The following is a 72089-nucleotide window of genomic DNA, read 5'->3' as shown; positions in this document are numbered from 1 at the left end:
TGCGCTTCTGCAATCTTCCAAAGTTCCAATGCAAATTTACATTTTTCTCGTTGAAGTACCCCTTACAAGTCATTTGCTATAAGGTCATGGTGTTTCATAACAGGCAATACCAGTTTCTTTATCTATGGTTGTAACGCACTACGCTTGATCTACATTCATACCTAATGTACCTTTTGTCTTTGCAATGAACTCGTAAGACAAAAATAGAAGAAATGTGATATTTATGGTGTGGAAAATATAGAACGCTCGGTGGATGTGCTTTGGTAGCCTTCCAAAGTTCCAATACAAATTTACATTCTCCTCATTGAATTTCCCCTTACCAGGGGAAACTTATTTTCTTGAAGAAAGGTGTATAGCTCTATGGTATTGTAAACTGTGTTAGGCATGATGTTAAAATGTAATGCATCATTAACAAATGTTAATGGCATCATTAACAAATGTTAATGATAATAATCAACATTTAACAGCGTTCTTTGTCACTTCATAGTAAAGCTGAATGGCACTCCATAAATCATTAAACTGAACGACAACAAAGTAGTTTGGGTATCAACTAAAGACAAAAAGACCCTAGAAATCAATATCAGACAGGCTGTGTAAACTTTCAGTACAGAGAAGCACATCTCAACATTGATTGACAAATAGTAGCAGCAGTCAGGACACTAACAAAATTTCATGACAGTTTGTGGCTGAAATTAAACACTCTCCAGAAACTTGATCTCAGAAACTTTGATCAACTTGTATCCAGAGCGCAATCCAAACTGTTTGCATGTCCTGAAGAGAAATATGAACAATACTAATAAACGTGATAAATTGAGTTGAGACTGTTTTAATTTATACGTCCCAAGTGAGCATCTAACCCCATTTCATTAATACGTGCAGCAGAGACCGGTTTAATCGAGTGTTCCGCCCTGGACCATAACTCTTGCCCAATCCTAATAATTGTGATAGATGACTGAAATCAGGTGCCTTTAATTTGTCACTCATGCAACAACCCGAGCCAGCGAAAACCCCGATTGGTTTTCAACTTGTTAGGCCAGATACAAAAATTAACCATGTTTAGCGTCCCAGCCAGCTTCCTATATAGAGACCGCCTCCTTGTTTTCCTTCCGTTTTGTTTTTTAACGCATTTTTTTTATTTATTTATAAAAATAATAATAATAATTGCATGGTCTCAATAAACATTTGGAAGCAAATTGCCCAGCTGATTGTCCTTAAAAAAATGGAACGTCTGGCCATTTAAAAAAACACAAAAAAAACTTTTGTTTTGAGGGGCCTTAAGATTCTGTTGTTGGCATCGGATGTCATGTGAACAGGGAGTTATGTGACGGCACGGTGTCCATCATTGTCACAGTTGAATGTGTAAAAATGTCAGTCATCAAAAACTTCTGTATAATTAATGTCACTCTGTTCTTATTCAGTTACAAAAAACCAAAGTGTGTTTGTACAATAAATCAAGTTTTGCAATTAATCACAGTTTTTGTTGGGGCAAGAGTACAGTGGACTACCCAGCCATGCTTCTTTTACAGCACCGTATTTGGAATCTTCTTCACAGTCTCCCCTTCTCAGCAATTAAAACAAAAAATTACAATCCAAAAAGAGAGAGTAGAGTTTGCAACTTTGCATGAGGGAATACAGCCAAGCAGAAATTGTGTGATTATTGGGGTGTTTGTTTGTTTTTTGTTTTTTGGGTTTTAGATCTTCCCGTCAAGGGAACTTGGCAAACTCACATAAGGGGATATAAACGCCAAGCTGGCAACAGCCAATCTCTCTCATCAAGCCGTTGGTTTAATGTCTATGATTATGAACTGCACAAATCAATAAACTTTGATTCAGTAACTAGCCAACAACATTTATTCTAGTCATTGTGAAATCAGCAGTTAGCTTGGTAGGATTTGAACCCACAACCTTAAGATTGTAAGACATGCAGTCTAACCACTGGACCAGGGTTAATAGTTACACCATGGGAGATAAATTATCTCGAATTAGCTTAGCTTATACTGAAAAAGAACCTGTTGTGCAAGAATTTTGAGAACTTCTCTTGCTTTATATTCTCTGAGATGATCTTTTTCGGAATTCGGGAGACTTCTCAGTTCTGAAAAGAACTGTCCTGCTTTTACTATCTGAGAGCTGGTCTTCAGCTGGCATCATCTTGGTAGGATTCGAACCCACAACCTTATGATTGCACTGGACCATGGCAAATAAAGTATCTTATAAGCTGAGCTTGCACTGAAAAAGAACCAGTGGTGCGAGAAATCCTGTAAAGAACAATTGCTGTAAAATCGAAGTAGTAAAGTACGAGAGGTCGTCTTGAGCTGACGCCATCTCGGGAGACTCTTATGGTCTTCATCCATAAATCCCGGTCCAGGGTCCTTAGCTGTGTCCTTCAGCTGGTTGACGTACAGTAGGTGAGTCTCCTCATGCCACTGCTCCTAGCTCCATTGACCTGTTCCCACAACGCTAGCAGGCTCATGGATGACGCACATAGTGGCCAGCCAGCTTCATCCTCCAATGCCTGTTTCTGGTTCAAGGTTTCACTGATTCAGGATTGCCCTTGGTCTAACAAACTAGATTATGCACAGCTCAGCAAGAAAATCTAAACCATGGTGTTATAGTCTTGTATCCTCCTTCTGCTGGTTGACGTACATACTAGGTGAGTCTCCTTCTGCCCCAGCTCCTAGCTCCATTGACCTGTTCCCATAGCGCTAGTGAGCACACAGCTAGCTCATGGATGACGCACATAGAGTTGTCAGCCACCCTCATCCTCCAATCCCTGTTTCTAGTTCAAGGTTTCACTGATTCAACATTGCCCTTGGTCCATCAAACTAGATTATAAACAGTACAGTAAGAAAATCTAAATCATGGTGTAACACCACAGTCTTGTATCCTGATTAAAAACTGGTACCTGTCAGGGACAATTATAATCGGTAGTAAACATCAGCTAACATATTGTGTATAAAACAACTTTTTTTTCCCCCCCAGTTTTTAAATGTATACACATGTTTACAAAAATATTCATCTTATGAAGTGTCAATACTTCAAGTATTGTTCTTTTTAAATTACGATAATTATACATTGCAAACTTTGCATGACAGTGACATTCAAAGTTTTATAAACTTATTCTATTACAGTAAAGATTCAATTTACCATTAAATGCACAGCGTGGACTCTGCTCAAGTGTGAAAAAAAAAAAACCCCAAAAAACGTTCGAATGAAGTTACACAAACCTTTTGTGTGGTGTGCACAGTGTGACAAGGTACTTCTTCATTTTCATGAGTGACACTCAAGTAATGTGTAAGACGTTGGAAAGTATCACTTTAATGAGAGCGGAAATAGTCATTTTGCTTTGTTTGTTTTTGTTTCACGAAACTGACACGCACCTCTCTTACTTCATCGTTTATTTAAATTAGAACTTTAAAGAGTCAATCAAATTCATGTTTATCAAATTCAACGCATCACGTGTCCACTTTTAGAAAACTAATTGGAAACACTGTGACTTTTTTAAGGATAGTGGTGTTATGTAAAGCATTTATTTTAGATAGCGTTGTCTTTGGTTGCTGTATCAGTGATGATATAGGGGAACTGGACGTAGCAAGTCTTAACGGCACTGGATACCTTTGGTAATTGTCAAAGACCAGTGTTCTCACTTGGTGTATCCCATCATAAGTTAACAAATCTGTGAAAATTTGGACTTGATTGGTCATCAAAGTTGCAGAGAATGATGAAAGAAAACACACCCATTTGCTCAAATTTGTGTACTTTCAGATACCTGAAAAGGGCTTCAGGCCTGAAGTCTTTTAATATTTGAGTAACAACTATTTTGAGTAATTACCAATAGTGGCCACTGCTTTAAATGCCTTTATATGGCATTCTTGGTCTCTTTACCAGGTATCCTTTATTAAAAGAATTGTGTGTATTTGTTAATGGGGTCCGCATCACATCCCCTCCAGCATCCCCCACCCAATTAAAACAATTTGATTGCCAATGATGGATTTTGTAATAATTTGAGAGCCCTAAATTATCCTTGTAAGCTAATTTGCTTTATCATTTCTATGATCATGGTCAAAGTGACCATTATTACCTCCACTCAATCCAAACTGATGCAATTAAATAAATTAGCTTGACGGCCAGTCTATCCATAATGGACACCAATTGTGTCAAGGCTTGTTTGGTTCCTCCATCTTTCTATAAAATGGTGTACGGTAATTTATTTAATAGCGTAAGCCAAGGGTGTCAACAAACTTACTCTTAGTGATGGGGTGGGATCATTGTTGCTAATAGCCAGGCTGACCGATCGTTAAAAACCAATTCAACTATAAATTGTTATTTATGTGTTGCCAGTCAATTTTACAAAGTACACGAAGCCACTTCCAAACGACGAACAACAGTTGTTCACGATGTCTTTGTTGACGAGAAGTGTTTAAAGGAAATGTTTACCTTTGTTTTTTTTATTGTTTTTAATTTTAAAGTGAAATGATTCAAATTTGTTTTAAACTACCAAAAGCTTCTGTACTTCTAACCAAGTAGTCTTTTATTGTCATTTTTTTTAAGGAATGGTTACCAAAACATACACCTTCCCTTTTATAAAAGGTTTATACTCTATAGTCTTTTAGGGGTTGGTGCAGTGGGAGGTATTCCTTGGACATTTCTTATAAGGGAATCAATCAACACACTTTGATTCCCATTCATAAATACCTTTTCGGTAAAAAAACACTTTTTGGTCACAAAGTAAAATAAATACAAAAGTTATAACGGGTAAACAACTCCTTATAAGGGAATGCTGTGGCTGTGCGCGTAGCGCGTATCGCAATGTGGCACAACTGTTCCAGTCGTTGCTCTCGACCAAAAAGAATGAAGAAACTGTCTTAAAAACACATGTGCAGGCTCGCATGTCACGCCCATGTTTCAACACTTTTTACTGGTCTTAAACAAAGGTTTATACACACCCACGTGACGCGCTCTCCACCAATAGAAATAGCAAAACTGTCTGAGGTATTTATGAATACATATTTACATGCCCTCCACAAACGTATCTTCAAACATTTTGGTTTGTGAACATTTTGCTTGGTTGAAATGTTGAAAGAAAATCTGACTGTTTTGTTTGGGAAAATGCTCTTTACTCAAGAATAATAGTTTTGCACGGACACAAATAAAACACCAAAGCCAACTTTTCCAAAAAGCACCTTTAAATTTTATCTCCAGAGAGTTAGTTGGTCAAAAAAAGATATCAGAATTGCTGATCAGAACATGCTGTCACAAATATAAATCACTATGGTGACGATGACAATTCAAAACCACGAAATCAATCTTTTCTCACCTGTGTGATCAAATCAACTATGACTACAGTTTTTATTTTTTAGATGTACACAGAAATCAACTCTGACTGAACTGTCTAGCCCTTAGGTCAGAAAGAGTTCAGAGAGATTGCATGCTGGCAGTGTCTCTTGTCAGGAGAGTTTAATAGCCTGGTTGGGTTTTGTGGTTTATGAGTGACAGACTGTTAAAGATGATAGGCAGTGCAATCAACTATTTTATGCAACTCTCTACAAACTGACTGGTCTGAGCTTTGTATGGAATTGTTTTATTTTTTATTTTGTGTAAACATGATGGTATAACTTAAAGAGAGAAAGTGTTTAATGATTAAAAAGGTGGCTAGCAGATAACCAGATTTTATATAAATTAATTAAGACCCCCCCCCCCAATTCTTTGTAAACATGGTTACATTGTAGTTTGTATGATAAATTTTTTTTTTTTTGGGGGGGGGGGCAAACAATAGTTAATGACCTAACTTTTCGACCACAGCAGAGTCTTTCTGGAAAGCTAGGATGGAGGCTTTAGGCCAGTAAATATTTTTTTGGTCCTTTTGGTTGGTAAACAGTTGGCAATGTTCTATTTTCTCAAAAAAGAAAATGGGTGAGCAGATTTGTTTTCCAAATTGTGCTTAGCTCCTTTTTGTGCTGAAGCAGCTCTATGAAATTGGGCCCCTCGCAAGAGAAATAATAATGTCTTGTGGTAATCAATGTTTAACAGTAATTTTTTTCTTGGAAGCATTTCCCTTTACGTTTTTGTTCGACCCCCAAGCTTATTTTGTATCCATCTTTTGTGCTTGACGCCGTGGTCATAGACAGGGCCATACATCGTAATTCCATCCTAAAAAGAAAATGTCACTTCTAGATGATAAATGGGCTTGCGGAGAACAATGGATGAATGGAGTGACGTTTTCTTAGAAAATTCAAAAGCTAAAAATTGTTTTTATTTACGGTTGAACCAACCCTTACTACAAGTACTGAAACATACAATTTTGATTGGGTTGCATGAAAGTCAAGAATTCTAACTGTTTTGCATTCAGTTTCCATTTAATACCTAGATGGATACTGGATAGCAGAGTCAAGCAGTTTTGCAATTCAGAACCATGTTGGACTTTTGTTTAATCAATAGCACTGTAAGGGGTAAATCATTTTTGGGCACTGTTTTTTTTCGAGAGGGGGGGGGGGGCACTTTTGGTAAATTCGGTACCCTGTTTATAAATAATTTTGGGGGTTGAACAAAGAATTGCCTAGAGTTGTATTCAAAAACCAACGACCTCTGGAACAACGTGCCTTTTTGTATTATAAAAACAAACATGATATTAATTTGGAGTGCCTCCCCCTTACTACTAGACCTACTACTAGTTACACCACTAACCTCCTTCCATTTGAGTCACATTCATTCATGTTCATGTTGAGTCACATTCATCCATGTTGAGTCACATTCCTTCGAGTTGAGGCAGATCTCTTTGGTCCTTGATTTAAGAATATGGCAGCCTGTACTTAGATCCAACCACCTCCCCCCCCCCCCCCCCCACAACAAAATAAAAAAGAAGAAGAAATAGAAGAAGAAATGGTCAATGGTGAAACATATTTAGAAAGATGATGGATATTGATCTCTTAAATTAATTGTGTTAGTCTTCCAATCGCATCTTTCACAAGACATACATGTATTTCCTTGCAAGTTCAGACTATCCGAGTCTGATTCAGATTACAGTTTTTCTGAATTAAAGTCTTTCAACCAAAATCACAGCTCAGTTAGCTCTTATACCATGGAGCTGGTCTTACTATTTTGAAGTTTTGTTTCTTATGTTTGATTTTATGAAAATTTGAGTCACATATCAAGTAAGTAAATTGCCACTGCACAGGTTGTACAATAAACTTGGGTGTGATCCCTGGCTGCAGTAACAGGTTAAATGGCTTTTGACTGGCACCCCTGAACAATTATATTGACAACATAGGGAGCCCCCCAACACTAGGGCTAGATAGCTCATTTGGTAGAGCGCGAGCTCATTAATCCGGAGGTCGCAGGTTCACTTCCCGCTCAAGTTTTCTTTGTTCAACCCTAAAATTTGAGTCAATATAAATTAGTTTCAGGGCATTGACCTGTGTGAAGACAATGGTTGAACAGTGGAGATGTATCAATAGTTATCGCTAAGTCGGTTGAGTGACCTGACGATATCAACCAATTAAAATAATCCAATCTAAAACAAGTCATTGGAGATTATCGATGGTTACAATGAGAGTTGGGTTCAATTTCTTTTCCCTTTCTGGGAATAAACAAACCGTGAAGAAGGTATTGTTGAGTCATTTGGTCAGTATTTTAACGAGATCTTAATTGATCGCGGGGCCATTGTGGTTTTTCAACTGAAACTGGTTCTTATAGGTTTGGGTTTATGATTCACTGGAGTCGGTTGTGGTAAAGAGAATTGGGTTCAACATCCTCCCCTACAAAGGGATAATTCTTAAATATCAATCTTTTACCCCAAGAGGTTTTTTCTTCTGGTAGCTTTTCTCGGAACTCCCCATTCATAAAATAAATTGTTGTTGGCAGTAAGGAGGTAGTCACGATTAGTGGTGGGTGAAACAGGCGGATCTCGGTTACGAAGGAATATTTCTTAAAGGCACTGGACACCATTTGTAATTACTCAAAATAATTGTAAGCATCCAAACTTACCATGGTAATGATAAAACGTTGTGAGAAACGACTCCCTCTCTGGAAAAAGAGGTAATTTCTTACTCAAATATTTTAAGATTTAGGCATCTGAAATCACAGGGCTTGGGAAAGTTCTGAGATTACAGTGCTAACACACATCGGTGTATGGGTAAAAAAAAAAAAAAATCTGAAAGCACACAAATTTGTGCAATTTGTGCAGTTCGTTTTCTTTCATTATTCTCTTGCAACTTCGATGATCAATTAAGCCCAAATAATCACGGGTACATTATTTATGCCTAGCTTCGAATACACCAAGTGATAATACTGATCTTTGACAATTACCAAAGGTGTCCAGTGTCTTTAATTTCAGTAGCATCTATAACCCCAAGAGGTTATGACTCCAATTTCAGTCGGATACTTCGGAACTTCCCATTCATAAAAATATTGTTGTTGGCAGTGACAAGATAGTCATGATTGGTTGTAGGGAAAACGGTGGGATCTCGATTACAAAGGAATATTTCTTAATATCAATATCATCTTTTACCTAAAGAGGTTATGACTCCAATTTCTTCTGGTAGCTTTTCTCAGAACTTCCCATTCATGAATTTTTGTTGTTGTTGGCGGTGCGGTGAGGTAGTCACGATTAGTGGTGGGGAAAACAGTGGGATCTCCACGTGGCTCTCCATGTACGTTAGTCTCGGTGTCCCCTTGATGACCCTATTGTTAACCAGGTGAAGAGGAGCCACAAAGCTATAGGCAAATTGAATCAGCTAAACCATATGTCATCTTCACATAGGCAAATTAACCCTACTTGTAAGTACAGCGTCCTGCTCATGCCCTTATACTTTGGAGGTTGTAAACTTTCACATCCGACTTGTACTTTTTATATTTTAATTTTGTTTAACTACTCAAGTGAAAAACATAAAAAAAAGCAATTCATTATTTTGCTGATCACAATAAACCATCGTTCTGTTTGGTCTAATTATGTTAAATTCCAGCAGATGGTTGCTATTGTTGTTGCTGATTGCCATCGGCAATTGTTAATAAAGCTATTCCGCAAAGACACAAGTATAAGGTTTGCAATTTACTTATTTGCCAACTCGGTGATTTGATATGTACCAGAGGTAGACACAATAGAGAAAGAACAGCAGTTGTTTAAAAAGCAGGGTTATATAAGTTGCCAGGCGGACATGATTGAGAGAAATTTGCATGCGCTTCCTGAACCTTGTGGTGCATTGCATGATTTGAGATTGATAAATGATGGCAGCCTATGGGGTTGAACTGAACATCAAATGCTTTGCAAAAATAATCGTATGGATTGAATAACTTATTAGGATATATTTTGATTGAACCAATGTTATCCAATTGTAATTACTTCAAACAAGCGTGTAGTGAGGTTTTTTTAAGCACTTGTTCATCTGATTATAAAATGCACATGGATAGCATTAGTAATAATGTCAAAGACCAGTATCTGCACTTTATGTGACCCATCACACATGTGAAAGAATTAACCTGTGATCGTTTAGGCAAATTCAGTCCTCGAATTTCAGTTGGGAAAAGAAAACCCCCCAAACTAAACATATTTTCATGTTTTCGCTATTTTTTTCATTCACAAATTTTCCATTGTGACCATAGTTATGTGTAAATCTGTAAACGTTTTTTATCATGTGTTTTACCAATGTTATGAACACCCTTTAACCTCTGTTCAGCTCCTTCTGTTGAAAACCCCCTCTTTTGTTATGAATCATCCAAGTGAAGTGATGTTCCAGTCTGAAGTTACATGTATACCCTTGTGCATTGTGACCCATATTTGCAGCCTGGGTTCACGCTCGATCCACGTTTAACCGAGACCTGACCGCACATAAAAAAACGTGTTCTACAATGTGCCAAGAATGGTGTGGACAAGACAGCGACAACAATTTGACCGTCTGCCAGCCTTAATGTAGATAAATACTCTCAATAGATACAAGCACTTGTACATGCAGCCACCTGTTCCAGCAACTTAATATCCATTTAGAGTGCCGCCCGCCAAAATGGTAACCAGTCAGGATTGTATTGAGCTTCATTACCCTCCCCACCACCTCTCCAGCTATCATTAAACATCATCAAAAGTGTTCCCCGATATTTGTAACTGAGATAAATTGCAGTAGAACGTGTTTGTTAGTGTATTTTCAGACATCACCGCCAACAACCATTACCAACATCGTGACGAGACAAACCCGTATACCTCGTACTGTTGTATTCGTTGCAGTTTGCGGACCTTTAATTGGTCATCTGCTAATTGCGACAGGTTGCTTTGAAGAGTTGCCGACCTGATGTTCCAAGCATGATGTCAGCTGCCGTAGCGATTGCCAGGTTGTGTTTAATAGCGGACTGCGTTAATAGCCTGTCCGTTTGCATTGTGTGTGATTTAGGTCTACATTTATTGTACATGACTAGTGTGTTTATCGGTGGGTGGGACATGAGTTAGATGGTGGTGAGACATTGATTGATGAGGTTACATACATCTTCAGGACTGATACTTCAAGGAGGCAACAATGGTGATTGCCTCCATGCCCCCCTGGTCATTGTCTTGGTGCCCTTGAAAATGCTCCAGTAGAAACTTACAAAGTCCTCATAGGGTTCCCTTGGAGGAAATGAGTTAGATGGTGGTGAGACATTGATTGATGAGGTTACATACATTTTTATGTAGCGGCCCAGGCCTGATACTTCAAGGAGGCAGTGGAGGCGATTGCCTCCATGCTCCCCTGGTCATTGCCTTGGTGCCCTTAAAATGCTCCAGTAGGAATTTACAATTTCCTGATAGATAATGTGCCCTTTGAGGACATGAGTTAGATGGTGGTGAGACATTGATTAATGAGGTTACATTCATCTTTATGTAGCCCAGACCTGATACTTTATGGAGGCAGCGGAGGCGATTGCCCCCTGGTCATTGCCTTTGTGCCCTTCAAAATGCTCCAGTAGGTATTTCAATTTCCTAATAGTGCCCCACTAAATATTTGCTTAGCAAAGAAATTTGTCAAGCAGTTTATTTCTGCATAATGGCCTCATGAAATTGGGCCTATATCAGTTTGTAAACTTCAAGAAGTGGAAACCCTGAAAGTCATTAGAAGTTCAACTGGTTCAACCACCCACGCACACACACAGTCGTGTTTGACCATTTCTTAAGAGGACACCTATTGTACTTTCTGTTGTTCCTATATGGAAGCAATCCCTATTGGTGTTGTACACAAATGACTAGTGAGGACCCATGAAAACAAAGAACTGACTAGTGAGGACCTATTGCATACACACAGTCGTGTTTGTCCATTACGTTAGAGGACACCTATTGTACTTTCTGTTGTTCCTATATTGAAGCAATCGCCATTGGTTTTGTACACAAATGACTAGTGAGGACACTTTAAAACAAAGAACCGACTAGTGAGGACCTATTGTGCATACACCCGCAACCTTGGACCTCCTAGTGACCCTCATAACTTATCTGCAACAGCTCCCATTGGTTTTGTACACGTTTACCAACTGTGTGAACCCTAATGTCCTCTTTTGTTATAGGTCCCCAGTTTGAATGTGTATACATAATCACCCTCGCCTATCCAAATAAAGTTGTGTATCGCGACAATAAATTTTTAAAACATTTCTGAAATACTTTGATTGATGCCGATATCATGCGGGCGGTGATTACATAAATTGTACCAAAATAATCTCCAGACGGCTAGATGAAACACCCAGAAAAAATCAATAGGCTCTCCTCCTGCCTCAGATTCAACACCTCTTCATTGCACCATGTACCAGTAATAATTAGTCAAGACACTCAATCGTGAAGATGATCAGAGCATACTGATCGAAACGCTGAGTCGTTAACCACCGGCAACACTTCTCAAAAAGAGGTATTCACAAGGTGTTATCGCAAACCTCTCATTGTGAATGGTGATAGGACCAAAAGTTAATAATCTGATGTAAAACAAATGAATACATTTCAGAATGTCATCACTCATTTCCGAGAGCAGGTTTTTCTTTTAGCGTCAATAAAAAATGTAGGGCTTAAAAAGGATGGTGGCCTATTTTTGGGGTTAACGGCAGCGAGTCCTGATTGCCTTGTAAGAGATGTGGCAACCCGTTGTTAATGGAGCGAGCAGGATGAGGATAGGGTTACCACTTTCTTAACACATTTTGTGACTAACGCCATCTCCGGGCTCTCTCCCCCGACTTGATGAATTGCCGTCCAATCCCGAAGCAATCCCACTAATTGATACGCAGTAATAACTGTCATTCTGTTTGTATTAAAGTCAATGACCATTCCAAGGTAGGGATGTCAAAAATGGCCAACGTAGTATTGAGGAGTTATTAGAACCTTGGTGCAATTAAATTGCTCGTGATGCTACACAAAGATGCAAATTGCATTTGAGGTGCTTTATTTCTCCCCTCTTCTTCGGCTGATAAGTACGTGCTATCTGCAGTCTGTTTGTGTTTCGTGTTCATCACAGCATTGTCAGTTAGCAGGCGCGGCCTTTGCAATTATATGAACAAGAAGCGATTCTCTTTTGCCCATCTTTAAGTGATTTACAGCCCAGACCTCACAGCGGCTCCTGGCAACACCACAAAGGGAAACGGTGGAAAGTAATTTTATAGTAAATGTTGCCGCTTCTCGGTATGACAAAGACACGTCTGTGTTCAAGGAGTTTGATTGAGCAAAATTCTTTCCGACAGCAGTCATCGTTCACTTGTATATTGTGTAATTTTGTTAACAAGATTGAGGCAAAGCCATTAACCCAGGAAACCATGGTCTAAGTTTCTTGACTCCTTGTGGTTCCTGACTCTTACTGATGCATTTGTGATTCAAGAGTGTATATTGACCCAGGCATGTATGCTTTGTTTTTGAAAGGGCAAGGGCACCAAGGCATATTCTCTTTGGTAAAGGAGTGACCCCTTGAAACGTTACAACCGCAGACCAATTCTGGCCCTTATTCCCCCTTTCAACCCCCATGGACAGGGCAGTTCTTTTTGGGACTAAGAAATATCCCCAAATTCCGAAATCTACTCTACGAAAGCAAGTAAAAGCAAGAAAATTCTCAAAGACAAATGTACACAGCAAAGTAGATATACAAATGTTGTGTAATACCACAAACCAAATACACATTGATACCTCACCATACAATGCCTAAAAACCACAGGTCTTGAATTACATGCAGGCCACAGCGGCCACCCGTGGCCTCCATTGCCCCTGGTCTTTGCCTTGGTGCCCCTATTCGGTTTTCAATTGACTTTAAGATTTTTCAATGGAAGAGCCCTTTGCAAAATGAAAAAGTCCTTGCCCTTCTAGTCCTGAAGCCATCATTTCCTCTTCTTTGTTTTTTTTTTCTATAAAAAGATGATCGGAACACATCAATTTTTTTTTCTTTCACACTGTCAGACAATTTGAAGGTTTGAAATTTTGTTTTGGTTACACACCGTGACAACCTTAAGTATATTTGTTCATATAATTTGTAAAGTAAACTTACCAAATAGATGACCATTTTGACCAGACAATTTCATGGGAAATTGGTTCTTTTGTTTGTATTATATCCCCTCATGCTGGTAACCAGGATGTGTCTATGAATACCTTTAGAAAATTTATCTCTCTTTTTTGCGCAACCTGTTTATTTGTGACCCTTAGAAATTGTCCACAGAGTGTAGATTTGGATTTAATAATGCTTGATTCTAAGGAATGTTGTTTCTTTTGTTATTTTTGCATCATGGCTGATTGGCTGGTGGCTGATTGTCTGACAAGTTTTGATTGGTTGATGGCTGATTAGCTTGAAAGTTTGAATTAGTTGTTGGCTGATTGGCTGGAAAGTTTGGATTGGACAAAATACCATGCCAAATTTTATCATCTGTGAGTGTAATCCTGCTCATTTTTGCTAAGCATTATTTTCTTCTTAAGCAGCTCTATCAACAGGCCCAAATCATCGTCAGTATTTCTTTTGTTTTCAACTGACAAGACATGATTTCTTGAAAAACGTAGCAAAGAAAGAGAGCAACAGGTTCACTCTTGAAAACTAAACACTTTAACTTTATTTGCACTCATTCAAATTGTTAATGATGAATCAATAAAAGCCCACAAATATATTAAGCATACAAAACAAGCTGTGCCCGTTGAAAAAAAGATTGCACCAGTAATTGGCAGCTCTTAAAATGTCCTCATTTTAACATTTTCCTCCCATCAGCACACCCTCCCCCTGCCTCTTTATTTCTATCTGATTTCTCCTCATCTTAGAATTTGATGACCGTAAAGAAATTTGTGAACTTCTGTAGTTTTTCTCTCAAGAGTCTGACCTTGAGTCATTGTTCATTAATGGATGAACGATTCCAAGCGTCTTACGCAGGCACGCAACCACTAAACAAAGTCACTTCGGCTTCTCCTACTCTTAAAGTCCAAGGGTTATCCAAGATGCTGCCAACTTCTTAAAGGGTTGGCTACTTTTTGTACAACACAAAACATAATGTCCACAGATTTACATTAAATTTACACAGCTTGAAGATAATGATGGTAGAAAGCTTCCCTTGAAATATTACTTGCTGAGGTGCTGTAGTTTTTGTGTTACGAGCAAAACAAATTCAGAGAAAAAAATTTGTCTCAGGAGACGAAAATTATTCAGGGATGTACATCGTATTTACGCGACTCTGCTGAAATAATAGCTCTGTGATTTTCACTTGTTTTCTCAAAAACCTGATGACTAACGAAGCTGAAACTTGTTCAGGAAAATTATATAACAAACATCTTCATTCGCAGTGAGTATCAGTAGGAGGGGTTAGCGTCATGGCCAAAAACTAGATCTACAAAAGGTATCAAAACCCTTTGAAGTCCTAGGGTTATCCAAGATGCTGCCAGCTTCTTCAAATTCCTCTTTTTCCTCCAGTTTTTTGTCTTCTATTGTCTGTTTGTTGGTCATTCACCTGCATTGTCAGAATGAAAAGTTGTTTGGCCGTGTATAGGTGATATGTTAATTTGCGTCAAACCACACCCACTCTGGATCCCACACAATCGCTAATTGAGTGAAATGATGCTTCCACTGATTATACATCATAATTAATCCATGAATACTTTATTTCCGCTTTATTTCCGATCGAACCGTACATCAAGTTGGGAACAAATCATGAACATGTTAGGTCTTTGTTCTCACACAATAGAGAAGTCTGACCATGAAGCATGCTGATTCCATTAGGTTGCATCCTCATTTCAAAGAAATTTGAGAACCAGTAAAATAAATTGCCGGAATTGTAAAATGAAATTTAGGAGTTGATGAACTCGACTGGGGAGAGTCTTGTATAAAAGGCATCCCCTTTGTATCACTTAGGGTGCTCCCTAGGGGTCCATGTCTGAAACTTAGCTCTTTGAAGGGCAAGGATGGTTTTGTTTGTGATGTAGGGCACCTATATTTGGAGCGTTTCAATTTGTACGGGTATATTTCACTAGGGCACTAGGGCAATCATTGATGGCCTAGGGCAATCATCGATGGCCAGGGGCATAAAGGCCTTTCATTGCCTCCATTATGCAAGTTGCAATAAAATAATGAGAGAGAAAACACCCTTTTTGCACAAACTTGTGTGGTTAAGGTGCCTAAAAAAGGACCTGAAGTCTTTTGATATTTGAGTGAGAGTAATCTCTTTCTCAAAGACTACGTTACTTCAGAGGGAGTAAGGATGAGTTACTGGTCATAACTCAAGATCGGATTAATCCTAGTGTGTTGTGAAATAGGCTGCAGTGCCTTTAACAGTGATTTCATTCAGGTAATAAGGCGAAGATGGCCTGGCTGCTGATGAATGCTAAATAATCATCACCCTCAGAAAAAAGAGAGAGTTGTGACATTGTGATCTCATCTGCCTGCACTACACAGAGTGTAATATTCTTCATTCGTCCTAAGGGTATAAGATGCTTTTAAGAAAAGGTCACATTGGTGATGAAAGAAACTGGAAAGTGCAAAGGCACTCTTTGTTAAGCGCCTACCCTGGCAGTTTGACTTCAACACTCGATAACTCCATGGGGAGGGTTAGGTTATAAAGCGCTGTTATGAGATGGAGGGGTGGGGTAGGGGGGACATGGGGGAGAGAGCTATGATTGTTAGTATGGTTTGGATGATGAATGGGTTTGTGTTATTTCATCATGAAGCGGAAGTTTGGCTGCGTTATTTTTTATCAGGGAGATGGGATAGTCAAGGCTCCCAGTGGGATAAACACAGGTGTATTTTTACTTCCTTATTAAGTTTATTTATATAACTTAATTTTTTGGTCTTTGAGGAAAAAGAAAAGTAGTCATTGGATAGGGGGAATGGACCAGACTGTGGATGTTTTTGCATCATTACCCATTAACGATGCCCGCTGGGTGCAGCAGCTCTGAAGCTCAGAGCACCGTGTGATACGATCGCGCGGGGGGGGGGGGGGGGGGGGATGAGAAGGGAATTCATTATAAAGGTAGAGCAGCGTACGTGTACCCAGGGTTTAAAAATCATCACTATTAGCTGATTACTAAAACTTCTTTCATCCTATGTCAGCAATTCCATCAGGGTCGTAGGGGGGGGGGGGATCATGCTTCCCTGAGAGCTTGTTTTAAAGGCACTGGACACGATTGGTAATTACTCAAAATAATTGTTGGCATAAAAACTTATTTGGTAACAAGCAATGTAGAGCTGTTGATAGTATAAAATATTGTGAGAAACGGCTCCCTGGAAGTAATGTAGTTTTCGAGAAAGAAGTACTTTTCCACGAATTTGATTTCGAGACCTCAGAATTAGATTTGGAAGTCCCGGAATCAAGCATCTGAAACCACACAACTTCGTGTGACAAGAGTGTTTTTTCTTCCATTATTATCTCGCAACTTCAACGACCAATTGAGTTCAAATTTTCACAGGTTTGTTATTTTGTGCATGTTGAGATACACTAAGTGAAAATACTGGTCTTCGACAATTACCAATAGTGTCCAGTGCCTTTAACTCAAATAAACCCCCTTCCCCTCCCTCCTTAACCCCACCCCCACCCACCACTTGCAGATGACGTACGTAGCCTGCACTTAATTTTGAACTAATTGGGATTGTTTTTTTCTAAACCCTCGGATTACCAGGGACCTAAATCAGGGACTGCGTAATGGAAAGACAGTATTTCGTACGCTAAGACTAATGAACCTCATACACCAAATTACCCTTGGATATCTTGGCCAATTCTGCTGTAATCCCGATCCACACACTTTGACGTCATTTCATTGGCAGTAGTGATTATTTGGTTTAGCTAACCTAGTTTTCCCAGAATTTGCAATAACCTTGTTATTCTTTGGTTCAAGAAACTTTGCCGTCACTCTAAACATGCGAAGTTTAATTACAAGTGTTGATTTTTTTTTTTATGGTCTGAGGTTTACTTAAAACTGATTTGATAAATGTTACTTGCAGTTTAGGTGGCTTTGCTATGAGAAAGAAGTACAGACTTGCAGCATAGGAAAATGCTTCTAAAAAAATTGTTGTTGCTACTCAAAAAGACACTACTTACTACTCTACATTAGCATTTATTGTGCATAACTGGCTAAATATTTTGCTAGATGCAAAGTTACTGCATGAAATCATTTCCTGCTTGTGCATCAATGTTGGTGATTCAATACATGTGCATAACTGGCTAAATATTTTGCTAGATGCAAAGTTACTGCATGAAATCATTTCCTGCTTGTGCATCAATGTTGGTGATTCAATACATGTACATCGTGCTTTCCTCTGCTGCAGGCCTTTGATTCTTTAGGCTTCAAAGCTGGCCCAAGTTTTGTGTCTAATTTTACCCTAACTTGAACTAACTTCCATCATTCCAGTGCAATGTTTGGTAGTTGCTAGTGGAACGATGAGTTTTTGCAGCGCAGATGTGTTATGGTCAAAGTCCAAACTAGCTCAATGCACTTCCTGTGGGCTTTTTGTTATAATGGGTAAGCCAATTTGTGTGAGGTGGGCATGCCTTAAAGTCACACATATACATGTAGATAGACATGGCCAAGAGTTACTAAATATCTTTATATTTAAAAGCAACTAAATATTTCTTTATTGTAAAAGTATTACCAAGAACTGAGAAGTCTCCTGAACACCCGAACAATCTACTCGGCGGTAGTAGAATAAAGAAAGACAGTTCTTTAAGATCAAACTCTACCTGGCAAGTAGATACACACATGGCGTTACCACAAACCAAATATATATTGATACCTCACCATGCAATGCCTCAAATCCTATATATTACCAAGAAGCTACTGGTTTAGAGAAATACAAAACCTCCCATCACAGCCAGGTTTTTTTTATTTTTTTATTTTTTATTATATATAATATGTGAAGAATAAATAGTCTTGGTCTCAAGGCTGACCCTGAGAAATGATTTTTTTACCCCCTGGATTTTGGTGTCAGAAATCCAAGTCTCCTGTTTTGGAGTCTGAATTACAGCACTGATTGCTAGGCAACCGTCTTTACGCCTGCGAGAGTTTCAAATACTCTTGCTTTAGACCAATGGATGTCCTAGATTGAAATCAGTATCGCCTCATGACTCGCTACTCTCTTCATATTGATTGAATTAAAAATATATCTGTGAAGGGCCTTATTACATCAGTGAGTGATAAATTTTGTCACGCACTTCCATTATTATTGTTATTTTTTTATTTCACCCCACAGATTCAATAAATTACACACTTAAGGAAATCACTAAGTGAAAAGAAAACACTGACAATGTAAAAATAGATGTGGAAAAGACTAGACAAATGATGCTAGACCGCTATCACTCACTCTAATCCTTATTATATTGGAACAACTTTTACAGGCTTCCAAGATATTGGAAAGCATTAAACTTCAAATTTATAAAGTCTGCTAAGGATAAAACTTATAGAAGATGTGACTGGTTTTTTTTTTTTTTTTACATTTGACCAGAAGTTTTATCAAACCTATTGCTTTAAGTCTCTGATAGCTTTACTCACACAGCTCCAGGGTAGGCAAAGAGCTTGGAATGTAAACTAAATCTTCTTAAATAGAATAAACAATTGTTTCCATTAAAGAAAATCCAAGTCAAATAGTATACATTTATATATCATTAAACAGTGAGAACCTCTGTAATGAACACTCAAAGGCTGTTTGAAAACTAAGGGAGGCAATTTTTAAGAGCTATCTATAAGCCACATTAAATTTCACCCTTCTTTAATATCACTGTAGAATAAACACCAGAACTGTCCAGTAATTTGAAGATCTTTGTATTCCGAGAGATTGCCGCATGCGATGGACTCTCGGGCCATCAAATGAATTTCCCACGGGACAACTCTCGAAGCTCGCGGCGATATTAAGTCTGACATCATGTGACAGCATCATGTGACATGGCCATACAGTGGCTCTCTGAGCGCGAGCGAGCAAGCAAGAAGATTCGTCATTGAAGCATTTTTTTTTTTTTTTTTTTTTCCCTTTTCCATCTGTGTTTTATGGCTGACCTGGGAGTTTGGGTGGAGTGTATTTCACGACGACGGCCGACCGGCCCGACTGACCGACCATGCTAAATGAAAAACGCCAGCTGATCATTTTAGCCTTGGCAGCCAAGCTTGGAGGTTGTGATATCATTAGAGGCTATTACTTACGTAGACGTTGTTCGTTAGGCAGTGTTACGAGGACTAGTAGGGGAAAATATTGAATCAATAATCAGGAAACCAGGTCATTGGGAAAGTTAATGCTGTTTTTGTTTATCTCTTATTGCAGTACTAAGGATGAATCCTTGTTTATATTTGTCTGTGTGTGTGTAGTGGCTCGAAATGAGTTGTGGCAGTTTATGATGCATTAAATTTGTAACTTGATGTTGTTGTCTTTGCTAATTATTCACTGCAGCCATCACTACAGGTTTTGGCAAGAATGCTTGACTTTGCCAGAGGTGTTTCTAAACTGGTATGGTTTCATTTATTTATTTTAATTTTAAGTTCTAATGACTTTCTGCTGCTCTGGCTTTTGTATTTGTTTACTTACTTCAAAGTTTCATGCAAAATAAACATCAGGAAAGTTCTGTTTACAAATATAAACAACCAATTGCAATAATATTTCTATGAAAATCTTTACAAAACAACAACAAATATCTTCACAAAGATATTGACAATATAGGGATACCACCATCGTAGGGCTAGATAGCTCAGTTGGTAGAGCACCGGCACGTTAATCTGGAGATTGCAGATTTGAATCCCTGTCCCTTTGTTCACACCATAGGTATAACATTTCCTTAATAAAGCCAGATCCATACTTCCTGCGAATGCGATGCAAATTTGACGCCACAAATTCGCAGTGAACAATATGAAATGGTGAAAACAAAGTTGTGTCTCAAATTCGCTTCACACTCGCAGGAAGTACAGAACCAGGCTGTAGGGGTGAAAGAAATACACTAAAATAAATAAATCATCATTTTAAATGACCATGTCACCTTTGCGACTAGGGCCTGGGCCTCAAGTATTGTCAAACAGAAACCCTCCACATCTTATAGTGGACTTCAACAAATGATGGAAATAAGTATGATTGGCACACACGTCCTACTAGATTGGGATTGCATGGAAACAAACACTGTGATTTGTTCATCGATTGACAAGCATGCACTCTTAACACATCATACCCACTCTCGAGTATGGCCTGAACACCGGATTGACCGCTGTCAGCTGGATGCACTCGTAACTGTCCGAACAATTCTCATTTATTTTTTTGTGAGTGATATGCGAACATTGATGGAATCTTGAGTATAGGTCAGGTATAAGGGCTGTGCACACTTCCTGGTCATTGTACTATCCAGCTCTATCGCCATGCAGCTAGTTACCTGTAGGGGAAATTTCTCAGAAGTGCTAGATTATTATCTCCTTGGACTGTTTGATTATAAAACTTGCTGAGCACAGAAAGAAACCTGCTTAGTAGAAACTGGCCAACAGCAGCTGTAATGTCTGTATTTAGTGCAAAAAAGCTTAGGAAAAGATATGAGAGGCGATGGCGCACTTTGAAACTTGAAATTGATAGGCAACTTTTTAAATCACAGCGTCTTGTTGTTACTAATATGATTGTCCAGGCTAAATTTGACTACTACTACCATAACAAAGTATCCCAGTGCAAGGACCAACGAGAATTGTTCAAAGTTGTTGAAAGTTTGCTGCATCAAAAAGGGAAAGCGAAACTACCTTCACATACATGTCAATCTCAACTTGCTAAAAGATTTAACAATTATTTCATTACAAAAATTCACACAATTCGTCAAGGCCTAGACATAGTTCCAGTGTCTTCTCCCACATTAGATACTGGTCCCCCTACATGTACTTCCCCAGTTTTCGATCATTTCAGACCTGTTAGTGTAACAGAGATTTCTAAACTTATCTCTGGATCACCATCTAAATCGTGTGTCTTGGATCCTGTACCAACATGGATGCTTAAAGACCATATAAATATATTGGCACCTGTGATCACAAGGATTGTGAATAACTCTTTCGAAATAGCAATTTTCCCGAACCATTTTAAAAACGCACTAGTTACACCGCTCCTAAAAAAGCCATCACTTGACCCTGAAATTTTAAAGAACTTCCGTCCTGTCTCCAATTTAAAGTTTGTGTCCAAAATTGTTGAGAAGGCTGTCGCTTGCCAGCTCATTGATCGTTTATCTTCTAACAACCTATATGAACACTTTCAATCAGCTTACAGAAAATTCCACAGTACAGAAACAGCTTTATTGAGAGTACAAAATGATATTTTATGTGAACTGGATGAAAAATTTGGTGTATTTCTTATTCTTCTTGATCTTTCTGCAGCCTTTGACACCATTGACCATGACGTACTTTATTCTCGCCTTGCATCAATTGGTGTCAAGGGCTCAGCTCTGAAGTGGCTACAATCATATCTCAGTAACAGGACCTAGTCAGTGAACATTGCTGGTGTCCTGTCTGACTTTGATCCACTCCCTTACGGCGTGCCCCAAGGATCAGTTCTGGGGCCGTTGCTTTTTACAATCTATGCTGGCCCAATTGCCAATATTGCTCGTAAACATGGCTTGCGGGTACATGCCTATGCAGATGACACACAGCTCTATTTACCATTTGATTTAAACAAACCCAATAGTGAGGAATCGGCTCGCCAGTGTGCCGAAGCCTGCATATCTGAGATTAAGTCGTGGATGACAATTAACAAGCTAAAACTAAATGATGATAAAACTGAATTTCTCATTATAACTCCCAAACATCAACGCCATAAAATCTATAATCATAACATCCATGTTGACAGTGCCTCTATTCACGCCTCACCTTGTGCGCGTAATTTGGGAGTTATTTTTGATAACACACTATTTATGGATAAACATGTCAGCAGAATCTGTCAATCGACATACTATTACTTAAGAACTCGAAAAACCTTATCACATAAAACTGCTGCTACTATCATTCATTCTTTGGTCACTTCTCGCCTTGACAATGGTAATTCCCTATTATACGGAGTTACCGAACACCAGCTCCACAAACTAGTATACACGTTATAATCTTTATAAACAGTGAGCTTACAGGTTAAACATAATCAACATACTCGAGGTGATAAAACAAATATTATATATCCCCTTCATTGAAGAAAAGAAAATTAAAGTCAAAGGGTGATGAACCTCCATCAACTCTTGATGAAACCGCAGAGCAATTAACCCTCCTGAGAGTAGACGAGATAAAAGCCATCAAACTGAAGAATACTTAAAGGCACACGTTGCCTTGGATTGGGCAAGTTGGTCTATGAAAACATTTGAAACCGTTTGTTATAAAATGCATATGTTTTGAAAGATGTTTTAAAAGTAGAGTATAACAATCCACACAAGTATGCCTCAAAACTGCTTGATTTTCCTTATACATCATGAACTAACACGACACGCCAATTAGTGGAATCAAATTTGTTACTCCACAAAATGGCAGACTGAATGAGTTCACAAAGTAAAAGGAAAACCACACAATTTCAAGGCTTGTTTGTCTGGATCATGATCTTTTTCTTTTAAAAAACTTTCTAACCGTATCAGCATTTCATAGCAAACAGTAGGCCTGATACTTCACGTAGGCAAGTGCCCACTGGTCATTGCTTTGGTGCCCTTGAAATAATCCAGTAGAAATTTACAATTTCCTCATAGGGTGCCCTTTACCAAGGAGTAATTGGTGCTATTGCTCTTTTAAAATGAAGTATACGGGCCTGCTTTTCATAGACCAACTGGCCTGATCCAAGGCAACGTGTCCCTTTAAGTGTCTGGATATATTATACATCTCCTCGTTCTTCATCTTTTTGTCTGTTATTAATAAAAACATGTCATAAATCGAGTGGGGAGTTGGCAGTTGAGCAAATAGAGGGCATTATTGATGACTGGTTAAAAAGTCTGGAACCGGTCTTTTATGATATCAGACTAATGATGTGTGTCTGGTTTCTGACCTCTGGGGGGATGGGGGGGGGGGGGACAACGTGAAGACAATTTCAGTGTAAAGGTTCAAGGAGAGAAAGATCTTCACATTCTAAATTAGAAGCTGCTGTAATGAAAATCTGATGTCAGCTTTTGAACACTTTTTTTTTTATAGAAATGAGTTATGATATCGAACGTGCTTCCACTCACATGTATGTGTACATTAGTGCAATTTTTGTCTTATGGAGTGGTGAATGAGTACCCTCTCCATATTTCCATATTTCCATATTGGATGATTAATGTTTTTTTAATTTGACAGCATTTGTCATGTCTTGGCTTGTATCTCATAATGCTGAAGTTAAAGGGGGGAATAGGCATATATGATAGTTGGGAAACCAGGGCTTGATGTTGCAAAGCCTTGAGATTCAAATTAAGGTGAGTTGTTACTCTTGCCGTATTGATTTGTGTTGGGACATCACACTCAGAAATTCAGATTGATATAAAGTTAAGATGAATCTTAGCTCTTTTGTTAATCATCTTGTTTTGCCAAATTTTAATTTGTTGTATCACCTTTTTTTCTGTGTCCTATACTTGAACATGTAAATAGAAATGTACTCCTCAGGATCCCAGAGCTTTTGTTTAAATCTACAATGTACATCTGTTGTCCTGATTATTGCTGTCTGTTAACAGAGAGTCATGGTCAACAGTGATATTTTGCAAAGACTTTAGGTTGGGTGTTCAAAAGTCTATTAAATATGGGCCATCTACATTATATAATTAACTTCTAACTGAGGGTATTGTTTTGTATTTTTATCCTTTTGTATTTGCAGTTGTACGTGTATGTTATGTATCCAGTCGTCGATTTCACCAATTTCTTCCTAACTAAAGATTAATCTTAGGACTTAGGACGAGGCCCAGCCCTGCACTGTAGCTTGCAGACCTTCAGATTAATCCTAAGTTAGGACCTCGTCCTAACTCAAGATAGAATTAATTCTAGCGTTTCGTGAAATCGACTGCATGGCTCTTCTTCAATTCTTTGGCAACTGATTGGGATACCCTGGTAAAAAAATAAGAAGGGAAAACAAATAATAAATAAATGTTTATATTCATTTGAAAAAATGGGTCAGCTTTTTGATGTGTTTCTTGAAACAAAGAGGGGGACTCGATTTCACAGACTGGGCTCCATTTCGCCGAACACGAGATTCAACCTCAGATTAATTGTCAGTATCACCATAGTTGTTAACAATGTATATTGTGGTGTGGTTTAAAGGTACTGGACACTGCTGGTAATTACTCAAAATGGATTCTTAGCATAAAAACTTTACTTGGTAACGAGCAATGGGGAGCTGTTGTTAGCAAAAACAATGTGGTAAACAGCTCGCTCTGAAGTAACGTTGTTTTTGAGAAAGAGGTATTTTCTCACTCAAATATTAAAAGACTTCAGGCCTGAAGCCTTTTTAGGCATCTGAAGCACACAAATTTATGCAGCAAGGGTGTTTTTTCTTTCATTAATCTCTTGCAACTTTGATGACCAATTGAGTCGAAATTTTCACACATTTGTTATTTTATGCATATGTTGAGATACACCAAGTGGGAATACTGGTCTTTGACAATTACCAAAGGTGTCCAGTGCCTTTAAGATTGATGCACATCTTAAAGATCAATCTGAGCTCTCCGTGAAATTGAGCCTTGAAATAAAATGTCTCCTACAAAACAACAACCCACAAATGATTCAGATACACGTTGAAGTAGTATTTATAAAAATTCTGAAATCTTTTGTAACTTAGAGTGCTCTAGTTCTTAACAAATCCATGTGTCAGTCGAGCCACACTTGAAATTGACACAGTTTCGTAGTACAATGCTGTTTGTGATTTTAATAATTGATGTACTCCACACCTTTAGAGATAAACACATTTTTCTAAAGTAAATTGACTAAAGTGTATGAGTAAGTCAAGTGGATTTAGTTACTCCAATATAGACAGCTTTAAATTAAAGATGAGGATGACTAATGTATCTTTGTCATAGTTTCATCTCTTATTGTTTTATTTAAAATATTTGAGTGTTTTTGATGGTCACGTTTCTTCAGGCATGTGATTTGTCTGGATTTATTTTTCCTGATTTCAGGATTTTTTTACTGATTTTTCTGTGCCTTTGAATTTTCTTGAAGGAGACAAATTTGACATTACAGAGATGGGAAGACTTACCTTCAGATATCTGTTTGAATTCATGTTGAAATTCGGTTATTCCTCTCAAATATTTAGGGAAGTTCATTTCCACACAAAGAGGAAATTGTTGTCCAGTTTTCAGGATTTTTCATTTTTTATAATCTCACCCCTGGTTGTTATGACTCAAAAGGTATAATACAGGGCTGGTAATGATATGCATGAAGATGTTTTGTCATCTCAAAGCTGAGACCTAAACCTATTACCTAACTATACATATTGACCTAGGAACCTATTTTTTCTTGAAGTATGATGATTGAGAAGAAAATTGTCTCCCACACTCATTTTCTCCCAACACTCATTTTCCTATTTTGATTCCAACTTGATACAGTCATGTATCAATAATTGTTACCTCCTTATTTGTTGAAGTTTTTTAAGGTTGATGTTTATGATGTGTTTATAAAAAATATTCCTTGCAGAAACCAATGATGGATTTTCCCTTTAATAATTACAAAATAACAAAAGGTATCTATTCAATCTCCTGCATATAGAATTATGCTTCTATCTCAAAGAGCATCTTAGATACTGTGATCATGTCTTACGCATTGCTGCATCCCCATCTCCCCCTCGTATCCCTTCATCTGTTCCTCCCTCACCCATCCAGAATGGTAGTACCCTACCTCAACCCTTAATCAGTTCCTGGGGTGCTCTAGTCTAGCTCACAAGGCACGAGAGTTACAACGGTGTGTCTGCGTGTGTGTATACCCTACTTAAGTCCCAATACAAAAGGTATCTGATGGCAGCGATCCGTCAGGGTTTTTAGAAGGGGGGTGTGCGGAGAGCGTTTGTCGTGTCGTTGGCCGTCCAACCAGCTCGAGCAAATGGATTTGTGTGTGGGCGTAATGAGTGGGTGTACATGTTTACGGCGGTTGAGAGAGAGAGGGAAAAGCCAGGGGAGGTGGAAAGAAAGAGAAGGAAAGGAAAGGCTGGGGACCCATTATTAAAAAAACAGTCTGCATGTAGTGGAGGGTACAATAAGTGTTGTAGTATGGAATTGGGTGGTACTAGGTTCCTCATTCTGGAGGGTCTACGTGATAGTAAGGATGTTCGGAGTGGTTTGGTTTTTAAGGATGCGCAGGGAATGTTAATTGAGGTTGGTGTTTTTTACATGGAGAGGCTTAAACTTGTATCCTTTTGACCACGGCGGATGATGAGGGAAGTGTGAGTATATATCTTGATGTATACAGTAGGGTGTAGGGAGGTGTAGTGGGGACGGGTTGTGTTAGCCACTGCTGGGTTGAAATTGGATAGCCTGTGAATTGTAGCAACATTTAGGTACGCATTGACTAGCCTTTTTGTCTGTCTGTGGTGTTGTAGTATTGCTTTATTTGGTTGTATTGATTTTTTCTCTACACCTGTGATGGTAATCTAGGTGTCTGTTTACTGCTTAATTGGGTAATTTAATTATTGGCATACTCTGATAGGATCCTATGTCAGTTTGACGTTCTTCAATCTTTGGGAATTTGATTGTTCAAAGATGAAATCAAGTAATTTTGAATAAACAAAATACTGTTTTATCATTTGTGTAGATAATTTGGTTAATTTTTAAGTGTGTTATTTGCTTCATTTTTTTCTGCTACCATGAGAAGGAGGATTTACTCTCACAAAGTTCCCTGTAAATGTAGCGAATAAATACCTGTAGACTTATTTATATTGTTTGTTGTTATCACGTAAAGACCGTTGAAGCCTTTTTTGTAATGGAGTTTAGCATTTTCAATTTGTTTGTAAAACATTTTTGAGAAAGCCCGCGTTTTGAACGGTTAATCGTTAACTTTAAACAGGTTGTAAAAGGCTCTTGTGGTGAGTGGACTCCCCTTCCAGTCACTTGGGATAGCGGCACTACAAAGCTGCCCAAGCCATGGAGGCCTTGAAAAAAGGCTAGGCTTATAGTGGAATTACATCACACTTAAAGACAGTGGACACTATTGGTAATTGTCAAAGACCAGTCTTCTCACTTGGTGTATCTTATCATATACATAAAATAACAAACCTGTGAAAATTTGAGCTCAATCGGTCGTCGAAGTTGCGAGATAATAATGAAAGAAAAAAACACCCCTGTCACACGAAGTTGTGTGCTTTCAGATGCTTGATTTCGAGACCTCAAATTCTAAACTTGAGGTCCCGAAATCAAATTCGTGGAAAATTACTTCTTTCTCGAAAACTACATTTCTTCAGAGGGAGCCGTTTCTCACAATGTTTTATACTATCAAACTCTCCCCATTACTCATAACCAAGTAAGGTTTTATGCTAATAATTATTTTAGTAATTACCAATAGTGTCTACTGCCTTTAAGAACGGGTTATGTTTTATTATTTGAAAGCTCTCATCTATATGCGTGAAGAGCAAATAAACACAGGAAGTGCCTGGTTTGGCATGGGGTGCCACAAATATGCATTATTTATAAATTAAAAATATTGTTTGGTTGAAGTTGAAGAACACTCAACAGTTAATTAGTAATGAAACCAGTTGATTTGAAACACTCAATTTAATTCCTATAAGCACTGAATTGGCTTTCTTGATGATTGATGCCAATTATATTGTCAAAATGTATTATCACCAAAATATCTGTTAACATTACAAGTTACAAAAATTACCCAGAACACCAATTTTCTGACCATGTGACACTGGTAAACATAGCATCACCCGTGAGCTTCTTTTTCCAATGGTTTTATTGTGTAATATCACCCATTTTATAACAGGTTTTGTATGGTTCTTTTTGTTCTCTCTCTCAGAAGTTAGAGCTAGTGCGTAAGGTCGCTCTACGTTTGCTGCAAGTGCTCGGTTTCCTTCAGCAGGAGAATGTTATTCATGCTGATCTCAAGCCAGAGAACATACTGTGTCGTTCAGGTGAGTCTTTTTTACTAAATGTGGACTAAACTTTCATGAATTGTCAGATACATGTATTAAGCACTTCTGCGGAGACATACCGTCTGTGGGAGCAGCAGGACATCCTAGCAAGCAACAAACAGAGACCTATGGAGACTCGTAGTGGTTGGGAAGCCATCTCCGGGACCTGCCTCAGGAGGACAGCTTTGATGAATGATGAATAAATGAAATTGTCATGAATGTTAGAAAAGACATTTATTTTATTTTGTATATATGTATATTTTTTTTTAGGCCTGTGGTTGCTCAAGATTTTTTCTGATTTCAGGATTTTCGCAAAATCTCCTTGAGCCATCACAGCGATTTCACAAAGAGTTAAGACTTGTCATATCTCGAGTTAGGACGAGTAACTCGCCCTAACTTAGGATTAATCTTAAGGTCTGCATGCTACAGTGCAGGGTTGGGACTCGTCCTAAGTCATAAGATTAATCCTAAGTTAGTATAGTTTTGTGAAATCAACGGCATATCTTCTTGAACGTAATGAAGCATGTCACCAATATGAGGACAAAATAATCAACATTGTGTCCAAACCAGAAAGTTGATGCACAGAGTCTGTAAACCTCCTGAGTTGTAACAACTGGGAGGCTCTAGCTCTGGGTCTAGAATAAGGGAGACTCAGGCCTGCAAGCCATTTTTTAGGAATGCTCACATTCGGAACCCCCTGCTCATTATAGGATTTAAACCTTCTTCTAGTCACTAACATTTACATAATAATTAAAATTTATAAGGCGCTATTCCATCAAGATCATAGCACACTAGAAAGAAATTAACATGGAAAAGGGTGAGTTTCAAGGACTTTACAAGAAGCAGATAGAGTACTAAACATGCTCAAAGGTATAGCAGTTAAGACATCTGCTGTAGAATCTTGGGGTTTTGGGTTCAAATCTCACCAGAGTAGACTGGATTCCAACCTTCTCCCTCATGACCTCTCTGCTTATCACACAATTGTATAGAGTAGGCGTACATGTAGGTAGTATTCTTGATTTCAAATGCAATTATTGCACAAATTTAAACAAGGATTGTATCTCACTGTTTCATTCCGGATGCACAAATCCAATAGCTCTGAATTACGATGTAATGAACTCAATCATATGTGGGACATACAAGATTATAACGAAAAAAGAGTCGTAACAACAAATTGTGATTAACATAATTGGAAACCAGAAAACACAATATAGCCACATAAACAGGTAGGATATTGTTCCTACTTTCCTTCTAAACAAATTAAAGTTCTATAATACAATTTGTGATGTAAACCAACTAAAATAATGAAGAAGACAAAAGAGGGAAAACAAATGAGAAGGATTTGTTTTTATTTATTCAATGGTTGCTCAGGAAGTGGATGGGGGAAACAAGGCGATGAAATTGATTTCTATGTCACTGTATACAGATACATGTACATAGCATAAGAGGCCCTAAACTACGATTGTATTGCATGGTAGGATCCCCTTTGAATTAACCATTCCTGGGTTCATACTGAGGTAGAAATACAGCATTATTTCCCTTGAGATCCCCAATTTAAAACTTGAAGGTTTCAGAAAATTTCCTTGTCAATATAAATCGCATCCCTGGTTAAAAGACTGTTTAATCTGGGGACCAATTAACATAAAACAGTTCAGCCAGTACTTTTCCCAAACAAAAGCAGATTTCCCCCCCAAAAATGTTTATGATACATTGAATACAATTTGTTCTTTGAAGCTATAAATTTATTCTTAGCATTTCTTGTCCCAGACAGTAAGCTATTCCTTAGGTTGTCTCCCGAACAGGGGACCAATTAACATAAGCGGTTTAGCGCAGTATGTTTTTGCCAGACAAAAGCAGATTCTACAACAAAAAATGTATGATACATTGTACACAATTTGTTTTGTGAAGCTTTAAATATATTCTGAGAATTTCTTGTCCCAGACAAGGTCTTCCTTAAGTTGTATTCAACTTGGTGGCTACAAATATTGTATCGTACACAATTTGTTCTATGAAGTTTTAACATTTTTAGCATTTCTCGTCCCAGCTGTTTCTTCAGTTGTGTCCGAATTGGTGGCTACAAAACAGCTCTGGCTACAGCTAGATTGATGCATCGTATTGCAATACAAGGCCATATATCCGAATTGACGGCTACGGCTTCAGCTGTTGCTAAGTGTGTTGCTAAGGACGTCCTATACTTCAACGTATGATGACTCGGTAATCTAGCTGTAGCTGCAGCCGCCAATTCGGACACGGCCTCAGGCATCCTTAACAATGGAACACCCTTAGCAACAGTTGTAACCATAGCCATAGTAGCCAAGTTAATCATCATTGACTGTAGTCGGTAATCAGGTGGAAGACCATTCTATTGTTGTGTCTTGTTTTCCCATGATAAGGCTTGTTAGCATCAAGCCTACATCTTTTAGACTGGATGTAAAAAGATCCTCTGCACCATGAACAGAAAGAAAAGGGCATTGGTCCATTGTTTCTTGATCTGCTGCACAAGGCAGCCACACTGAGCATGTTTGTTTTAGTTGCAGTTCATACGATGCATATGAGCATATAATAGAGTTTGTACAGGATAAATACGTAGAGTAAATTTATAAAAAGTACAGAAGGAACAGTCTTGAAGGATTGCACAATAATGACTTCTGGAAGATTGTATTCATTTAAGCCATCAGGAATATGTTCATATTAAACTTAAAGTTTAAGCTTGAGATCTTGTTTCTTGAAGTCTGGGTATTCTTTCCCAAAATATATCATCTCTCTGTTAGGATCACATATAGGCAGGTGGTCATCTGGAGTGAAAGTCTTAAAATAACAGCTATCATTGCACAAGAATATTGCGGGAACACTCACTAAAATATTCATAGAATAAATTGGAAAAGTGCCGAGGGAAATGCAGCTGCAGTGATTGGAAAGGACAAGGGAGGGCAGAGGGGACTTATTTTGTAAGGAATCTCACGGGTGTATATTTTAATATTCTGTAAGAGAATGTTGGAAGTTTATTGTGGGCATTCAGATCAGGCTTAGTCGGAACCTCTGAGGTTGTTGAAGGAACCTCATATTCTTTATTGATAAGCTCAGAGGTCTGAGTGAAATGTACCTGAGGCAGTTTTGAAGGAGGGACACAGGAAGTCGTGTGATGAGATTGTAAGATGTTTATTGAGAGAATGTAAGGCCAGGCCTTATCAGAACCTCAGAGGTCTTTATTGCCAGTCTCAGAGGTCTGAGTGAAATGTACCTGAGACAGTTTTGAAGAAGGGGTGCAGGAGGGTGTCTCTGTGAAAATGTCAGAGGTTTCTTGAGAGATTCTATACATATAAGAGGTTCCTTGAGAGAATGTTAGACAAGCCATATCAAAACCACAGAGGTCTTTTACTGATAATGTCAGGAAGGTCTTAGTGAAATGCACCTGTGGTAGTTTTGAAGGAGGGATACAGGAGGATTGATTCTCTATGGAGATTGTCAGAGGTTTGGTGAGAGAATGTCAGAGTTTTGTTATATATATATTTTTTTAGAGCATGTCAGATCAGGTTAGAAGGAACCTCAGAGATCTTTATTAAGAATCTCAGAGGTCTGAGTGAAATGCACATGCAGTAGTTTTGAAGGTGGAATACAGGGGTTACTCTTGTGAGAATGCCAGAGGTTCCTTGAGAGAATGTTTGACCAGGCCATGTCAGAACCTTTGGAGGTCTTTACCAAGAATCTCGTTCTGAATGAATCGTACACGGTTAAGAAATATTTTCTTTGTCATCGAACGCCCACATTCAATTCTTTGAAGTATTTGATGGTACTGTTTTCACCTCATAATAATTAACCATTCTTATATAGCGCATAACACATAGAAATCAAACATGTCCCTAGTCGCTTCTGAGAAAAACACAACAGAATACAAAGACATCAGTGTTGTGTAACCAGACATCTTACATCTACCTGGAAGACATTATGGAAATCCCATACATGACATGCACTTCCAAGCCTAGTTTTCCAGTCCAAGATCAGTCAATATATACTGACGACTTTACATTAAGCAACTCCATAATGGTACAGGGATAACATTTGCAATTCTTAGCTCAGTATCAAAAGGACAGGGTTCAAAGTACTTGGTCGAGGACATACACTCACTGATTGGTCACTACTTGCGACTGGTCACTACAGTGTGTGTACTTGTGACCAATCATATTTTAACTTGCTGGGAGGGCGTCATCCTATTGGTCGGACACAAATAGTAGTGAAGGGTCATCAGGAGGTGATCAGTCACCTTTTGTGATGTTTCTGTTCACTGTGCAATCTCCAACTTAGCTGACGATGTTCCGTGTGGCTTAACTTACTTACTGTATCATACATTTTCGTCAAAGTACAGGCAGCTTAGCTCCAGACGTAATGGAGAGAAAAGTCTTCTAAACCTTCCTTCCCTCTGTGGTATAACAAGCTATCAGAATTACAGAGTGAGTGTTCAAAACCTCACTTAGTGTAAAGTATCAGGTATCATTGTGAGAATTCTCTAGTGTGCTTTTTTCTCTCTTCGCTTCTCTCAACTGTTAAGAGTGAAGGATTATTTTATTTCATGGGGAAGGATTTTGTACATCTGCAGAAATTTGACAGCATTTCAATCCTTTTCTTAAAATATCTCGCGCTTCTGTCTAGTCTGGAATGACCTCTTATTACTTTCTCTTCTTAAACCGCCTTATAATTACAAATCAAAGCTATATTCATCTTAAATGTTTTGTCTTTGTCGCCGCTTATCGAGAGTGGCTTATAGCCTTGTTTGGGCGAACTTGCTTGACAGCAAAATAATTATCAAAAACAAAATAATTTAAAAAACGTTTGAAACCATTTGTTAGAAAGATGCTCTAAAAGTAGAACACAATGATCAACACAAATATGCCTCAACATTTTGTGGTTTTCCTTTAACATGGTGAACCAACACGGCACGCCATTTTTCGGTCAAATTTCAGAAAGTAAAAGAAAAATCAGCTTCCTTGCTAGTGTTTTCTCCACCTGGGTCGTTATAGTTTTCTTTTCCCCTTTATTCAGCCAATTATCAATTTCCATGATTTTAGGCAGCATTTTCTGCAGCAGTGAGATTCATATTCACAGAAAAAAACACAGTGCAACTGTATTATTTCTTTATAATTAGTTTGAACTTTATTCATAAAAAACACTATCAGATGTGCACTATTTGCGCTTGCTGGTCCAGACGAATATTAGTTATTCACGCGTTGCCTTGACCTTCTGCAAAAAGTGCAACACATATCCAATTCTAGAAAATAAACAACAATGCTGGGAAAAACTTGTGTGGTAAAAGTTGAGCCACAGTAACAGAAGTAATACACCTGGGCACAAAACACTACAACACAATTTATAACGACTTTTATTTTACTTTGCACATTCTTGTTATAAGATCAATGGGATGGACGGGTCTCATCGACCCATAACAATTGTATAAGTCCATCGAAGCATGACATCCCTCAAGTCATCTTGAAGAAATCTCCAGGATCCCGCCTCCGCCCTCCCCCCTTCCCATCTCATTTCATTCTCATTATGTCTGTGAGACCTCCTTTTTAAGATGACTTACAAGATTTGGAAGTTTAGGCCTAAGGGGGTAGCTCGATCAGGTAACCTGCACTCTTTTTCCCCGCCCCACAACCCTCCTCTCCCTTCTTGTCAAACGTCACTGTACTTTTTCCTAAAATGAAAGAATACCTCAGCATCCAGCAGAATTCCAAACCCATCAATTGCAATTTCTCAATTATCAATAATTCTTGTTCGTCTTGTCTTTTTTTTATTTTACCCGTTCCTTCTCGGTTGGGTAACAAACCAGATCCAATGATCAAGCCCCGCTATAATTGCTGCAAAACATTTTACAAAATGGGCCATTAAAAGGTTTTTTGAAGGAGAGCGAGAGAGGCGGAGGGAAACAAAAATATTCGAAGTACAGTGTCTTTGTACTTTGAGATACTTAAAGAGTTCATTAAAGGTCAATGTACTTTTTTTCCCCGTTGAATCTCAAATGAGGCAACGAGTTTGGATATGTCTTGGCTTAAGTGCATGACCCTAACCAGGCATCAGATAATGGCTTGTCTACCCTTGTTTTATTCCTGTCAGTGTGGAAATCATGTCTTGGCGGTTGACAATGGGCGAGCACTTTGTAGAGGGGAGAAATTACGCTGAGTAGCGTGAAAAGAAGTATGTGGGGTTTGTGTGTTGGGTGGGGGGGGGGTGTAGGGGTAATCTTTGATTGATTTAGCTTGGGTTATTTGATAATCCGGTTACACAATGTTTCCTATCAAAACTTATTTGCAATTTATATCTCATAAAATAAAAGGGGGAAAACACCTTGAGGGTTATTAGTCTACGATATTACTCACATGTGAGGCTTGTACTCGTATAGGAAGAGGGAGTAAGAATTCAACTGAACAAAATAACCCAGTGAAGTGACTGGAGTATCACAAAAGACTGTAAGAGGTAGTACTTTGTCAGGGTCAAAGTCTATGCCGACTCTGTAGTGTCACACGCTCTTCACGCCTGTTCACGCCTTTCCGCTGTGAGGTTGGAATTCCCCCCAAATTGAAGCGTAAACTGTTATGTGAATTTGGTTCCTCCATCTCTTACTGATTAGGTAGTTTTTCTTTAACCTAAAAGAGTTAAGTTTTTTCTTTAACCTAAAAGAGTTAAGTTACCTGAGGGTTTTCCTAAAGGTTTTTTTTTTACCCACAGGCTTTATGTACATACCTAATGGTTTACCTTCCTACCAGAGGGTTTACCTACCTATCTAAGAACATAGCTGCTTAAAGGTTTACCATCCCACTGAGAGGTTACCAGATACCTACCTAATGGTTTACCTAACTGTCTAAGGGTGTACCTAGCTGAGGGTTTAACCTACCAGGGGGTTTACCTAACTAAGGGTTCTTTTCTACCTAAAGTGCTTATTCACTTACATGTACCTGAGGGTTTACTTGCCTGCCTACTCCCCTAAGTGTTTTAAAAATAATGAAATTGAACATTTCTAGTGTGTCATGTCTGTCAATGATAACACTCCTGGCACAAGAAACAAGAACTATTCTATATACACAAAGAGAACTTTCTATAAGTTTTCCTATCTGATAACTTTCTTCATATAGTCACCCGTTCTACCTCATCACCTTTAATGAGCAATGCACTTCTGATTGGAATATATACATAAATAAACAAATCAATGTCAGGTATGACTGCCCATGCATCTAATCGCCATTTTTCCCTCCCGTAAAATTCAAGACACCATTATTAAAAAATGGCAATCAGTGTAAACCCATCAAGGAAGTTTTGACACCAATTTGAGGCAAGGTCAGTCGGCCAACCATTATCAGTATTAAAGGTACTGGACACTATTGGTATTTGCTTAAAATTATTGTTAGCATAAAAACTTACTTGGTTACGAGCAATGGAGGGGGCTGTTGATAGTATGCAACACTGTGAGAAATGGCTCCCTCTGAAATAATGTAGTTTGTGAGAAGGAGGTAATTTGTCACTCAAATACTAAAAGACTTCTAGCCTGAAACCCTCTTCAGGCATCTAAAAGGTCACCCCTGTGCAGCAAGGGTATGTTTTCATTCATTTTTCTCTTGCAACTTCAATGACCGATTGAGTCGAAAATTTCACAGGTTTGTTTCTGTAGGATGCCTGTTAACCAAGTGACAATTACCAAAGGTGTCCAGTGCCTTTAACAGTAATGGAGATGGGAAGGAAGTGTCAAAGATAAGAAAGAGGAAAAGGTTATCCTTGATGATGCTATAATAATAGGCAGCACTAAAAAGCAACTGGTGAGGAAGTACACCCCAGAGACTGTAATGGATAGGAGTTGATGTAGAAACTGGAGAGCAATTGTACTCTTGTCTATCCTGTTTAAGCACGAAAACTGATTTACGCCAAGGTCAAATTCAAGGAAGTAGAGCTGATGCTCTTTTGTTGAAAAGGTGTCTCCTAGTAATATTTATATGGATATTTACACAGATTGGGCCTCCCGGGTTTATTGCTGGCCTCTGAAGTTTTTTTTGTTTTTTTTTCATTATTTGTTATTATGGATGGAACAAGGTGAATGACACTGTTTGTATGGAATCAGATGGGGATTTGTGAGATGGGGTCGTGAATGATGGGTCATGGTTTGTTTGTGTTTGACACAATTTAGTCTTGTCTGCTCTTCTCTATTCCACAAACCAGAGCCTCAACAGTGTTTTTTGTTTATTTTGTTCATTGAAGATTGGTGTTTCTGAGTGCTGTCATAGGCCTAAACTAGGAAATGTGAAAATAGCATAATGGTAGTGGCAATATTCTTTACATGTAGTTCTTTTGTGAGCCATATCAAATAGGTATGCATTTTCATTACATACAGTCACCAAATAAGTAAATCTTACGGCCATTCCATATACAGGCTGTAGCCACAAGTGACGTCCGTGTAAGGGGCAGAGAGTGCTTTTTTGAAGTCTAAAAAAGATAGAAGTTAAAGTTCACACTTTCAAAATCCAATAGCCAAGATAGGAGTGTACTGTTTGGTTTGGGTGCAAACACACAAATTTACCCAAACCTTATATTGTTGTAGCATTGTGTCCTCCATATCTCAAAAAGGCTTATGACACTGGACACTATTGGTAATTGTAAAACGAATTTGTGTGCTTTCAGATGCTTGATTTCGAGACCTCAAATTCTAAATGTTGTGGAAAATTACTTCTTTCTCGAAAACTACATCACTTCAGAGGGAGCCGTTTCTCACAATGTTTTAAACTATCTACCTCTCCCTATTTAGTTACCAAGTAAGGTTTTATGCTAATAGTTATTCTGAATAATTACCAATAGTGTCCACTTCCTTTAACTCATGGGATTCTTCAACAGGATAATACATTGTACATGATATTTGACTTGACTCATGGGTCGTTGAACCATCTTCCTCATTTACACATCTTTAGAAGCCTGTCAGCCATTAAATTATTAAAGGCTTAAGATCTAGTGTCAAGTGTCTGTTTTGGTTGTTATATGTTCAGGGGGGGGGCTGACAATTGTAGAGTTTTCCCAGACCAATTCATTTCAATGTAAATTGTATTTCCATATTAACTCATATCGATAAGATAGCTCTCGAAACGGTTTACCATTTGGGACGCATAAATTAGATGAATATCAAACAAATTAGAAGTTAAGCTTAGAGGATATGACTCAAGGGAAATATAATTCCAACAGTTAATGAAAGCAAATACTGCATGTGTAGTTAGCTTTTCAGTTCCCCAGACAATGACCAAATAAAAGCGTTTACAAAAATCTCCAAGATTCATCGACCTTTTCCAGAACACATTTCATTTCTAATCAAAGAAAGTTTGGGCTTACAGCCATAAACAAAAAGTAAAAATACAAATTGCAAAATGCCATGTGAAACTTGTGTGTGCCTACACATAAGGCTTTTCTGAATTGGCTGCTACAGATATGGCTACAGCTATGGCTACAGCTTACTCTTCCTGTCAATGCATTGACACATCTAGGCCCTTTTCGAAACCATGGTTTCAGCTTTGGAGTCGGCTCAGGCTAGCTTGGCCCCATGGTGCTTTGCATACGCGCTCAGGGCTTCAGACAAGAGGATGGAGCCTGAAGCCAAATCCAAAGCCGCAGCCCGTGTCTTAAAAAGAGCCATAGACTGCCCTTAGTAATAGCCTTACCGCAGCGACAACTGCCAATTTGCACACATTCTTAGTTTGCATAGCAAAGAAATATTCCCCTCAAAAACAAAAGGTAGTTAAATAAAAAATATAAAGAAAACAAAGTAATTGTATTAATAAAAAATAAAAAAATTAATACAAATTCAGTAGAGCAATGAATGCAAATTTAACAGTTATTGTCTGGCTGGACAGGGAAATCTTTGAAGTGCTGCAATATTCATATTTTCAACAACTTGCATTGTGGGGATGTTTCCTGCATTAATCTTTAAAGTGATTAATTTATTTAGTTTTCAATGCTGCATACAATAGGCCTTTTCTTTACAATTTCATCACAAAATTCAGCTTTTTGCTGCGATGGCGTGTAGCTTTGTTAATAAAAGATTTAACCATTTAATGATATTTCAGTAAAAAAAGTTGCTGTTTTCCTGTGTAAAAACAGAAAAACGAAAGCACTGAAATTATTGCATGTTTTTGCATAGCTCTTATGACTCTAATGAAGTATAAATATTTTCAAAACAATTATCAAAAAAAAAGATGCACTTGGTCTCGCTACACAGAGCACTCGTTCTCTAGTGAAAAACCTTGATTTTCAGTTGTTATAACAACACTTGGTGACAATATTTCAATGAGTGATGTATTTTTGTAATATGAGTTTGCCATCATCATACAGCCATACACAGATTTGTTAACAATCCCCATTGCATTCAAAGCCACGTTTTTTGTTCACACTTTGTTTAACCTTCATCCTGTGCACTCTTGGACAGGCATGTCTGGTTGCATAACTTAAACATCAGCTCATAATTCCGCTCTTAGCTTGGAGAGAAATCGGACAGCGACCTGATGTTCGCTCAATCTTTACTAAGAGTGCACAGCGGATGTAGTTGACATTTCAGCCCGGAGCAATCCTGGAGCTGAAACACCACTTGCCTCGGCTGTGTATAACAAGTGGGCATGATTGGGCATGCCTCCCCAACCAACATTGAGCCCGAAGAGAGGAAATAAAAGTCCAGAAAATACAGTACTGCCTCAGCCATTACCCCTTTATATTCACACTGCGTGTGTGTGTCTTAGTAGCACATGAATGTAGTAGCGCAACACTCTCAGACATTTCGCACTGTGCTGCACCACACATGTGAAGTTAAGGTTAAAGGCACGGGACACCTTTTGTAATTGTCAAGGACCAGTAATCTCACAAATCTGTGAAAATTTGGGCTGAACTGGTCATCAAAGTTACAAGAGAATAATGACAGAGAAAACACCCTTGTTGCACAAATTTGTGTGCTTTCAGATTCATATAAAAAGGTTTCAGGCCTGAAGTCTTTTAACATTTGAATGAGAAATTATCGCTTTCTCAAAAACAAAGTTTTTTTGTTTCTCACAATGTTTTATACTGTTCACAGCTCTCCATTACTCGCTACTGAGTAAGTTTTTATGCTTTAATGCAACTATTTTGAGTAATTACCAATAGTGTCCAGTGCCTTTAATGGCTCACTCCACTCTTCAGACAATGCTCATGTTCAAAGTTTATAACCTGGAATTTTCCCACCTCACAAAGAAGAACATACTTTCATACATAGGCAGTTACAGTTTGTGGCTCAAGATGCCAGGCTGAAGAGGTCACCTCAACCCATTTGCTTCTACTGATTGTGTTTCCGTTTCACACTGGATGACTTAAGCCAATCAGCATCATGCATGGCACATTCGTCAGTGGCTCATAGGTGCTCCTGCAGACATCAAATCAACCAATGAACTTAAACTTTAAGTGGGGGGGGGGGGGTATGTCAGCAAACACAAAGTTAATGTTAGTTGTGCATATTGCCAATGGCGTTGCCTCAAGTTACGCTCATCAGGTTAAACTTTTTATTTCACATTGCCAAGTAACAGAACATCCCAAGTCAGCGTATGCACTCGCAAATACAAAGTTAATGTTATTGGAGTATGTTGCTGATAGAGTTTCCTCCAGCTACACTCCTCAGTTCCACTTTTTTATGTGTTTATATTTCACATTGCCAAGTGACAGAGCGTCCCAGGCTAGATAGTGTTTGCATCGACAAATCCAAATGTAGTATTAGTTTTGCATAGGGCATCCATTGCCAAATTTGATGTTAGTATTCATGGTGCATGATGCCTGTAGGCTTTGCCTGATGCTATACTCCTTATGTTCACTTTTGCTTTATGTTGCCAAATAACAGCACATCCCATTCTTTTTAGGAATACCCTGACACTAACTATTATCTGGACCATATCTAGTTGGTCCCCTGCATCCAAAATCCATTTTTTTTCTTTTCTTTTTTTTTCTTCTTTCTTCTCTGCCCCACTGTGCAAGTAATGAATGTTCATCCTGTGTACACAGTCCAAATTTTGTTTCAGCCTTCTTTTTTATGTTTTTTTGTTAATACTTTTCATGGCCAAAACATTTCGGACAATTCTTGCCTTATCCACGTTACTATCACCCCAACCTGATTTTCCTTGTGTTCACTTCATGTGAGTTTTGGCATCCTACGAGTCCATATGTGAATGAATTCCAACCTTTAAGGAAATTGAAAATGTGCTCTAGTGTTGCTGTTAGTGGCTCGTTTTGCCCATGATGCTGCTATTGCGCGAACCACTGCTCCTAAATCAACTGTGTGTTTATAGGCAGCTAGCCAAGGAGGAGAGAACCCCTCAGATTAATCTTATGGGCCAGTTTTCTCCTTGAATCTATGTAACACCTGACCAAAACATAAACAAATGTATAATGAATCCAATGAATACATAATATCGGCTGTTCAGCCACTAAATCAATATAGGTAAAAGGCTGTCTCTTTTTGGTTAACAGATTATAGTTTCGCAGTTCCACAAACCAACGTGCCTAATTGGTGTTCCACCAGATAACAGTTGTTTAACTTTTACTCTCGTGTCTCTGACCACGACTGACCCAATTCCCCTCACCCCTATAGAAAGCCTCTCTCTGTAGAAGGAAACAAAATCAGTCGGAAATACAAACCCCGAACGGCAATGAACAAAGTTAATGACGTAAAAGTTCCCCTTTCTTATTTCCTCCCCCTAAAAAAGCCAAAGGCAGCTTTATAGCGTGGCAGGTCATTAATGTCTCTGATTTGGTTCTCAAATTGCCCGATGAGATAGCAGTATTTTGATAATGTCTTGGGGGAGGGAGGGAGGGAGGGTGGGGTTGGATAGGAAACAGTGGGGAAACCAAATGCATCAGGACAGCATCCACATTTATATTTTCAACAAAGGGGTAGTAACTTCTGGGGGTTAATAATTCAGGTTGTGTATGCAATGGGGATACAATGTAACTATTCTGTAGATATTTGTAGTTTGAGTCTCTGAAAAGACCTTAATTATCGCATAGAATTTGGATTCCCCTTCATTCAAATGGATGTGGCCAAACTGAGGCTTGCAGGGGAAATAGTCACCCACACCCCTCCCTTCATTTGTACTATGAAAGCTACATGTACTAGTCAGTACTGGGTTTGGACATTTGGAATTGTGATGAAAACAGATGGTCTTTCTTGAGGCATGTAATTTTTGAGATGATCACCTAATTCCTTTCTCTCTTTTTTCCCAATCAAATATTTACTAATGCAATGTCTGCCTGTGTGTGACTGTAGGCAGATTATACATTTGCATACACCACAGCATGCAGGTGAGGTGTCTGGTTATCTTCATTTCGTTTTAGAGACACTGGACACTGTTTGGTAATTACTCAAAATTTTTGTTAGCATAAAAACGTTCTTAGTAACTAGCATTGTAGAGCTGTTGATAGTATAAAACATGGTGAGAAACAACTCGCTCTGAAGTAACGTGGTTTTTGAGAAAGAGGTAATTTCTCACTAAAACATCAAATGTCTTTAGGCCTCAAGCCTTTTATAGGGCATCTTAAAGCACAAAAATGTGTGCAACAAGGGTGTTTTTTTCTATTCTTTCATTATTCTCTTGCAACCTCGATGTCCAATTGAGTCCAAATTTTCAAAGGTTTATTATTTTATGCATTTGTTAGGTGCCCGAAGTGAGAATACTGGTCTTTGACAATAATTACCAAAGGTGTCCAGTGCCTTTAGATTGGAAGCCAGGTGTGGTCACCAGTGTTGTAGAGGTAAATTGCGTAATTAAGTGTTGACGTCTGTGAGTGCATTCACAGGGAAAGGATTGCAAGATGTACAAGCTCGTTATGGAAACAGAGCGCTTCATGATCAATCAGAAAGTTTATTCATCAGAAGTGTATCCATGCGTGAATCTATTGTCTTTACTATTACAGTGAGTGCCCCAGGTGGTGATAATCCAAGGTTATTGGGGCGTTTCTCATTGTTGGCGAAAATTCAACAGTGCGTCAAAAATCTCTTTTCGCAGAAATACAATTTTTGCAATCAAAATCCCCGGGAGAGTTTAGATGACACAATTTTGCAATTATCTTGATCAAGGTCACTCTAGATTAGTTTTGTTAATTAGTCAGAACAATCTATGGCGGTGTCGATCCAGTGGTATTGTTACATTGTCATGGAACAAAAAGAAAAGGACACCCTGCAACTAGTTGATTGATGGGGAAACAAAACCTTTTCTGGCGCACCATAAACACTCGCAAACTGGTTAACCACTTTCTTAGGTGTCCTCCAGGGCTGGATTTCACAAAGCAAATCAATTAATCGAAGGACAATTTGTCAGTATTACCATAGTGATTTGTATTGTGACATCACATTTTTACTTAGCAAGTACAATCAATTATGCTGTTAAGATCAATCTTAACATGTCCTAGCCATCATAAATGGTGCTTCCATTGATTCACAGCAAGTAAATTGTTTCAATTACGTCGATGTACATGTATAACTTCTTAAATAATGAACAAACTAGTGTCGGGCTAGGTGAGCTTGATCGGCTTGAACATTGGCTTGATTATAATCTCATCAGGATTTGCCCTCAACCTCAGTTTGCTTAGCATTTCACTAGTCCACCACCTTTTTCACTGGTCCATATTTCAAATGTAACAGGCAAGCTTTTCAAACTGAACTAGCAAGCCGGAACCACGCGTAAACTAGTTTATTGGAGTGCACAGAGTACCGTGTATTGACTGAGCAACATGCGATGTATGTTTTAATACTTAGTACCATGTCTATACTTATACACTTTTAAACATGGTCAAGTGATCTGCACTTGACCAATTAGAATGGATATAACTGTCTGGGTTATTCATGAAAAGCAATTATAAATGTGTAATTGCTACATATGGATTGCAATTAACGTCATTGGCCTCCATCTTTGATGAATTGTGCACGCTTGAAGAATTACATGTATCATTGGCTGAGAGTTGTGAGATAGGGCGAACACTCAAGCACTTTTCCATTGTTTTACATCAAAGATAGCAGTTGCAATATATCTATTTTATAATAGGAATTAGTTCTTTGGATTCTCTTTATTACAAGAAAGGCTAGACTTTTCCCCCCTTCAGCTTCTGTTCAGTTTCAAATTAGATTGAAATGGGAGGTGGCAACGCCAATCAGTTTCGCCCTGATTACCTTCACAATTTAAGCCCTCACAGTTGAGCAGGGCATCTACCTCTATGACCGGGGCAAACATCACGCTACCACATCTGCAGTTTTTTTTTTTCAACAGAGGTAGAAAGACAGTTTCATAATGTCACTCTTAAGCGACCAATGAACCCACGCCTCCAGACTCAATGGCCATCCTGAACTGATTCATTCAATCACACCGCTAATTTTCTCACCAAGAGCAAAATTCATCCACCCCAATTACACTCCCCCTGCCCTCCCCGATCATTCCACTCTACTTCTGAACTAATTAATCCTGTGTCATTATAGGAGTTCCACCTCCGATAAGAAGAGTTCATTTTGTCTTCGAATACTTTTTGTGTGAGCAAACAAATAATTGGGGATGCCAGATCTAACAACCTGTCTGATTAAGGTCACATCATCTTGGGGCTCAGTTAATTGGATCTAAGTAATTTTGGCATGTCAGGTGTCTAGCTGAGCGGTCAGTGATCCCTGCTGCGTAAGTACCTCAGTTTAGAAAAAGCCTGATTCCCATTGGACTCATGTTTTTGAAGTACCAAGACTTTTTCTGTAGAATGAATTTTTTAAAAATCCTATGGGGACGCATGGTAAACTACCGCCAACTTACCGCAACTGTGATCTGAAAGAAAACAGAACCTAAGAGGATGGTAACTTAACAGGGCGCTAAAAATGCTTTGGGAACAGCTCCCCGCTGTAAACCTACCGCAACTACGCTGTAAAATGCTATGCAAACATCGCGGAATGAAAGTCCCAAGTGGGAATGCACAGTAGCACAAAAATGTTTGTACGTTTTTAAAGTCTTCTTTTTTATGTTGTGTTATTTTTTCAATATTGTTTTCATGCGTACTTTTTTTTATAGACAATCCCAGCCCTATCTCGTTTTCCTTAGAGTTGTTATTATAATACTTTTTTTTTAGGAAAAATTTGATAATAGCTTGTTAATTTTTTGTTGATATAATCTTGATAGACCCATGTGAACTTGAGTTAAGGATTGCTGCTAAATTGTATTTGTTTTCTTGGCGGATGGCAGTGCTATAGATGACAGTCTCTTTAATAAACCTATTATGATACTGTATCACTATACCAGCCATTAGAAAGCTGCACCAACTTTTCACTGATGTGCCTATATGACCCATTTCACATACCGTCATCGTTACAATAATGTATGTTGCAGTTGCACCATTTGGGTAGTCAATGTCCGTTTGTTGTACAGTGTAGTGCTTTTTTTTTTAGGCGATGTGACATTAACATGCTTTATCATGGAATCATTTATTCTGGGATTGTTCAAATGCATTACATTCTACAGGGTCCTACTACTTGCCGTAAACTCGCCGTCTACTCACTTGTGCCGTCAACTCGCCGTCAACTCCTCCAATATACACTTAAAATCCACAAAAGAAGCATAGAACTGTAAAGTATTAGCTAAAAGAGAATTCACGTAAGTTTTAGTTTAAAATTCGCCTTCGGAATAAAAATTTTTTCTCATGAAAAAACTATCTCGAAGCAGCAAAACCGTCGGCCACCATCTTACTTTTTCACATGGATTAGTCTTGGCCCAAGATGTCAATGATCGGAACTATTTTTTTAACAACACACAGTCGCTTTTGTAAATGAAATTTTAACCAAAAACCATGAGAAATATGTAGGTAAGCCCAGACTTAACACTTCCATGCCCGATTTATAAATTTAATGAGTTGACGGCACGAAAATGAGTTGACGGCGAGTTGACGGCAAGTAGTAGGACTGCATTGTACATGGTACTACTCCACTTTACCTGAAAGGTTTATTAAAGTCGATGAGTGAGGGTTTATACTAGAATTAGTATGGGCGGATCGAAACTAACTCATTCTCATGAGGGAGTACTCCCAACATTGGTTGAGGCCGTGTTTACCACAGTGGCAGTTGTGCATATGAAATCATGTCCGGGGCGAGGCAAAAACCGTCCGGCGGACATGTACATGACTGTACATGTATGTGCGCGCGTAAGCGAGCGTGCATGCACTGAACCTACGTAATATGCAGCATGAATATTCAAGTATTTTATGATTACAGCGAATACCCAATGGCTGAAAATTTCCCATGTCATTCATGACATGCACTTAGCTTGTTAAAAATGGCGACCAAGGCCGTTTAATTTACTGCAAGGACATTTTTGCATGGAGGTGAACACAACTGCATATGCAAATGTGTCTGGGCGGACACAATTCAGACACAATTGCATTATGCAGCAGCGTCCGGGCAGACACGATTGCACATGCAAAACCGTCCTCCAGATAGTATTGCATAGAAGACATAACTGATGTGACAGAGCCGTGTTTACCATAGTGGCAGTTGTGGTTTGTTTGTCCTCATCATATTTTGCATAAAGTTTTGTGCAGCAAAACAAAATTTGTCAAGCAGTATTTTCTCCTAAACAACTTTATAAAATTGGGCACTGTGAGGTTCTAATCTGGTGCCTGCCTGGCTCAATTTTTATTTAGCAAAGGTATTTGTCAAGCAATATTTTGGCTTCTCTTTATAAAATTAAACCCTGTGAGGCTCTACTTTTGATGCATAGTAATTCTGCAATGATGCATGGACAAAAAAATCACCGGTTATGGGATTAACTTGAGCCGGATGCTTAAAACAGTTCTTGTGCTTTCATTCCATTAGTCAGATCGCGCTAATTCTGAGATTGTTAAAAGGTTTGTAAGCCACCGGCAACCTTTTGCGCTCACCGAGGGAAATGAAAACCCACTCAGGTAGAAATCATGCAATTTACCTCTGAAGCACGGTGTGGCGGCCGGTTGCATAAAAGCGTGCCTGCATTTATTTATGTTTCCAAAAGCACATACCCCCCTCGGGTAATAACCCCTCTGCCAGCGAACCTTGCCATCATCTAAACTAAATGAGTTTTACGGCGCTTCTGTGCGCGCCGACAAAAGAAAAAAGTGGCTATGCTCTGCCTTTTTTTCTTTCTGGCGAGACAAAGAAAAGTGCAATGAAGACCTTTGCTGCTCAATTGAAGCTGTCATCAGTCTTTGTGGTCAGTCTCTTGCTGCTCGATTTTCATTGTGATTTTGGAGAGGTTGACTCTTTGTTGTACTCGTCTATGTTATGATTCAGAAAAGAGGGGTTTAAAGAGAAGGGGTCACAGTTGTAAGAAAAAATTCCAGAAGAACCAAAAGAGAGTCTAGGAATTTTGTGCGATTTAATTCTTAAAGTTTTAAAGTTTAAAGAGAAGGCGTCACAGTTGAAAGCAAAAAGTCCAGAAGATTCAAAAGAGGAATTACTTGTGGAAGTTTCAGCTTCATTAGTCGTCAAGTTTTTTTAGGGGAAAAAAAGGTGAAATCACAGGTTAAGGTTTTTGGGAGTGTCACGTAAATCATAAACATGCTACATGGTATAATTTTTGTTTCACTGAGACCAAAATTATTCTTGTGATTTTTTTTATACTCATTTCTCATAAACTACAGCACCATCAGCAAGTAATATTTTAAAGGAAGCTTTCTACCATCAATATCTGTACTGTGCAAGTTTAATGTACATCTGGGGACGTTTGTGTTTTGTTTTTTACAAAAAGTACCCAAACCCTCGCCCTCTGTTGAACTCACTACGCAATCTGAGAAATCAGGCATGCAACTTCTCATAAGCGAATCAATATTAGTTCATGTCTGAAACTGTGGAATTTAAAACAACATCAAAATTGCTGTCTGGCAATGCATTATTTACAAGTTATTCCTTTCAAGCATGGTATGAGATCATGTTCAAAACACTGACAAAAGTTTGTCAATGTTCAGACTATTTAAAGGCACTGGACACTATTGGTAATTGTCAAAGACTAGCCTTCACAGTTGGTGTATCTCAACATATGCATAAAATAACAAACCTGTGAAAATTTGAGCTCAATCGGTCATCAAAGTTGCGAGATAATAATGAAAGAAGAAAACACCCTTGTCACAAGAAGTTGTGTGCTTTTAATTGGTTGATTTCGAGACCTCAAGTTCTAAACTTGAAGTCTCGAAATCAAATTCGTGGCTAATTACTTCTTTCTCAAAAACTATGGCACTTCAGAGGGAGCCGTTTCTCACAATGTTTTATACCACCAACCTCTCCCCATTACTTGTCACCAAGAAAGGTTTTATGCTAATAGTTATTTTGAGTAATTACCAATAGTGTCCACTGCCTTTTTTTATAACAGCACTCCTAGGCCCTCTATAATTGTATAGCTCATGCGATGAACAAAACTTCAATGCTCCAACCACCCAACGGAGCTTGTCGTGGACCTGTATGCTTCGTTTTTGAAAGTGCAATGGCACCGAGGCATCTTCTCCTTGGTAAAGGGCACCCTATGAGGAAATTGTAACTTTATACTGGATCATGTCTACAAGGGCACCAAGACAATGACCAGGGGGCATGGAGGCAATCGCCTTCATTGCCTCCGTGAAGTATCAGGCCTGTTGTCAGTACATCAAAGAGTATTGGCTGTCGGCGGCCCGCTGGAAAAAAGTACACCGAGGTTCATACGATCTGTATTAGCCAATAATCCATCACAGGTTTCTAGTCAAACTCTAACCAAGTTTCTTCCGTCCACCCAATAAACTGCAATTAAAGATGACATCTCAAAGCCCACTTTGTATCGCAGAGAGCCTCCTCAAGCGTGGAGTCAATTTTTAATAGTTGTTTGAGAACACGTTTTTTTGGGGTTTTTTTCGGAAAGGAGATTGGGAATAAAAAACGCTGGAGACAATTTAACACCTGAGAGGATCGTGCTTAGATTGCAGTTTCTTTTTGGTCGGGGACCGATAGCGGGGGGCCGGGGATATCACCGGCTGACTCTTTTCTGGCTGATTGAATGCACCGGCTTGAGAGACTCTGTTTAACGTGAAACTATTGCAACTGTGTTTGATTAGGATATTCACCTCTTTGCATTGGCCGCTTCGGATTCAGGGTTCGGAACTTGAAGTCGCATTAATGACTTATGGTGCATGGCGGCTGGTAGTGATTGTGCAATTAGCAGGTTTAATTGTTTGGTTGCATCTCGGGTGTCAGAAATATTCTGTGGAGTGAGAGGGAAATAAATGATGCAACAAAAGCAATTATTTTGTGGGCAATTTGAAGTCATGTGCTGGTTTTGATGTAATTAGCAGTTGCTGTATGGTTTATCACATTGTGTAAGGAGGAAGATGTACACAGGACAAAGAGAATTAAATGCGTCAGAAATTGCGAAACAATTTCTTTGGAGACCACTCTTCATAAAAAAACCTCCGATTACCAGGAGCTAAAAAAATACGCAAAACCAGTATTATATAAACTACACTAATTGTATTATAGACCAAACCTGACAATGTGTGAATGCATCCCACACTTTACAACAACAAAGTTTCAAGCTGACTTAGTTAGCAGAGAATGGTAACTTTTCTGTCTGCTGTTCAAATTCTTTTTTCTCACTCAGGAAATCTTGGGAAGGGAGCAAAGAGGAAAAACTTTCCCCTCTACCTGACTAAACTACCTGACTATTTGAGGGTCCTGCGATAGTCGATTTCTATCCCCCGGGGTGAACAAATGGAGGGGGGGGGGGGGGTGTGGAAAGTACATAATGCCCTCAGAAGCAGGACCGTAAAATCGGTCCCTGCAGGCTAATGACATCTAAATAATACAAAAAAGTATGCATCTGAACATTTCATAAGATAAGGATCGCAACAATTGGGTTACAGTCAACTAAAAGTGTTAACCCCTTAAAAGACCTGTCTGTCAGTGGCTGCGATGTCATTGTACCCAGACTAACCATATTGGAATTTGAAATTCTCAGATAGCAGCAGTCAACATACAGACAGATACACAAGACTAGGGAGAGAGAGAAAGTTTGTGGTCATTGAACCATTTGAGTTGAGACTAATCAGACACCGCATCTTATCTATATAGTGTCGATCTAGAGTCATAGTCGTCACATCAGAGAGAGAGAGAGTCTAGAAGGAAGAAGGTTTCATAGATATGTAGGAATCGAGATCAAGATTTCACAGGATAATTGGTACTTCCTTAGAAGTGAGTTGAGGAGTAATGAGTGTTCTGGGAATATTTAAACAAACTTGTCTGGACGTTCGGTGCAGGATCCTTGGGGTTAAAGGTATTGGACACCTTTGGTAATTGTCAAAGACTAGTATTCTCACTTGGTGTATCCCAACATATGCATAAAATAACAAATCTGTTAAATTTGGACTCAGTTGGTCATCGAAGTCAGTTGCGAGAGAATAATGAAAGAAAAAATATCTTTGTTTTGCAATTAATTATGGTGCTTTCAGATGCCTAATAAAATACTTAAGGCCTGAAGTCTTTTAATAATTGAGTGAGAAATTACATTTTGCTCAAAAACTTCAGACAAAGCCAATCAACAGCTCTCCGGTGCTTGTCAACAAGAAAAATGTTATGCTAGGAATTATTTTGAGTAGTTACCAAAAGGGTGTTACAATGTATCGTTGTAATAAAGGAAGTCAAAGAGTCAAACTTATTTAACCTTCCAACTAAATGTTTCATAGTTCATTTTTGTACGGCCAAAGCTGAGATAAATTGCATGCAGCCGAAATCGGAGTTATGTTTTCTTGAGCAAACCTTAGCTGGGATTTGGGCATTGCATGGTGAGATAACAATGTATATTAATTGTTACTTTGTGGTTTTTACAGATACAATGATGTGTGTTAGCACTGTATACTCTCCCAAGTCTTGTGAAATAAATCACAGGCATTATTACTCGGGTTGGATACGAACCAACTATACCACAGAGATTGCCCAGTCGCTAGAGGCAGTTCGAATCCTACGTTTTGGCAGCGGCTATTGCAACGATATAATAGATGTTAAAATTGTATCAGGGATAAAGAGTAATAATTTTGGTTTTTACCCATACACCAATTTGAGTTTTAGCACTGTGTACTCAGTTCTTTCCAGAGTCCTGTGAAAAAAAAATCACAGGCAATGTATACAAAACCATGTGTGCTTGCTGGGTAAATAATATTATTGTTTTGAGAACTTGTCTTGATTTATGTTCTGCTACCTCTGAGTAGATTTTCAGAAACCAGGAGACTTATCAGCAGGTGCGAAAAGAACTGTACTCCTTTGTATCTACTACCTGGGCGGAAATTAGAAAATCGGACTACTGCTTTTGCTTTAGTGGATCGAGGGGACTTCTTGTTTGGTCTCAACGTTTAGACTAGCTGTCGACAGGAGTTACCGATGGTGTAACCACAATCAAATGTTCATAAGAAAACCTAACGAATACAGACCACTAATCAAAACTGTTAAGCACAAATAGACCCCAGTTGATTGTGTAGGTTTTGTGTAACCTTGATTTCAACATTGTCCTGTTGAATCGTGCTATTAAATAGTTTCTCTCCAATGCCTGTTCAAATTCACGGACAAGGTTCACTGTCCGGTTGTATAATAAACCTTCCAAATGTAAGAACTTCCTCACAGTATCAAATAATTTTTCCACTTGGCTAGGCAACAGCGTTAGTTAGGGTTTGAGGCAGGTTTTTTTCTTCTTCTTCTTCTTCGTCTATGAAAGCGGGACATCTGCGTAATAAAGCACACAGACAGTGTGCTCTGATCACACAGCCTTAAATACGTGCGTTTAATTTGATTGTATTTATTCCATCTTGATTGCACAACTTGTGTGTAACCAGGTGACACCTGAGTTGAACTGACAAAGACAGGTTCGCTATCCTCACAGGCAAATCAATCAACTCCCAAGCTTTTTGTTCCATTCAGAAGGATTCAGTTTATGGATTTTTATCCCCAATTCCCCCCTCCCACATATCTTTCTTTGGAGTTCATATTCATAAGAGTAATAATATCAAAGTCTTATATAGTGCACGCATCCACCAAACAAGGTACTCAAGGCGCTGAGTATCTACAAACTTTCAGAAAGATAGGTTATTGCAGTGATGAAGTCTGAGACCCAATTATTTAGCACCTTATAAGGGTTTACAAGGTGCTACGGCGCATACAGCAGCCACAACCAGGAATACCGGGGCAAACCCCTTCTGTTTTTCGATAAGTGTACTGGGTTCTTTTACATGCGTTACACAAAACATGGGACCAACGGCTTTACATCCCATCCGAAGGACGAAGCAATGGTTGAGTGTCTTGTTTTTAAAAGGACACAAGTGTCACGGCTGGGGATTCAAACCCAGTTTTGAATGAAATCTGGGCCCAATTTTATGGTTCTGCTTACCGTAAGCAAATAAACTGCGCTTGCGGAAGAAGGGAATTTGGCACTTAGGTCAAGCAGACTTCACGGGTCATGGGATCATTTCTAGAGATGGACAAAATCTCTCCTTTTTTTTCTCTCAAAAACTTGGCCACTACTTAGGCTAAAATTTCTACAGGTAAACTATATCACATAGATCTTCATTCAAGGGGGGTGTATGGATTCATGTCATGGCCAAAAATATTATCTACAAATGGTACCAAACCCCCTTTAGACTCCTCTTAACAACATCCTTGGCATCAGCCACAACCGCAGCCACAACCGCCAGCCCAGACATGGTCACACTCCTGGGCCCACTTTCATCGAGCTGCTAAGCACATAAAATTGCTTTGAATGAAATTTTTGTCGTGATAAAAACACGATTATCAACCAAATTTCCATGTGATTTTCAAGATAAGCAAACAACAGCTGAATACCAGCAATAACCAATATGCAACAAATAGAAATTTGTTTTTATCAAGGAAGAAATTTCATGCTAAGCAAATTTGTGTGCTTAGCAGCTCGATGAAATTGGGCCCTGGAATTGAGACTCATCAGACACTCAATCGGATACCTGCTCTTCACAGAAAAAGCATAGATTGTTGTGTTTACAACTGAACACTGACTAGAATAATGATATTTGATAGTGGTCTCTTATTTGTGAAAGCAAATCCCCCGCAAGCTCTGAAATAATAGGGTCTGTCTGAACGGATATATCAAACATATTAGTTACCGAGATTGCCAGTCACACTCGCTCGACAAGCATGGTAGATTACATATTCTGGTCACAATCTTCCTTTATCATGGTATTTGTGATTTTTTTCTTCAATGAGTCAAATCATATTGGGATGTGTATCCCCTTATTTTCTTGGAACAGAGCCGGTTATTTTGATATTTCATAAAAAAGGAATAATGACAGAGGTTCGATAGAGGTTTCATGGTTATTAAGTTGCTCACCAGTCATTGTCATGCATCCATCTTTGATTCCTCCCATTCAAAACCCTGGACTCGATTTCACAAAGCACTAAAGATTCATATTGAGATGAGTTGACAAAATCTCCATGGTGATTTGTTTTGTGACATTAAGATTAGGGTTGGCAGACTTGGATTACTTGTGTTTTTTTTTTCTTTTCCCTTCTCAATGATAAATAAATAATTAGATATTAGACCTTTATCATGTTGCCCTCCCTTGCAAGGTTTTACCCAGGATTTAGTAAAAAGGCGTAAAAATTTGCTGGAAAATTAAACTTGTAAGTGACAGTCATAGAGTTATATATAAGAACTACAGGGCGCACTGGCCTAAATCAGGCCCCGGCATGCGCACAGGTGGCCATTTTCTAAGTTGACAAAACAGGCATCTCACAGCATGTGTTTGTGTGGCCATTTTGTAAGTTGACAAAACAGCATCGCATAGCGTTCAATAAACAAAAACTCAAAGGTGTACTTCGTGTTCAACGCGCGAACAAAATGGTGCGCGTGTCTCCTTGCGGTCCCGTCGTGTTTGTGCAATCAGCATCACCAGTGCGCCCTATAGTTCTAATATTATAACTCTTATGTGACAGTTAAAATAGGGTGTCAAATAACACCCAGACACCCCTCTGGCTAGCTCTCTGCTCCCTGTAGTTTTCCTGTACCAAGTAGCATGTATTAATACTGATTTCCATAATAAACAATAAAGAGACAGACTAATTTCCCTTTCAGCTTTAGTTTGGTCTCATGGACAGAAAAGCCATGATAACCGCATCATGATGATAGAGACCCCCACCCTAACCCTAGAGAATGTTATGGCTTTTCTATTGGTACAACACCCTCACTTAATCGTTGAGAGAAAAGCCAATTTAGCTGCACCATTCAAAAGTCCCAACCCCTACCCCTACAGGCCGCTTTGGTCTTGTTGAGAGAAAATGCAAGATAGCTCCACCCCTATCTCTAGAGACGAAAGAATCGGACATTATTCCAAGGTAAATTTGATGGCTTCTCTATGGGTACAACACCCTCACTTAATCAAATTGGCTTTGACTAAAACCCTGCATTCCCTCTCATTTGCTCCCCTTGTCACAGAGGACTTGTCGGCGGGCGTTAAGGTGATTGATTTCGGTAACGCAATCCACTGCGTCTACGACGAGCTGTCGCTCTACTACGATGACTTTGAGCTGCAGACGTTACTGTATCGCGCACCGGAGGTAAGTCAAAAGGCTTTTTTCCCCTCTAACAAGGGCTTTGAAACAGTGACTGTGTTTAGGATGTGCTCACTGAGTGGTAATAAGATCATGGAACAGGCCGAGGAGCGGAGGTGAGAAGCTGGATAGGCAGTGAGGGTGATCGGCAAGACTCGCTATGGATTAAAGTATTAAGTGGACCAAAGGCTCCATGCTCTTTTTACATGAGCTGGAGTTACTTTCATGATGGAGGACTTGCTCGGGATGAGAAAGACCAATCAAAGAAATTTTACATATAGTGCCTGCAGGCTCTATGCTTAATGCTGTTAAAGGCACTGGACACTATTGGTAATTACTGACAAATAACTGTTAGCATACAAACTTACTTGGTAATGAGCAATGGAGAGCTGTTGATAGTGTAATACATTGTGAGAACAGCTCCCTTTAAAGTAACATAGTTTTTGAGAAACAGGTAATTTTTCACTCAAATAGGCTTGAGGCCTTTTACAAGGCATCTGAAAGCACCTTTCTTTCATTATTCTCTTGCACTTTTGGTGGCCAATCGCGCTCAAGTTTTCACAGGTGTGTTATTTTCAAGCATATGTTGGGATTTACCGAATGAAAAAGACTGTTCTTTGACAATTACAGAAGGTGTCCATTGCCTTTAAGGATTGCTGATAAGTACACTTCTGCGTTGCGGCCCACAAGTTGACTTGAGGAAACAATGTAAAAAGTCAACATGTGAGCTATAGAAATACCAGGGTTAACAAAACTATTTATTCACACTACATAACCAATTCCCAAGAAATGAAACCCCACTAAATTCATGGGGAAGTTTAACCCCACTGTCATTCCATGGTCATGTCTCACTTGATGCAGTATGATTGGCAAATACATGAAATATGAACACTTGTCATGCTAACCCGGTTACAGTAAAACCAGTTTTACAACTTCTTTGTTTCGGTTTCTTTTTCTCTCCAGCGCCTCGGATTAGTTTTCTAGATAGATGGCGCTATATAAATGCTTATTATTATTATTATTATTATTATTATTATTATTATTATTATTATTATTATTATTATTATTATTATTATTATTATTATTAATGGTAACTTAGTTAAAGATTTTAAAGATGTTAATAGTTGTTAAAAATCCTGACTTTCACACTTAAAGGGACATAGACAGGATTCAAACCCACTTAAATTTTAATCTGTTTAACCTGTTTGAATTTGAGTCTCAAATCCTCGATTCCAAGACTGAGTTATGAGTATGGACTGTCGAGACTCGGGTTAGATTCCAAGTCTTGGGTTAGACTCGAAACCCGTTGCAACAAAAACCTGGAACTCAAGCTCACTTCACCCCAACATTGGACGCTGCACACATAATGCACAATACCACCCTGTGTCTGGCACTACCCTAGGATCATACAGATGCTGTCAAGCAATGATTTATACGGACCTCAATTCCAAGGGCTGGCATAATTAAGTTGCTAGGATCGTCTGTTTATTTAATGCACCCCACCCCCTTGTGGCATTATGATCATCCAGTTTAGAAAATTCTTTATGATATTGTGAGAGTGTGCAGCAGACTACTAGACACTTGAAGAACCTCATGGACAAGGTCCATTAGAGTATCGAAGGGTCAATGGAGGTACCAAATGAGCAAATTCATTTAAAGGTATGATGCATGATCAACCAATCTTATTAAGTCTCAGATTTACTTTTCATAAACTTGGCACCAGTACCAGGCGCCAATCCGGGAGGTTTTTTTAGGGGGGGACAATGGGCACTCAGGATTTTGTGTTAGTGTAGGGGGCTCCACGAAATTTAACAGGTGGGGGCGGGGGCAAGGTCCTTCACCCCTTGCATCCAAGCATTGGGTACCAACTGTCTTAAGAATTAAAGAGGTTTGCAAATCTCTGGATACATATACGGATACATATACAGGGCTGTATGCTTCGTTTTTGAAAGGGCAAGGGCACCAAGGCAATTTCTTCTTGGTAAAGGGCACCCTATGATGAAATTGCAAATTTGTACTGGAGCATTTCAAGGGCACCAAGGCAATGACCAGGGGACACGGAGGCAACCGCCTTCGTTGCCTCCGTGAAGTATCAGGCCTGCATATACGTCAACTCTTAGCCCATGTTTGGCATAAACATTAACATGTGGAAAAGGGTCATTCATACTCGGCAGAAGAAATATGGATAACATTTTGCTCAGAAATTTTAGTTGTATTGTTGTTGTGGATTAACTATGTTTCCCAATGTACTACGTAAGGACGCTCTACTCCTGTGACGTTGTATATATGCAACAGGTCTATCAGACAGTTGCTTTAACACTAAGGTCTTTGATAACGCATTTGATAATTCAAAATTGGTTAGTTATGGTTTTGTCTGTGTAGTGCAAATAACATTTTACCGGCAGTTAATTAGCTGACAATTGTTGTATATAAATCAGTCTGAAAAAGCAGGTTTTTTATTTTTCAAATTTCAGAAAAATCTAAGTTTTAAAAGGATGATCCCCTTTTTCAAATCTAGTTGTAAAAGGATGATCCCCTTTCCAAATCCTAATACTTCACTAAGCTTAACCCTAACCCTAGCATGGGAGAGATTATCAAATGAGTTCTAATATCAATATTTATCCTGGAGAGGATTCCCAACAGCAAAATTGTTAAAACTGTGTTTTGGTGACAAAAGTTGTCTGCTGTGGCGGACTGTTGTGTTTTTTTGTTAAAATGATAACATAGAATTTGCTGTTGCAAACTGCTTGCCAACCAAAACGACCTTCCTGGTTTACACTTTCGAGAAAGACTCTGCTAGGGTCGAAGCATCAGGCCATTAAAACAATTTTGTTTGCTTCTTTTAAAATATTACCTTGATCAAAATAGTCTATCCTTTTCACAGCAACTATGTTTTCTTTGGAAATGAAGAGGCTACCTGGTAAAGTAATAATCATTTGAAAAGCAGCCATGTCTCGACAAAAGGAACTTGATGAAGTTTCCTTTTTTTTTTTCTTTTTTTTTAAAAGACCTCCTCCTTGTCTCCAATTTCATCCTCCGCTGACCGCACACAAAATGTTAACAAGAAATAGCAGGGGAATTGTTTTTTTTTATTGTCTCATGGTACATCAAGGGCAGGCCTCCAGACAGTGGCATCCTGAACTCAATGAATGCTGTCGCCGCTATTCCGTCAGGTCTTTTTTACGTGGACGGCAAACGATGTTTTTTTTTATCGTTGTTCCTTTCTTCACCTCGTTAATTGCGTGTTGCAAACTCCCAGGGTTCTGTCAGACCTTGTATCTCTTACCTCGATCCGAGGCGAGTTTTGAAGTTGGATGGTTTTTCATTGTTGTCTCTCCTTCATGTTGGCAGTGAACTCCATGTGCATCATCTTCTCCAGGGCCTAATTTCATAGAGCTGCTTAAGCACAAAAAGCAGCTAAGCATAACAAAATAATGCTAACCATAATAAGGTTATCAGCCTAACTGATGTCTCAAGTACATTGAGGACTAGTATCCTGCTCATTTCTGCTAAGCAGAAAAATGTGAAACAACATTTAATGCTTATGCAGCACTGTGAAATTGGGTTTTATAGAGTTGCTTAAGCAGCAAAATAGTGTTTAAAAATCCCTGCTTAGCAATAATGAGCAGGATACCAGTCACAAATTGTACATATGACATGGTATATTGGCTGGTTAACTAATTATTATAGTAAGCATAATTTTGTTGTGCTTAGCTACTTGTTGTAAAATTTGGCCCTGGCTGTAAATCCAGGGACTTCATACAGAACTAATGTTGCTCCGACTCAATACCGCCCCCTCCCCCCCCCCAATCCTTTCAATCACTCATGTGCATGATGTCAGGCACTTTATGCACAACTTGTATTGGTAGGTCCATTTGTCAATGAAGTAGACGAGGAAAAATGACAATAGCTTCATGCAGGCTCCTGGAAAATGACATGGTCTTTTTAGCATCCATTGTACGGTAAATTAAAGTTCTTGGTGAATAGATCATTCTTGCTTCAAGGTCAACTTAAATTTTCTGATGCACTCATTTTCCAGTAGAAAGAATGCTAACGAAAGTGGGAAAAAAATGACAAGTCTCTAATTTCTTGTTGAAAGTTTGTAAAATTGCATTAGCTTTGATACTCGAAATTGAAGTGCCAAATTTGAAATGTGACTTTATAAGATGACAACAACTATATGGTCTGTAGATTTTTAAAGAGGCATGTTTGTGACCGGCCACAGGTCAAACTCAATATCCTCAAAATTCAGGAATGCACTCAAACTTTCCCAAGATTGTACAAACCCAATTCAGCCTTGGAGCAACTCTTTAAAAGCATTGAACACCTTTGGGAATTGTCAAAGACCAGTTTTCGCACTTTGTGTATCCCAACGTATGCATAAATTAACAAACCTGTGAAAACTTTGACTTAAATGGTCATCAAAGTTGCAAAAGATTAATGACAGAAAACCACCTCTGTTGCAGAAATTTGTGTGCTTTCAGATGCCTAAAAAGGCTTCAGGCCTGAAGTCTTTTAATATTTAAGTGAGAAATTACCTCTTTCTCAAAAACTATGTTACTTCAGAGGGAGCTGTTTCTCACATCGTATTATACTTTAAACAGCTCTCCTTTGCTCGTCCAAGCAAGTTTGTATGTAGTCACCAATAGTGTCCAGCACCTTTAACATGATATCAGAAGTTGTATGTGTAATCACCAGCAAGATGTGTAGTCTATGGGGAGTATTCAGCCACAACTCAGGGGTATCAATGATACGGCTTATCAACTATAAAAGTGCACATGATCAATAGAAGTGTACATAGTCTCCATATCAATTTACACCTGAACATTCACATTTTTTCTCTCTCCCCTGACACTGGCCGCTTTCTTGGAACCAAAATAAATAATGATCAAATATTCATTAGAAGTTGTCTTGGAAAGTGAACAGTTGCTGTCTGGTTCTTGGCACCACTGGAACAATATTGATGAGGAAATGCTGGTTTTGGGAAACATGGGGCTTGTTTTGTGCTTCATTTCCAAAGTCCACAGGACACCGTTTCAGTGACTTGTCAGTTTGTTATCAAAATCAGCCAAAAGCGCTTTCACTGGTTCACATCTTTGAACAGTGGCATTTTGTATTGTTCTAATAGTTTAAACCATATCACTCAGTTGTTAACAGAAATTATTTTGAAACTATCCAGCAGGACCAATTTTTGACTGGTCCTCAAAGTTATAACTGGCATTTGGCCGGCGAGCTACTGTTTAAGGGACAAAGCTGTACTTTTTGTGCCCTTTTAAATCCATCTCTTTGGTAGATATAGTCTACAGTTACAGTGGCTCACATCAGTAAAGCTCAAGCACACACAGCTGGCCCCACCAGTCAATAGCCAATAAAGACAATTTCTGGGTCAGCCCCGGTCAATACCGTGGCACATTTTTTGATGGCAGCGTATTCAAACCCATACCAGCTGAGTCTACATATTTATTAACAGACCGACTTTCTCCCAAAAAATTGTGCACAGGCAGTGTGAAATTTAGCCCCGAACTTAATTGTCATTTTCTATTTCATTAGGGCATTAGTCGGCTATTAATCATTGAACACCGGGCGAACGCTTGATATTAAACATTTGATTAATGGAGGGAAATTGCACATATTTTACATGTTGGTGAACATTTTCGGCCAAGAAACACAAACTTTCAAGTCATTGCCATGGTAATGCAAAAGTTTGGACTTTGTTCATAGAGCACCGGTACATTACCTTCTTTTAGCACTTTTGATTGATGAACTACCCGTATGTACAACAAATATCAGATGTAAAATTGGTGGAAATTTTTAAACAAAGTGTAAGAGTCGATATCCCTTCCGATCTCATCTGGTTTGAGAGTTAATTGTGAAAGAAGAAAAAACCATAGTTATGATAGATGGCGTTATCTTTCTCAGCCGAGTATCTCGCCCTTAGCATGATGTTAATCCCTGGTTACATGGCTTGTTAATTTCATGGCTTCTGCCTATCCGATCCTCTGATTATCGGCCCAACTACCACCACTCAAGTTGAGCTTCATAAAGTTAGCAGTGAACCCTGAATAGTGATTACATAGAATGTGTGGGTTTTATGTGTTTGAACCATCACCCCATTCCTGATCTTCACTTAATGGTAACTTCACATGTTGAGCATTGTAACTTTGCGGCATACTTAACCCATTAGAGACCGATAGCCGTTGCAAGCGGCTTAGACTGAAACGCCCATAGCGGCTTATACAAGAATGTCCATAGCGGCTTATACCACAATGACCAGCGGCTTATACCAAAATGCCCATAGCAGCTTGTACCCCATAGTGGCTGCAAATGATCTCAATAAAAGAAAAAGCATCGGACTGAATTGACAGTTTACGAAATAGTTAACAACTCAAAAACAAAACCATGCATATCTGTTTTTAAAAAAATACTCCCTTTATTTTCCTGGAATAAACAGGGCAACTCGAAATAAACAAGATAAGTAATGTCTACATAAGTGTATGGTGACGATTATACAGGAAAGGTCTCTAAAAAGGTTAATGGCCTATTACGATGATTGATTACTACTAATCCATACAAAAGGGATAACTTACCCACACAATCCAACTGCTCATTGTTTTCTCATTTAGCTCAAGGTCTTTTCCAGGTATTCTTTTGTTTGAGTAGAAAGTAAAAGGTTAAACAAGGAAAATAATAGTCAATGCAAAGAGTAGTAGTTCCAGGAAGTCGGCCTTGGTGTGCATGAGTGAGTAGTGGAACGTGTCTACATCTACAATAACCTTATAACTGCAGAATTCTCGCTAACCTGGAAAAGTAAACCCATCTAGGGCCCAATGTCCTAGAGTTAGCTTGACCTAGCAGGTACAGGGTTACCAGCCGAAATGCCCTTGGATTGATACTTGTTTGCGATTGGTCCTTTGCAAATTTTGCCCTATTTTTACTATTTCTACTTTTATTACCAGATGGATCATGCTTTGTGCTTGATTGATTTGTTTTTATATTTATGATAAATGCAATACATAAATAATATAAAATCCTTTTTTTTGCACCCACTGTGTTGAAAATCCTTTGTTATGTACACTTTGTTATGTACACAAGAAATCCTTTTCTTCAACACTATAAATAACATTGCTGTGGACATGTGTAAGTCCACATAGTCTTTTAAGTCCCTACATTATGGGGACTTTTTTTGTTCTCAGGTCAACACTTCGTTTGTAGAAATTTAGGCCTGGAATCTCATCTTTAAACATGTTGAAAGGGCAAGATCATTTTCGTTTTGCAAATGGGCACTTCCATATGACAATCTTAGAGTGAACGGGGAACTTTTGAATGGCACCAAGGCCAAGACCAGGGGCAACGGAGGCCACAGCCTGCGTGTAATTCCAGGCCTAGGAATTAAAATACAATTCCCTTGCAAATCCATGCTTTTTGTCTTTTTGTCAACTTATGGCTGCTAAATAAGGTGCTACTTAAGTGGGTCTCAGAATTCATCACTTCAATAATCCTATCATTCTTAAAGTTTGTATCTCAGCACCTTGATGAGTACCTTGTTGGTAGATACGTGCGCTATATGAGACTTCAATATTATTATGAGTCACACTGATTGTCAAGATTAGACAAGCCAAGCTATTAGTATTGGATGCTCGCCGGCATCCTCCCCACACTACTGACTGATTCTTAATGTGCTTGATTGTACAGCTGCTGTAGACACATGGTGACTTTACCAGGCCATGTGCAATCATGTGTTGATTACTGCACCAGATCTTCGCACAGCGTCGCACCGAGGTTGCGTGTGAGTTGTCCTCTCTTGTTGGTGCTTGCGTGAGAGGTTGTATTAACCAATTAAAGTACAGGGATTTGTTTAGCATCGTGTTGACTCACATGCTTTAATTGTCAGTTTGCGCTAGCCCAGCCGGCTGGGACTCATTATTATCATATATCGTATGACTAATTGAAATGATTTGAACAGAGTCGGTTGGAATGTGAGTAGGCGTAGTGAAAGTGAAAATTTTTATTGGAATGTTCTCTTGTCGAGAACAAAATAGAATGGGTTACGGCCACCGATCCTATTAATTTTTGGCAAACCTTTGTAAGGGTAATGTTTCTTCACCAATGAGAATTCCAAATCCACAGAAAGTAACTTGTATCAAGGCTAGATTTGTAAAGAACTAAGATTGACTGATATGTGTGTGACAAATTTTACTGGATAGATAGATTTGGTTCTTGCAGATGTATAGGACTACCATAGAATCCGGTTGGCTAAGTGGGTTTTTACCTGCTTTTTGTGCACTCCTGTGGATACAGCTTCAAACCTCACTTCAGACCTGGAGCCTTGCATTTGGTTCAGGTTTTCATTGAGTCGTCCCTGATTTGGTGGGTTTCACCATTTTATGTTTTCAATATCCAAAACATTTCTTCTTTTTTTCATATTCACCATCCTGTAATTGGGGCTTGTTTAATAAAAAATGTAAATAAGTAAATAAATAAATAGGCAAAATAAGTATATATAAAAAAAAAATTAAAAAAAAATGAATAAATAAATAAACAAATTGATAAATGTATAGTTGTGGAGGTCCTTAACTGGGTTGAGGTGTAGTTGTGCTACTCAGTGTTACTCTGTATCAATCTTTCTAAATGGGCACCGCCTACTTGGCTAGCTCCAGAATGACATTATCAAGTTTTCACTGAAACACTTACATGCCACAGGTGGTAGTACAAAACTTTCGTTGTCAAAGAAACTTTGCTGTCTGGCATTGTCTCCTTGAGCAAAATGCGGATTTAAAACAAAATCAATATGATGAAAATGGGTAGATTGGTGCGAGTTTGAGAGAGAGAGGTAGAACACGTCTTGGAAATGTTGGATGATACTAGGTCTTCAGATCTAATCTAATGGTGCATTCTGTTCCTCCTCATTGCAAGAGATTCTTGGAGTCAATTAGTGACTTCTCAATGCCCATTGGGGTTTTGTCAAACACTTATTAAGGTTTTCAGAGAAAAGAGGGGGTTTAGTTTGTATATCCCTAAGGCCAGTACTGTACCAACAATGTATTTCCAAGATATCACCCTCCTAGAGCAAGATGGGAGGAATAGAACGACTGTGTTATATCAGTTCAAACATGGTGGCAAAAAAAGGCCACAAGAAACCTCGTTTCTGGTGAAATCAATCTTCAGTCCTACTCACTCCCATTGGTATGGATCTTCCCCTCCTTTTTTTCTTCTATCTCTTTTAAAAGGGTATTTTGTATTTATTTATTTCAATGTCGTGACTGTTCCTGGAACCGTCTCTCCTAGTGACACCGCCAGTAGACAAGTCTGGACTTGCCCAGGCATGAGCGTGTGCTAGAAACGCTGGCCTTGCCAGGCGATCACCTGATCGTGTACACGTATGTATTATTAAATTGCCGTTCTTAAGTGTCGTTAAGTCAAGACATAGAGACACAGATTACGGACCTGGGATAGGGGAGGTTTCATAACTGCCACGTCAGATACGGTGGCAGAAGGGGTAAGACACGGGGTGAGTGGCTATGACTGCTCATGAAGCTCAGGTCTCTTTTCTCTTCTTTTGGAACTTCGCCAAAATGATGCAGCGATGAGTAGGTCCAGGGCTGAGGGGGTGATTTCATTCCTCTGAGGTAGAATTCTGAGGGGAAAAAAATTAGAGATGAAGACAGAGAGAAAGTAAAAATTGTATTAATCATGTGAGGAGAGTAGCTGTGCGATTTTTTTTGGATCGAAGCCAAGTGATGCAACGATGAGTTACACGCAGTTCATTTTCTGGTTGGATGAATCCTGTCCTGACGATTAAGGAGATTTCACTAAGAGATTTTGTTGATGTAAGAAAAAGATTGAGAGACAGAAGATGAGGATGAGGGGGGAGGAGAGGTGTGGTGGGGGGAGGGTTCGATCCAAGGCTAATGGTGTGATTAAGAGCCAGTGCCGGCAGACTGTGGTAGATTGGAAGTCTTCTATTTAATCTGGATCTGGATAAATATTCTCAACGCTCTAATTAGAGCCAAACGAGAGGAGAAGATGATGAAGAAATTTCAGTTTTAGACGTGGGGGAACACCCCAGATAATTATTCTAGGGAAAACTCAGTCAAGTAGGGACTGAAAACCCAATCCACATAGTGCCCCAGGTGGGATTCGAACCGGGGTCCCAGAGGTGGAAGGCAAGGCAAGACACCACTAAACCAATTTGACCGCCATAGTAAGGAAAAGCGGGAAGGCCTAAACTTTTCTCATAAAGGGGCAGACACAATATTTGGTATGGTGCCTATTCACCATAGAAGTAAAATAACCAAACATGGGATGAGAGACAAAGTCAAATGGTCCTCATTGGGATTTGCACACAAGACCCCTGACACTCTGGGCAGATGCTCTACCAACTGAGCTATGAGACACAGTGGGATACTCCCTTGAGTTTTTCTTAAGAACGTAAAAAGGGGGACAGTGTAACATTGAAGGAGTATGAAACAGGAATGACATTCTTCCGACTTCCGTCTTATTTACGAATTTGTTGTCGCCGATGGAAAAATCTTAAGAATTGTGATTAAATAGCCTGAAATGTCCATTAAACCCTACGCCGTGTGGATGTTTACATGTAGGTCAGCCCTTGTACTTGATAGAATATTACTACTTTTTTCCAAGGGCCAAAATATCATGCCTGATGAAAGGGCCAGAGGGGGGGGGGTAGAAGGGGGGTCAAGTGTACATGAAGGTTAGCCCTTGTTCTTGATAGAATAATCATACCTTTTTTTTTCATGGACCGAGTATCATGCCTGATGAAATGGCCGAAGGTGGGTGGGGGGGGTGTAGAAGGGGGTCGGGGTAAAGTTGAGGGGCAGGGATGGGGGGTGTAGAAGGGGGTCGGGGTTAAGTTGAGGGGCTTGTTTGAGGTAGATACATCTGATCAAGGTCTTGAGGAAGTAACTGGTTGTACGGGCATTGAGAATGCTCAGTCTACCATCATCATTGTTTAGATTGTGTTCGTCTGAGGTGGAATGTTTCTCTCTTCATGCGTGTGCCATTCATATCTATCGCAGCCTTTTCTTGTTTGTCTTGCGTGTGATTCGATGTCTGCCCTACATCTTGACCCCAAATACGGGCCCTTAAACATGGTGGCATGATCGTTGTCGGCCTGCTTTACGTTCAGACAGAAACCCGCCTAATTCGTAATAATAAAAAATGTATACCGTGCTTTAACACCGCATTTCTAAGCACAATGGTGCTGTTAATTGTCCCTGTAGACTGATAAGTAAAACCAGGTCACCAGCACCACAAATAGTTTGAAATAATACATTAACAGAAGCAGATGTTAATTAATAAACCACAAGGAAAACTGACTGGGTAAATTTTAAATGATTTTGGGGGTTGAACAAAGAAAATTGACTAGGGTGGGCGCTCTACCAACAATAATACAATTTAGCAGAGATCCCAATTTTAAGTTCAGATCTAAATTATGAAAAATACAAATTAAAAGAAAGTGTTGTGTTTTTTACTAAAAACAAATTGTTCTCCATTTTGTTTCTCCCTGAGATGTCCCATCCGTAATTTTACAAAAAGATGCCTCCAGTATTCCTTCTGATTAGCTTGAGGTTTTCCTGAACATATTGAAAGAATTTTAAAAACATGAAGTCTAGGATAGTTGAGGCATTCCTTTGCTATCATGGGATTTTTTTTTAAACAGTAACTGTGTTTTTCCTCATAGGATGGTTGAGACATTGCCCTAACTATCCTAGGATTAAAGAATTCAAAGTAACTGTGTTTTCCTTCTAGGATGGTTGAGGCATTTCCTTAACTATCCTAGGAATAAAAACAAGTACAGCGACTGTGTTTTTCCTACTAGGATGGTTGAGGCACTTCCTTAACTACCCTAGGAATAAAAACAAGTGCAGTGACTTTGTTTTTCTTCCTAGGATGGTTGAGGCATTTACTTAAATATCCTAGGAATAAAATCAAGTGCAGTGACTGTGTTTTCCTTCTATGATGGTTTGGGTATTACCTTAACTATCCTATAAATACAAACAAGTACAGTGACTGTTTTTCCTCTTAGGCTGGTTGGGGCATTTCCTTAACTTATTATTATTAGTATTAGTATTATTTTGCATCGATGTGTGAAGTGTTATTAAAATGTACAACAAATCAACAGGATACTTCTTTGGTGAAAACTGTTTCATTTTTTTTAGTCAAGAATAAATGTACGTATTTTGAGATATATTATATCATGATGAAAATATCCCCATTGAGCTTTTAAACACATGTGAGCCAGTTGAGTTATTTCAAAATTGGTGGCCATTTTTTAAAGGCAAAATCAGAGACTGGTTAAAATTTAATGTTTTTGTATAAAGTGTGCCAATTTTTTTTAAACACAGCCTGCTCTTTCTACCATATGCTTAGGTTGTAGGAGGAGGGGTAGGGGGAGGTGGGTCACTCAGGGGAGGATGAAACTAAAAAATACAAGAGCTTTGTCAAGATTGTTATTTCTTGTCCGGATCTCTACCGGTCATTTAACAAGGTAACAATGCGTTTGTTAATGAGCAATGGGGAGTTGTTGATAGTATAAAAAATTGTGAGAAACGGCTCCCTCTAAGGAATAGTAGTTATTGAGAAAGAGGTAATTTCTCACTCTTAAGAGACTTTTATTTGGGCCCCTGAAAGCGCACAAGTTTGTGGGTTTTTCCTTTCATTATTCTCTTGCTTTTATGCATATATGTTGGGGATACACCAAGTGAGAACACTGGTCTTTGACAATTACCAAAGGTGTCCAGTGCCTTTTAATGGCACTGCAGGCTGTCAAACAGAGTTACCAGAATGTTGCATTCATATTAGACTGGAAGGTCCAGGGAGGGGGAAATAGTGTATCCACTTAAACAACTGCCGTAAGATAAATTGAACCCTTGGTGATGTTTAGCGACAGTTTGGGTTTAAGATGGTGAGGTTTTGTTTTCTGTACAGATGATTTTGCAGGTCTGGAATATCATCTTGGAAAGGGCAAGGCCACTTTCATTTTGCAAAGGCACTTCCATTAGAAGTAGTTAGAAGTCTGCGGGAAAATGTTGAAGGGGTGCCAAGACCAGGGCAAAGAAGGCCATGTCCTCTGTGGTCTTCTTTGTGTAATACCAGGCCTGATTTCGTCTTGCATGCTGTACCTGGCAGTGATGTCAGTCATCAGGTTCTGTCATCAGTCATGCTCTATGAAACAATTACATGTAAACATGTTATGGTTTTCCTTGATGGATTGCTTAGATTGTACTGCCTCCATGTGTGCGTCTGTGTGTATATATCCAATATGGGCCGACTTCAATCAATGTTAAATACATGCCAATTGTTGTGGAAGAGAGCTCCAGAAGTTATCCAACATGTGTTGTTTTGATTATTTTTTTTAAGATACACAATTAAACAAGCTTTAGATCATTTAGAGCGACAAGTGCGATGGTCTGATATTGTTACTTGAAGTATCAAATCTGACATGGACATTAGTTTGGGGAGAGTTGAGAATTTGAGGTATTGAAGATACAAAATTCTTAAAGAGATTTAGTGAAATATTTATTACTGTATCTCTGTACAAACTCAGATATATTTGTAGGAATAGCTTCAGTCAATCAATGGAAGACTTTTGAGACGCTGGCAACAGCAGACATAACGTTTTTTTTTTTTTTAGTATTGCGCACCTACAGTCCCGGCCATATCTTGTTGGGCCCCCGTGCCCCCTTTCAATGTTGGATTTCATTGCATGGTCTTCTTCTGCGCTACAGTCAACATTGAGCGGTGGGACGGGGGAGAGAATGATTATTGTCTCTGTGGGAAGTGTACAGGGAATGGTTTCGAGTAACGTTAGCAATGGGTGGCCCAAGCATTTTGACCGTGCACTGAGCACGTGCACTACTAGTGAAGAGAACTGTGAAAAAGGACAGACCAAAAGTATCCCATTGACCAATCAATCAAATAGTTGATTTTATATAACACCCAAGCAGATCCTTGCCATTTGATTGGAGGATTGTCCGTCACGTGATAGCAAATAAAAGTACCATTGCACGCTGAGTCACTCGCCGTGCTTTTTCGTTCCATCCGAAAAGTACCATTGCACGCTGGCACACGAAAAAGCTGAGTAAAAACATCACTGCGTGCGCGTGTCTTTGGTAACGCAGCAGGTGTTACTGCAAGAAGGCATAGTAAAATTACTAGCATTCGGCTTCTACAGTTGAAATTGTTTGTTTTGAAAGTTGTTTCTTTCAATCAAAATGACAAAGTTCTACTTGGATGTTATATAAAACAAATAATGAATGTTTTTCATTCGTGCAATGGTGCGAATATGTTCATTCGTTGAAAGCTGGAATGTTCCATTTAACTCGGCTCCGCCTCGTTGAATGGAACATTCCATCTTTCAACTCATGAACATATTCGCACCATTGCACTCATAAACATTCATTATGTGTATAATATCAGTAAACTTATCATTCACTTAATCAATCGGTAAATTGGCCAAATACTCAACAAATTGGATAGAAAATAAAATATAAAAGCTTTCTGTGCAACTATCTAGGACAGATTGACTCAAAGTGCAGTGAACCCACAAACTGTCATCAAGTAGTACAGGGCTCAATGAGTGAACCGACACAGAAATCAGTATACTGACAACATAAACCAAAATGGATTTAGTGTCTTTGAACTTTTGCTTACCAAAATCTATTTCCATCAACTTTTTTCTCAGAAAAAAAATAGGGTCCAAAACAAAGACCAAATGGATTTTGTGTCTTTGAACTCATTTCCATCAATTTTTCGGGAAAAAATAGGGTCTAACTTTTTCCACAGATAATTGTATATATCTCAAAGAGATGAGAATTAAACCTTTTTTCCCCTTAAGTCATGCGCCCATCAAGTGAAGTTTAATCAAAAGGATTTAGTGTCTTTGAACTTTTGCTTTCCAAAATCTATTTCCATCAAGTTTTTCTCAAAAAGAAAACAGGGTCCAACTTTTTTCCACTTGTATACATCCCAAAGAGTAGAAATACATAACAATTATTCTGTTTTCCCTTAAGTCATGCGTCGATCAAGTGAAGTTCATGAGAGAGACCTAGATTGGTCTTGTTAGGACAGCCTTGTATGCCTGATGTCCGCAGGATCTCTAGAGGTAATCTTAGAGATGTCTGTGTTTTTGTGATATGGTTGTTAACCCCAGATGAGGAAACGGGGCCATCTCCTGCTTAAACAGTTAATATTATCGAGAGAGAGAGAGATTAGTGTTAAAGCAGCCCTCTCAGCCGACTATAATTAGAAGACTGTTTATAACGCACATATTTAACCGTTTATTTGAAGAAGCTTGTTTTGCGCAGAATTATAACTCAGAGAACGCCGAGCTTGACCGCACTCTGTGACCTGCTGTGAACTCCGCTGATTATGCATATTTGGCAAAATGATATCACGTGAGACGCGTGTGTGGCTTAGATTTCTGAGGGTTTGTGTCTGTTAGCAAAAGCTGCGGCCAGAGATGCGGTTGGTGTCTGCTGCCACCTTGCTTAGTGTGGACTGATCCGACATTCATGTAAAAAAATACTGTTTGGCTGTTTTCTCATCAAGTAGATTCTCTGTATTCGACTGAAACTTATTTGACTTTTACTGTATTGTTTTTTAGTAACTTTGCCTGGAAATCAGCATTACTTTGACTAAAACCTATCTATTATAAGACCCTACCTTTAAGAGCATTATGAAATCATCCCCAAGGGTAGTTTCTTTGGGCAGTTAACGAGGAGATGACACAGTACTTGAAGGCTAATGTCACGTAGATGGCTTTACAGGTCTGTATATTTACATGAAGCACACATAATTACTAAAGTGATTATACATAGGAGGTTCATGCATCGGTCATGTTTAATGATCCTGAACTCTATGACTAGTAACATGTGACTGAATCACGGGGGCTTGCTGACATGGAGACCGGGAATGACTTTAGTAATCTCGTCGGATTGGCGGAGAGGATTAGGTAGGATATCGTGGAAGTGTCATGGCCGAGCGGTTAAGAGCACCGAATTCAAACTCTGGTGTTTCTGATCAGCAGAGTGTGGGTTCGAATCCCCAGCCGTGACAATTGTGTCCTTAAGCAAGACACTTCACCATTGCTTCGTCCTTCGGATGGGACGTTAAGCCGTTGGTTCTATGTGTTTTGTAATGCACGTAAAAGAACCCAGTGCACTTATCGAAAAGAGAAGGGGTTCGCCCCGGTGTTCCTGGTCCGATCGGCAGTAAATTGCGCCAGCAGCACCTTGTAAAACATTACATGGTGCTATCAGAATTAGGTCTCATAATTCAAAACGTAGTCCCAATTCTTGCAGGAAACACTGTATGTTTCAGTGCCAGGAGCGTCACTGAGTGACGAAACATGTGGGCTATATAAGAAGCCACTTGTATTATTATTATTATTATTATTATATCTGGAGAACTTGTCTCTCTCTCTCTCTATCTCTCTAGCTCGCTACTGAAATGATCGGTCTATCAGCCCTTACCTCACAGTGACAGTCTGGTATTAGCCATTTCACTATGGTAGTTAAAACCAATGTTATCGTGCCTCTGCGCAGTCATATTTTTCTGAACATTTCAGAGTTTCTGGAGTAATCATTTTTTTTTGAGAATATTATCGTTGCAACAATCTTCTTCTTCTTCTCGCATCTATGAGAACATAACTCTTTTTTTTTAGATATTCAAAGTACTTTGAAGCAGCCACTCCCTGGTGTCCTCATCCACTTCTATCAGCCCAGGTATGTCGATTGGTTGTTTAACTGAAATCCTGAATCACTGAAAAATGGGATTTGTTGTTCTCTTTCGAAGAAAATATGAGTTTGAAAAAACCTTGGTCAAAAAGCCGCAGCTGATAATCTGCCATTATCATTGTGGAATCACAGTAATCTTGGGTCGAACAAAGAAAAACCTTTTGAGTGGGACTTGAATCTAAGACATCCAGATCATTGTGCTGGTTCTCTACCAACTGACCTATCTAGCCCTATACTTTGGCAGTCTCCCTATTTCGTCAATATCCTTGTTGGGGGGTTCCAGTCAGAAGCCATTCAACCTGTGGTTTAATGGTTGTTTTACTTTATTTTTGTTATTTTGTAACATACTTTAAATGCATTATTCCAGTGTCTATTTCAGACTTTGTGACTGTAAACAGAAGCTTGTCCGTAAACCAACCTTAAAACAAACTTCTCATAAGTCAAATAACAACTCTGCAATTCCCAAAAGGTTCCTCAATAATATTTGTTGGTCCTTGCAAACTTCTTTTGAATATTCATTTTACGTTGTGTCCTTGCTATATGGTTGTATAGAGGATAGTTTTTTTGTCCACTAACGTTGCATATGAACAAGTCGTTATGCATGAAGAGAAAGCAAAACCTTGTTTGTTTTGTAATATTCTCTGGATCGACTTGCATCTTGTTTATAGACATTACACAAGTGTATCATCGGTGTTTGCTTGGATTGCTGCATTTTTCAAGGATTTGGTCAATCATGTGCATATATCAACAAGAAGGGAAACAAAGATTGTATATTTGTTGATTCAACACATATACAATCTTTTTTCCCTTCTTTTTTTTTGATGAATAAGTTAACCCTGCCTTGAGTTACATGTACTTCAAAAAAGTTTGGACATAACAATTTGTACTAGTATAAAGGCAATAATTTTTTTTCATATTGGACGTGGGGTTTGGTATGCAGTAACACCAAGCATGTTATCTACATTCGCTAAAGGAGATAATTTGTTAATTTGGGTTTGAACAAAGAAAAAGTGCATGGAGCAGGACTTGAACCAATGACCTCCAGATTTCTGTACCAGCGCTCTACCAACTGAGCTACCTAGCCCTATGTTGGCCGTCTCCTTAATTGTCCATACCGCAAACATAGGGCTGGATAGCTCAGTTGGTAGAGTGCTGGTATGTGAATTTATTAACCCACCAGCCTAGTCAGCTGGGCCCAATTTCATGGCTCAGCTTACCGCCGAATTCTGCGCTTACGATCACAATTCCCCGCTAACATGCATGCGCTGAACTTGTGCGCTAGCCTTGAAAGTGTAGAATGCATAGTAA

At 38.9% G+C, this 72089-nt stretch overlaps 1 long non-coding RNA gene across 1 annotated transcript; it reads left to right on the top strand.

Annotated features, from left to right (window-relative positions):
- Positions 1 to 26565: 26565 nt before the first annotated feature.
- On the top strand, positions 26566 to 54026 carry LOC117298293. Its single transcript, XR_004519960.1, has 3 exons — positions 26566 to 26732; positions 28304 to 28418; positions 53909 to 54026. It is a non-coding gene; the product is annotated as an uncharacterized LOC117298293 (long non-coding RNA).
- Positions 54027 to 72089: the final 18063 nt, after the last annotated feature.

Source organism: Asterias rubens, chromosome 1, assembly GCF_902459465.1.
Source record: "Asterias rubens chromosome 1, eAstRub1.3, whole genome shotgun sequence".
NCBI classification, from domain to species: Eukaryota; Metazoa; Echinodermata; class Asteroidea; order Forcipulatida; family Asteriidae; genus Asterias; species Asterias rubens.
The sequence above is the reverse complement of the archived record's forward strand: the minus strand, read 5'-3'. Positions and strand labels throughout refer to the sequence as shown.